Source organism: Lolium perenne, chromosome 7, assembly GCF_019359855.2.
Source record: "Lolium perenne isolate Kyuss_39 chromosome 7, Kyuss_2.0, whole genome shotgun sequence".
Classification (NCBI taxonomy): Eukaryota; Viridiplantae; Streptophyta; class Magnoliopsida; order Poales; family Poaceae; genus Lolium; species Lolium perenne.
The window spans coordinates 21168770-21240858 of NC_067250.2; positions in this window are offsets into that span (position 1 = coordinate 21168770).

Below are 72089 nucleotides of genomic sequence, written 5' to 3' on the forward strand. Positions count from 1 at the left end.
ACGAACTCTTAGTACTTCACTGCTCGAAGGAATAAATGTATAACTTAGTAAGACTCACGTATTGTAAGTTAAGTTGGGTTCGCCTCGAACCCAGGAGTATCCCTCTTAGGACTCAAGAGGAGCTCCGAGACGATATGTATATTATGCTTGTAATAATAAATGAATGAGTTATGGACCTGCTATGTTCTGTTGTACTACTCTGAGGGATGTAATATTTGCGGATTGGTACTTCGTGAATGTTATATCAACGACTGGCATACTACAACATGCAGTGGTATGCAGGGTCACCACAGTTGGTATCAGAGCAAAAGCTTTGACCTTAGGTTGGAACCTAGTAAATGGGACAGAACGTTAGGAGTCAAATAGGATTAGTAAAGAATTCTCTAAAAATATGGTGTATATTCACTTGAGAATAAAACAATCATATCTTTTAGTGCGATAATTCTTTATTATCTCTATTATGATGCATTATTACTAATCTTATATATTCTTTCTATTCTACAGCCAACAATGGCAAGTTCACGTCCGGGACGAAACGTGAAGGTGTTGGATTCCACACTGAGTGAATATGAAGGAGGACTCGCAGATATACTTCGTGCCATGTTACTTGAATTTGGGTGTGATCCCCAGATTCAAGTAAAGAAATACTGGTTCTATGACGGACCAGTATTGGCCAAGTGTAGGGTGGGATTAAGACTTCCTGAATCCTTAGGATTGAGCATAGTAATGCCAGCAGGGGAAGCCAGAACTATCCAAACAGCCTACCACATTGCAGTCATGAGAGCAATTACTGATATAAGGGAACATAAGACGAAAGAGCTTATTGGTTCCGAATTTAGCCACATTCCACACCTAGAGGAGGAAGATGACCCTATGCTTAATCACTTCAAGTATGCAAAACGCAAACCAGCAGAAGCAGCTAAGTACATGGACAATAGCCGCAACTTACTATCATTGTTCTTTCAATTGAACCGACATTTGTCGGGAGCAATTGATACAATGCTGGAAGAGTTCACGGAACCCAAAGAGGAGGCGAAAGGGAAGGAACCAGTGGTGGATGAGGTACACACACCAGTTTATTCAGCTGGTGATTATATTAGTATTGACCATCCCGAACAACAAACCACACCCATTACACCTAGGTACTATCCTAGTAGCTCCTATAAGGGATACGAGGGTGGAGAGGAATCTGGGAACCATCAGCGTTCCGAGACTCCTATAGAGAACTCAACAGGTTGGCGTTGGGGGTCAGACACAGGAAACTCTGGCGGTCCAGTCAGAGGTAATTCTGAGATGGAAGAGGATGCCACAACCCAGTTCCAGAACAATCAGTACAATAGGGGAGACTATGAGGAGTATCCTATACTGATTGAGTCGGATACTGATGGTGGTAATACCTATGGCGGAGTTATCGGAGAGTATACCCGATGGGTGGATTATGATGCCCTGAATAATCAGTTTATGACCACAGATTTTTCTCTGGGATCATCTTCGGATTCCGATTACCAGCCAATGGGAAGACCCTATGTTCCAGAATCCGTCAGGAGGACTACGCGTTCAACCGGATGGAAGCCTGGAATGTACCGGGAGTGAAGCACGAATAGAGACCACCATGGGAGGCATGACTACAATACATAAGTACCACATGTATTGTAGTATGTAATATTTTGTAGAAAATTGTACATATACTTCAATAAGTGAGTTTGCATACTCACAACGTCACTGAGTATTGTAATAAGACCACTTAAGTATGTATATACATGGTATATGTTTTGTATGATTTGGATTTGCTTCTTGATTTCCATTGCGTGACTAGTTCTGTGCACAAAGTTGAGCTCAGAAAACTTGCGCATGGAGTAACTATCAGTACCACTTTGTGTTGCAGAACTAGGGGGATATGTCGGGACCGACGGGTGAGGAAAGTGACGCGCAGCGCATCGAGCGCGAAGCCAAGCAGGAGGAAGAGGCTGATGAAGCAGCCAGAAATCAGTTTCCACCACCACCACCCCCCATGACGCAGCAGAATTTCCTCCAATACATGCAAATGTTGGAGGAAAGGCAACGTATAACGTTGGAGCAGCAGAACAAGTTTTTCCAGGAGCTGCTTCAACAGAACAGGGCAGAGAGGCCCGAGAACCAGGGAGTCACCTTGTCAGACTTCCAGAATACAAAACCTATATCCTTCGCATATGCGCCCGAACCAATGGACGCGGAGGATTGGTTGATGGACACAGAGCGTAAGCTCAACACCGTTGGATGTAACGACCTGGAGAAGGTTTGTTATGCAACACACTTGTTGTGTGGACCTGCCGCATCGTGGTGGGACAATATAGTAGCCGTTTACCCGGCTGAAAAGGTATTTACTTGGGAGGAGTTCAAAAGGAAGTTCAGGGAATCCAATGTCCCTGAAAGCATAGTGGAACTGAAGCGTCGAGAATTTGAAAGTCTCGAGCAGAAGGATAAAGCTATCCTGACTTATGTCAGGGAGTTTTCGAAGTTGTCTCGGTACGCTGTTGAGGAGGTCAACACCGAGGACAAGAAAAAGAAGAGGTTCTTGCGGGGATTAAGTCCCCAGTTCAAAGTTCAGCTCAGGATGATGAGAGCGACGGAATTCCAAGAGTTGGTGGATGCAGCCATCACTCTTGAAGATGACTTCAAGCATCTGCAAGAGGAAAAGAGGAAGAAGGCCAAGTTTGAGCCTAAGAGATATATTAGCAACAAACCCAGTACCAGCTTGAGTTTCAAGCCAAGGTACAATAACAACAACAACAACCAGAGGAGGAACCAAGGATATCAGCCTGCAAACCAGATTATTTGCCATAGCTGTGGATTCAAAGGACATGTCGCGAAAGATTGTAAGAAGCCCAAGATTATATGCTTTGGGTGTCGTCAGGAGGGGCACATGCTGAAGGACTGCCCCAAAAGAAATACTGGAGGAGGTCAGTCAGGAGGAGGAGGAAACCGTGGAGGAAACACCAGAGGGAGCTGGAAGAACAAGAAGCCCTGCTTGCGCACAGATGATGTGGGCGTAGTAGCTTCCTTGTGATGTTGGGAACCCCAAGAGGAAGGTATGATGTGTACAGCAGCAAGTTTTCCCTCAGTAAGAAACCAAGGTTTATCGAACCAGTAGGAGCCAAGAAGCACGTCGAAGGTTGATGGCGGCGAGATGTAGTGCGGCGCAACACCAGGGATTCCGGCGCCAACGTGGAACCTGCACAACACAACCAAAGTACTTTGTGCCAACGAAACAGTGAGGTTGTCAATCTCCCCGGCTTGCTGTAACAAAGGATTAGATGTATAGTGTGGATGATGATTGTTTGCAGAAAACAGTAGAACAAGTATTGCAGTAGATTGTATTCGATTAAAAGAATGGACCGGGGTCCACAGTTCACTAGAGGTGTCTCTCCCATAAGAAATAGCATATTGGGTAAACAAATTACAGTTGGGCAATTGACAAATAGAGAGGGCATGACAATGCACATACATGACATGATGAGTATTGTGAGATTCAATTGTGCATTACGAAAAAGTACATAGACCGCTATCCAGCATGCATCTATGCCTAAAAAGTCCACTTTCAGGTTATCATCCGAACCCCTTCCGGTATTAAGTTGTAAACAACAGACAATTGCATTAAGTATGGTGCGTAATGTAATCAATAACTACATCCTCGGACATAGCATCAATGTTTTATCCCTAGTGGCAATAGCACATCCACAACCTTAGAACTTTCTGTCACTGTCCCAGATTTAATGGAGGCATGAACCCACTATCGAGCATAAATACTCCCTCTTGGAGTTAAGAGTAAAAACTTGGCCAGAGCCTCTACTAATAACGGAGAGCATGCAAGATCATAAACAACACATAGGTAATAGCTTGATAATCAACATAACGTAGTATTCTCTATCCATCGGATCCCAACAAACGCACATGTAGCTTTACAGATAGATGATCTTGATCATGATAGGCAGCTCACAAGATCAGACAATGATAGCACAATGAGGAGAAGACAACCATCTAGCTACTGCTATGGACCCATAGTCCAGGGGTGAACTACTCACTCATCAATCCGGAGGCGACCATGGCGGTGTAGAGTCCTCCGGGAGATGATTCCCCTCTCCGGCAGGGTGCCGGAGGCGATCTCCTGAATCCCCCGAGATGGGATTGGCGGCGGTGGCGTCTCTGGAACGTTTTCCGTATCGTGGCTCTCGGTACTTGGGGTTTCGCGACGAAGGCTTTAAGTAGGCGGAAGGGCGACGCGGGGGGCCACACGAGGGCCCCACACGCTAGGTCGGCGCGGCCAGGGGTTGGGCCGCGCCGCCCTAGTGTGGCGGCGCCTCGTGGCCCCACTTCCTTTTCCCCTCGGTCTTCTGGAAGCTTCGTGCAAAAATAGGACCCTGGGCGTTGATTTCGTCCAATTCTGAGAATATTTCCTTACTAGGATTTCTGAAACCAAAAACAGCAGAAAACAAGAATCGCTCTTCGGCATCTCGTTAATAGGTTAGTGCCGGAAAATGCATAATAATGACATATAATATGTATAAAACATGTGAGTATCATCATAAAAGTAGCATGGAACATAAGAAATTATAGATACGTTTGAGACGTATCAAGCATCCCCAAGCTTAGTTCCTACTCGTCCCGAGTAGGTAAACGATAACAAAGATAATTTCTTAGTGACAATGCTACCAACATAATCTTGATCAATACTATTGTAAGCACATGTAATGAATGCAGCGATTTGAAACAATGGTAAATAACATGAGTAAACAATTGAATCATAAAGCAAAGACTTTTCATGAATAGTACTTCAAGACAAGCATCAATAAGTCTTGCATAAGAGTTAACTCATAAAGCAATAATTCAAAGTAAAGGTATTGAAGCAACACAAAGGAAGATGAAGTTTCAGCGGTCGCTTTCAACTTGTAACATGTATATCTCATGGATATTGTCAATGTAAAGTAATATAACAAGTGCAATATGCAAGTATGTAGGAATCAATGCACAGTTCACACAAGTGTTTGCTTCTTGAGGTGGAGAGAAATAGGTGAACTGACTCAACATAAAAGTAAAAGAATGGTCCTTCAAAGAGGAAAGCATCGATTGCTATATTTGTGCTAGAGCTTTGGTTTTTAAAACAAGAAACAATTTTGTCAACGGTAGTAATAAAGCATATGAGTTATGTAAATTATATCCTACAAGTTGCAAGCCTCATGCATAGTGTACTAATAGTGCCCGCACCTTGTCCTAATTAGCTTGGATTACCGGGATTATCATCGCAATGCACATGTTTCAACCAAGTGTCACAAAGGGGTACCTCTATGCTGCCTGTACAAAGGTCTAAGGAGAAAGCTCGCATTAGATTTCTCGCTTTTGATTATTCTCAACTTAGACATCCATACCGGGACAACATAGACAACAGATAATGGACTCATCTTTAATGCATAAGCATGTAGCAACAGTTAATGTTCTCATATGAGATTGAGGATATATGTCCAAAACTGAAACTTCCACCATGGATCATGGCTTTAGTTAGCGGCCCAATGTTCTTCTCTAACATTATGCATGCTCTAACCATTAAATGAGTGGTAAATCTCCCTTACTTCAGACAAGACGAACATGCATAGCAACTCACATGATATTCAACAAAGAGTAGTTGATGGCGTCCCCAGGAACATGGTTATCGCACAACAAGCAACTTAATAAGAGATAAAGTGCATAAGTACATATTCAATACCACAATAGTTTTTAAGCTATTTGTCCCATGAGCTATATATTGTAAAGGTAGAGGAATGGAAATTTTAAAGGTAGCACTCAAGCAATTTACTTTGGAATGGCGGAGAAATACCATGTGGTAGGTAGGTATGGTGGACACAAATGGCATAGTGGTTGGCTCAAGGATTTTGGATGCATGAGAAGTATTCCCTCTCGATACAAGGTGTGGGCTAGCAAGGTTTATTTGAAACAAACACAAGGATGAAGCGGTGCAGCAAAACTCACATAAAAGACATATTGTAAACATTATAAGACTCTACACCGTCTTCCTTGTTGTTCAAACTCAATACTAGAAATTATCTAGACCTTAGAGAAACCAAACATGCAAATCAGATTTTAGCATGCTCTATGTATTTCTTCATTAATAGGTGCAAAGTATATGATGCAAGAGCTTAAACATGAGCACAACAATTGCCAAGTATCACATTATTCAAGGTATTATACCAATTACCACATATATCATTTTCCAATTCCAACCATATAACAATTTAACGAAGAAGAAACTTTCGCCATGAATACTATGAGTAAAGCTAAGGACATATTTGTCCATATGCAACAGCGGAGCGTGTCTCTCTCCCACACAACGAATGCTAGGATCCATTTTATTCAAACAAAACAAAAAAAAACAAAAACAAACAGACGCTCCAAGCAAAGTACATAAGATGTGACGGAATAAAAATATAGTTTCAGGGGAGGAACCTGATAATGTTGTCGATGAAGAAGGGGATGCCTTGGGCATCCCCAAGCTTAGACGCTTGAGTCTTCTTGATATATGCAGGGGTGAACCACCGGGGCATCCCCAAGCTTAGAGCTTTCACTCTCCTTGATCATGTTGTATCATCCTCCTCTCTTGATCCTTGAAAACTTCCTCCACACCAAACTCAAAGCAACTCATTAGAGGGTTAGTGCACAATTAAAATTCACATATTCAGAGGTGACACAATCATTCTTTATAATTCTGGACATTGCACAAAGCTACTGAAAGTCAATGGAATCGAAAAATCCATCAAGCATGACAAAACAGGCAATGCAAAATAAAAGGCAGAATCTGTCAAAACAGAACAGTTCGTAAAGACGTATTTTTAACAGACACCAGACTTGCTCAGATGAGAAAACTTAAAACTAATGAAAGTTGCGTACATATCTGAGGATCACTCACGTAAATTGGCATAATTTTATGAGTTACCTACAGAGAATTAGACCCAAATTCGTGACAGCAAAGAAATCTATTTCTGCGCAGTAATCCAAATCTAGTATCATACTTCTATTAGAGACTTTACTTGGCACAACAATGCAATAAAACTAAGATAAGGAGAGGTTGCTACAGTAGTAAACAACTTCCAAGACTCAAATATAAAATAAAAATACTGTAGTAAAAACATGGGTTGTCTCCCATAAGCGCTTTTCTTTAACGCCTTTCAGCTAGGCGCAGAAAGTGTGTATCAAGTGTTATCAAGAGACGAAGTGTTAACATCATAATTTGTTCTAATAATAGAATCAAAAGGTAACTTCATTATCTTTCTAGGGAAGTGTTCCATACCTTTCTTGAGAGGAAATTGATATTTAATATTACCTTCCTTCATATCAATGATAGCACCAACAGTTCGAAGAAAAGGTCGTCCCAATATAATGGGACAAGATGCATTGCATTCAATATCCAAGACAACAAAATCAATGGGGACAAGGTTATTGTTAACCATAATACGAACATTATCAACTTTCCCCAAAGGTTTCTTCACAGAGTTATCAGCAAGATTAACATCCAAATAACAATTTTTCAATGGTGGCAAGTCAAGCATATTATAGATTTTCTTAGGCATAACGGAAATACTTGCACCAAGATCACATAAAGAATTACAATCAAAATCATTGACCTTCATCTTAATGATGGGCTCCCAACCATCCTCTAGCTTCCTAGGAATAGAAGTTTCGCGTTCTAGTTTCTCTTCTCTAGCTTTTATGAGAGCATTTGTAATATGTTTTGTGAAAGCCAAATTTATAGCACTAGCATTAGGACTCTTAGCAAGTTTTTGTAAGAACTTTATAACTTCAGAGATACGACAATCATCAAAATCTAAACCATTATGATCTAAAGCAATGGGATCATTGTCCCCAATGTTGGAAAAAATTTCAGCAGTTTTATCACAAGCAGTTTTAGGAGTTTTAGCAGTTTCAGCCAGTTTTGCTCGCTTTGCATTAGGAGTAGAAACATTACCAACACCAATTATTTTACCATTTATAGTAGGAGGTGCAGCAACATGTGGAGCATTAGCATTACTAGTGGTGGTAATAGTCTAAACTTTAGCTACATTATTCTCTTTAGCTAGTTTTTCATTTTCTTCTCTTTCCCACCTAGCATGCAATTCAGCCATTAATCTTATATTCTCATTAATTCTAACTTGGATGGCATTTGCTGTAGTAACAATTTTATTTTCATTATCCCTATTAGGCATAAATTTCAATTTCAAAAGATCAACATCAGCAGCAAGACTATCAACTTTAGAAGCAAGTATATCAATTTTCCCAAGCTTTTCTTCAACAGATTTGTTAAAAGCGGTTTGTGTAATAATAAATTTTTTAAGCATGGCTTCAAGTGCAGGGGGTGTATTCCTATTATTGTTGTAAGAATTCCCATAAGAATTACCATAACCGTTACCACTATTATAAGGATATGGCCTATAGTTGTTACTAGAATTATTCCGATAAGCATTGTTGTTGAAATTATTATTTTTAATGAAGTTGACATCAACATGTTCTTCTTGGGCAACCAGTGAAGCTAATGGAACATTATTAGGATCAACATTTGTCCTACCATTCACAATCATAGACATAATAGCATCAATCTTATCACTCAAGGAAGAGGTTTCTTCGACAGAATTTACCTTCTTACCTTGTGGAGCTCTTTCCGTGTGCCATTCAGAGTAATTAATCATCATATTATCAAGAAGCTTTGTTGCTTCACCAAAAGTGATGGACATAAAGGTACCTCCAGCAGCTGAATCCAATAGGTTCCGCGAAGAAAAATTCAGTCCTGCATAAAAGGTTTGGATGATCATCCAAGTAGTTAGTCCATGGGTTGGGCAATTTTTAACCAAAGATTTCATTCTTTCCCATGCTTGTGCAACATGCTCAGTATCCAATTGCTTAAAATTCATTATGCTACTCCTCAAAGATATAATTTTAGCAGGGGATAATATCTACCAATAAAAGCATCCTTGCATTTAGTCCATGAATCAATACTATTCTTAGGCAGAGATAGCAACCAATCTTTAGCTCTTCCTCTTAGTGAGAAAGGAAACAATTTTAATTTTATTATGTCACCATCTACATCTTTATACTTTTGCATTTCACAAAGTTCAACAAAATTATTGAGATGGGCAGCAGCATCATCAGAACTAACACCAGAAAATTGCTCTCGCATAACAAGATTCAGTAAAGCAGGTTTAATTTCAAAGAATTCCGCTATAGTAGCGGGTGGAGCAATAGGTGTGCATAATAAATCATTATTATTTGTGGTTGTGAAGTCACACAACTTAGTATTCTCAGCAGTATTCATATTAGCAACAGTAAATAAAGTAGACTAGATAAAGTAAATGCAAGTAACTAATTTTTTTGTGTTTTTGATATAGCAAACAAGATAGTAAATAAAGTAAAACTAACAACTAATTTTTTTGTGTGTTTTGTTTTACTGCAGCAAACAAAGTAGTAAATAAAATAAAGCAAGACAAAAACAAAGTAAAGAGATTGGATTGTGAAAACTCCCCTTGCAGCGTGTCTTGATCTCCCCGGCAACGGCGCCAGAAAATTAGCTGCTTGCGCACAGATGATGTGGGCGTAGTAGCTTCCTTGTGATGTTGGGAACCCCAAGAGGAAGGTATGATGTGTACAGCAGCAAGTTTTCCCTCAGTAAGAAACCAAGGTTTATCGAACCAGTAGGAGCCAAGAAGCACGTTGAAGGTTGATGGCGGCGAGATGTAGTGCGGCGCAACACCAGGGATTCCGGCGCCAACGTGGAACCTGCACAACACAACCAAAGTACTTTGTCCCAACGTAACAGTGAGGTTGTCAATCTCACCGGCTTGCTGTAACAAAGGATTAGATGTATAGTGTGGATGATGATTGTTTGCAGAAAACAGTAGAACAAGTATTGCAGTAGATTGTATTCGATTAAAAGAATGGACCGGGGTCCACAGTTCACTAGAGGTGTCTCTCCCATAAGAAATAGCATATTGGGTAAACAAATTACAGTTGGGCAATTGAAAAATAGAGAGGGCATGACAATGCACATACATGACATGATGATTATTGTGAGATTCAATTGGGCATTACGACAAAGTACATAGACCGCTATCCAGCATGCATCTATGCCTAAAAAGTCCACTTTCAGGTTATCATCCGAACCCCTTCCGGTATTAAGTTGTAAACAACAGACAATTGCATTAAGTATGGTGCGTAATGTAATCAATAACTACATCCTCGGACATAGCATCAATGTTTTATCCCTAGTGGCAACAGCACATCCACAACCTTAGAACTTTCTCACATCGTCCTGCATTTAATGGAGGCATGAACCCACTATCGAGCATAAATACTCCCTCTTGGAGTTAAGAGTAAAAACTTGGCCAGAGCCTCTACTAATAACGGAGAGCATGCAAGATCATAAACAACACATAGGTAATAGATTGATAATCAACATAACATAGTATTCTCTATCCATCGGATCCCAACAAACGCACATGTAGCTTTACAGATAGATGATCTTGATCATGATAGGCAGCTCACAAGATCAGACAATGATAGCACAATGAGGAGAAGACAACCATCTAGCTACTGCTATGGACTCATAGTCCAGGGGTGAACTACTCACTCATCAATCCGGAGGCGACCATGGCGGTGTAGAGTCCTCCGGGAGATGATTCCCCTCTCCGGCAGGGTGCCGGAGGCGATCTCCTGAATCCCCTGAGATGGGATTGGCGGCGGTGGCGTCTCTGGAAGGTTTTCCGTATCGTGGCTCTCGGTACTGGGGGTTTCGCGACGAAGGCTTTAAGTAGGCGGAAGGGCAACGCGGGGGGCCACACGAGGGCCCCACACGCTAGGTCGGCGCGGCCAGGGGCTGGGCCGCGCCGCCCTAGTGTGGCGGCGCCTCGTGGCCCCACTTCCTTTCCCCCTCGGTCTTCTGGAAGCTTCGTGCAAAAATAGGACCCTGGGCGTTGATTTCGTCCAATTCCGAGAATATTTCCTTACTAGGATTTCTGAAACCAAAAACAGCAGAAAACAAAGAATCGGCTCTTCGGCATCTCGTTAATAGGTTAGTGCCGGAAAATGCATAATAATGACATATAATGTGTATAAAACATGTGAGTATCATCATAAAACTAGCATGGAACATAAGAAATTATAGATACGTTTGAGACGTATCAAGCCCTTCGGAAAATTAAACTGCACCAGCTTGGAGGAGGTGGTGAACTCCGATCAAGCAGTGATAGGTACGCTCCAGATACTTACTCATCCTGGCAAAGTACTTTTTGATACTGGTGCAACTACATCATTCATTTCTCAGCAATTCATCATCAAACATGGGATTAGTTGCACTAAGTTAGATAAACCCATAACCATACTTTCCGCGGGGGGAACGATAGTAGTAACCCATACCAAACAAGGACAAGTCATCATGATCAATAAATGCGCATTTGACGCAGACCTGTTCATTTTACCAATGAAGGACATTGATGTCATTCTTGGTATGAACTGGTTAGAGGCCAACGGAGCATTGATCGACTGTGTGGAACAAGACTGTGTCTTTCAAAAGCCCCGATGGAAGTAGAATGATCTACCAAGGAGACAAGCATACACAGATTGAAGTAGAGCTACAATTGAATAGCATGAAGGAAGTGAAGTTGGAAGATATACCTGCAGTAAAAGAATTCCAGGATGTGTTTCCTAAGGAATTACCAGGAATGCCACCAGATAGGGAGATAGAATTCACTATCGACCTAATTCCAGGAACATCGCCGATTGCTAAAGCACCATACAAGATGGGGCCAAAGGATTTGAAAGAGCTCAAGGAGCAATTGGATAATTTGGAACAGAAAGGATTCATACAAGACAGTATCTCACCATGGGGATCACCTGTGATCTTCGTGGATAAAAGAGATGGAGGTAGAAGGATGTGCGGAGACTACAGGAATTTGAACAATGTTACCATCAAGAACAAGTACCCACTTCCTAGAATACAAGATCAGTTTGATCAAGTTAGAGGCGCGGGAGTCTTTTCCAAAATTGATCTAAGGTCCGGTTATCATCAGATTAAGATCAAGAAGGAAGACGTTCCGACAACCGCTTTTGTCTCAAGGTATGGACATCATGAATACCTTGTAGTACCTTTTGGTTTAACCAATGCCCCAACAATTTTCATGAATCTCATGAATAAGATCTTCATGCCATGTCTAGACAAGTTTGTCATCGTATTCATCGATCATATCTTGATCTATTCCAAAGATAAAGCAGAACATGCAGAACATCTGAAGATAGTGTTGCAAACACTAAGAGAACATCAACTCTATGCCAAAGTCAGCAAGTGTGAATTTTGGCTAGATCAAGTAGAATTTCTTGGTCATGTGATTAGCAAAGATGGAATAGTTGTTAACCCGAGCAAGGTAGCAGCAGTTTTAGACTGGGAAGCACCCAAGACTGTCAAGGAGATTCGTGGATTCTTAGGAATGGCAGGATACTACCGGAGGTTCATTGAAGGATTCTCCAAGATAGCAGGACCAATGACGAAGCTGTTAAGGAAAAACACACCATTCGTGTGGACTGAGGAGTGTGAGAAGAGTTTTCAAACTCTAAAAGAAAAACTCACCACAGCACCGGTGTTAGCAGTTCCGGAGGATGGCAAGGATTACACCATGTACTGCGACGCATCCAAACATGGATTGGGTTGCGTACTCATGCAGGATCGGAAAGTAATATCTTATGGATCGAGGCAACTCAGACCTCATGAAGTGAACTATCCAACACATGACTTAGAGCTGGCAGCAGTTGTATTTGCACTTAAAACATGGAGACATTTTCTCTATGGAGCCAAGTGTGAGCTCTATACGGATCATAAGAGTCTCAAATATTTCTTCACTCAGAAGGAACTCAATATGAGGTAGAAAAGATGGCTAGAACTAATCAAGGATTATGATTTGACCATCAATTATACTCCAGGAAAAGCTAATGTTGTAGCAGATGCCTTGAGTAGAAAGAGCACTGGAGGAGTGGAGCAAGAGTTATCACCGGAGTTGAGGAAGGAAATAAGTCAAGCTCAAATACAGCTTTGGGAGAAAGAAGCTCATGAAGGACTATCGGCATTACAAGTAGCCGATGAGCTAAATGTTAACCTCAAGAATGAGATAATGATGGGTCAATTGGATGATCCATTCATCGTTGAGGAGATGAGAAGGATAGATGAGGGTAGACCATCAGAATTCCACCGAGGAGAATCAAGATCACTTTGGTTTCAAAAGAGGATTTGCGTTCTGGATATTGCTGAGATCAAGGAAGTAATACTCCGGGAAGCTCATCAAACCCCATACTCTATACACCCGGGAAGTACAAAGATGTACATGGATCTCAAAGAGATATTCTGGTGGAATAATATGAAGAGAGAAATAGCACAATACGTGGCGGAATGCCATACCTGCCAAAGAGTCAAGGCTGAACATCAGAGTCCGGCAGGAAAGTTACAACCTTTACCTATCCCAGAATGGAAATGGGAGGAAATAGGAATGGATTTCATCACCGGACTACCCATGACTAATAAAAAGAAGGACATGATATGGGTAATCGTGGACCGGTTGACGAAAAGTGCACATTTCTTAGCGGTAAATCAGCAGGATAAAGGAGAGAAACTCATCGATCTGTACATCAAAGATATCGTGAGTAAACATGGAGTGCCTAAGAAGATCGTGTCGGATCGAGGATCCGTGTTCACGTCAGCATTTTGGAAGCAATTACATGAAGCTTTAGGATCGAAGTTGGACTATAGTACCGCCTATCATCCTCAGACAGGGGGACAAACAGAGAGAACTAACCAGATCCTAGAGGATATGCTTAGGGCTTGTGCCCTAGACTTTGGGGGATCATGGGAGGAGCACTTGCCACTAGCAGAGTTTTCATACAATAATAGCTACCAAAGCAGCATCAAGATGGCACCATTCGAAGCTCTGTACGGAAGGAAGTGTAGATCACCCATATGCTGGTACGAAGCTGGAGCAAGCAAGGAATTTAATCCTGATTATGTCAAGGAAAAGCAACAAATCATTGACATCATAAGAGATAGGTTGAAGATAGCCCAAAGTCGGCAAAAGAGTTATGCCGATCAGAAGAGAAGGACATGGGAGCCACAAGTTGGAGACATGGTATATCTCAAGGTGAGCCCGATGAAAGGTCTTCAGAGATTTGGAGTAAAGGGGAAGTTAAGCCCTAGGTACATCGGACCTTTCAAGATTCTAAGTCAAAACCGAGGGTTAGCCTTTGAATTGGAACTACCGGGAAGGTTATCCCAAGTTCACAACGTATTCCATTTGTCGCAACTCAGAAAGTATTTAAAGACCCCAAATGAGCCAGTATCACATGATGAGCTCGAGAAGCCAACAAAGATTCTCGAGGAAAACTGGAAACAACTCAGGAATCGATCCATAAAATACTGCAAGATACAATGGAAGCATCACCCCGAGAGGGAAGCCACAACTCTTCAGGTATTACAACCACAACTTCGGGACGAAGTTTTCTTTAAGGGGGGAAGGCTGTAATGTCCCAGGTTTAGAGGCGATCGAGGGATAGATTTTAGAAAGGGATGTGCATTGCATCGTAAATTCCGGGGAAATTTCGCGCTTTTAAAACAAAACTGCATCGAAGGGGGACAAGTTTCTCTCTCGACACCTTACAGGGTTAGGGTTTCGAGAGTGCGACAAACTTGATTCTCACCTAACTAAATTAGGGTTTTGAGAAGAGAGGAGAGCTATTGCATCACAATCTTAAGTTGCATGATTGAATTCAAATTTAAGTTGCATGATTGAATTCAAACCAAAGTTGACATTTGAATTTCAAATTCAAACATTAAATAATACACTATATTCTAATTGTGAGGAAATTCATTAAGTAATAACAAATAATGAACATTATGATTAATGCAAACTTTTAGAATAGCTCAATAGAGAAAACTTTGAGCTTTATTGATATACACACATAATACATTGTCAATTAAAATATCCATAATTAGAAAATGGAAATATACAACACTTTACAAGAATTGGACAAAAATAGAAAAAAGAAAAGGAAAGGAAATTACAACTCAATGATCTATCCTAAATCTACAACCTAATCTTCACTTGATCTTGAAATTGATGATCTTCATATCCATGTGCTCATCAATTTGATCCCTGCACACTCAAACAAAGAAAACAAGTTATGCCAAGTGGCATAGCCACTTGGCAGGTTAGAAATCAAATGAAATTGGAAATAAGCAGATATGACCAAAGTGGCCGAGCTGATCCATTCCACAGCCAAGTCCCAAGCCTGATGCAAAGCATCAGGATACACACACACACAGCCTGCTCACAAGGCTGTGTGCATGCAGCACACACACATAGTGAGTCACCAAAGTGAAATGGTGGAGCTGTCGACCAGGGAAGCAAGGAGGGCTAAGTATAAAAGCTTTTCACAGCCCAAAACCCTAGCCATTAGCTTCATCCATCGACAGGCAGCAGGGTAAGTAACCAGATAGCAAGAATAGCTCAAGAACACCAAGAACTGATGAACAGCTAAAGCTGTCTCATTCACTCCACAATCACCAAAAAATAAACCAAGATATCAAGCTTGCAAGGAGGAGCAGGGCAAGCCAAGAATCAACCAGCAGCTGAACCTCTACACCAACACTCAATTTCTAGGAGCTGGAGTGAGGTATACACAAAAGAACCTGAGCAAACACAGGCTTTGCTCATCAATAAGCATACACATGCATCACAGAGGCAAAGAGGGTATGAAACCCTGGATGTATCATCACTTGGTTGCAAAACCATGTGGTGCCAGCAAATTAAGCAAGGGCTAGTAGGAAAACAACCCAGGGAACACTTGGTTGTGTCAACACAGTGACACAACCAGAGAAATCCATCATGGATTTGATCCTAAATAGCCATACAAACTCACCTAGCACTAACTTGTTCACTAACCATAAGACAGTAGACAAATCCATGTCTATTTTCTTTCAACAGCAAAGGCTACTGGCTATTCCAACAAAAAGGGATCAGCCAGAGAGCAGTTGTCCTTTCACAGTAAGCCAACAGGGGGTGGGAGCTTCCTGAGCAGCCAAGAATGGCTGCTGAGGCCACCTCAACCACACAAAACAGTCAAACCACCAAGTCCAGCACATGCATCATCACCCAGGTGGGTTCAGAGTGGGCTAGGGTCCCCAACAAGTGTTGGCATCCCTTTAGCCCAAGCAAATTAATTGATATGATCATCACTGTGTCACAGTTCACATCATTTATCCATCTAATAAAGCAAGGAATTACAGATAAATGAAACAGACAAGTAATCTATACACCAGAGCCTTGCAGTGGATCCAATTGATCACTTCAAGCAACAACAATTGCTTGAGTCAACCACAGCACACACCAGCACTAGTCTGAAACCACACACAGCTCAAATTGAGCACTGGTAAGGCACAAGATGGAGCACCACAGTTTTTACAAGCAACTGATGATCACAGGATCATCAGAAGCTTGCTAAAGCATGCCAGGGCATCACTGGCATCACACAGGAACCAGATAAATTACATAGCCACAGAACAGGAACAATGGCATAGCAGACAATCAAATATATGATATATAATTGTATGCAGAAGCACACCATCAAGGGATGGTGTTGTCTAGCCCACAAGCATGCTCAAGGGAGCATGTCTATGAATTATAGAACACTGAAGAGTACCCAAGGGCACTGGCTCTTGCAAATTTGCAAGAACTGCACACTGCAATCAAGCCAGGGCAACATATATGAATACACTTGAATTCTAGCAAGCATTGCAACTAGAATAGAGGCACAGAGCAGGAATTCAGTAAGGATAGCAAGCACTGGCATGGCCTGGGTAACACTGGCCAGGGCCAGTAGGGCCAGTAATTAGAACAGCAACAGTAGCACACGCGCATCTACAGCAAGCACCAGCAGCAGAGAAAATCGAGGTAGAGCAGCAACACAAGCTTGGGCCATGGCCAGTAAGGCACTGCACAGCATAGGCGCAAGGATAGCAGGCCAGGGGCTAGGGCTAGACTAGATAGGAAGGAGAAGAGGAAGAACAGGAAATAGAGAAGGGGGGAGACGGTGTGAACTTACCAGTTAATCGGAGAAGGGCACGGCCATGGCGGCACGGCGGCACACGCCGGGCGAACGGCGGCGCCAGGCCATGGCCAAGCCAAGCGAGTTCATCGCCGAGGCGCAGGGGCTCCAGCGCAACCACGGCGGGGCACGAGGCCACACCACGGCGCCAGGCTCGTCGGCAACGGCGAGATCGCCGCGGATTCCCCACGGCCATGTCGCAGGGGTGTTAGGGAAGAACGGTGGCGGCGAGAGAAAGCAGATCGGCGCGGATCAATCGAAGCGCCGTCGAACGGCGGTTCGATTGGCACCGATCTCGCCGCCGGAGTTGGCCGGTGGCGGCCGGATTAATTCGGTGACGGCGAGGCGACCACGGCGTCGCGAGAGCGAAAGAGAGAGAGGTAGGGTTTCGCGAGGAAGAGGAGAAGGGGCGAGTGGGCCGACCGAGCCCAAGTGTGGCTCGGGTTAGGGTTAACCCGCTGGGCCACCCTGACAGGTGGGCCCAGGGGCATTATGGTCATTTCACAAATCCCTTTAATTATAGAAACTTTGAAAATACACAAGAAATATAATATAGCTCTAAAAAATAATTAAAATATGAAAATTGATCAGCATAAAATGCTCTATCTGAATAAAATATCAAAGTGAATTTTTGAAGACAACAATGAATAAGTTCAAATTTGAGGATTAAAATAATCATTCAAATTACATAGATTATTTTATCAAATTACTTGCAAAAGTACTATGATTATCACAATTGCATAAAAACCAAAACCACTATTTTCATAACTATGAATATGACTATGTGGTGGGCAATGGAACCATGGATTGTGTTGATATGGTGGAGGTTCCATTGCAAGGGTTTATATCCATCTAGGATTAAACAACAAATGTCGTCCAGTGATTCTTGTGCTGTAAAACTCGTGTTAACCATAAGATCTGGAGTGGAACGGTGATACGTCTCCGACGTATCGATAATTTCTTATGTTCCATGCCACATTATTGATGATATATACATGTTTTATGCATACTTTATGTCATATTTATGCGTTTTCCGGAACTAATCTATTGACGAGATGCCGAAGTGCCAGTTCCTGTTTTCTGCTGTTTTTGGTTTCAGAAATCCTAGTAAGGAAATATTCTCGGAATTGGACGAAATCAACGCCCAGCATCTTAGAATCCCCGGGAGCTTCCAGAACACCGAGAGCCACGATACGGAAAACCTTCCAGAGACGCCGCCGCCGCCAATCCCATCTCGGGGGATTCAGGAGATCGCCTCCGGCACCCTGCCGGAGAGGGGAATCATCTCCCGGAGGACTCTACACCGCCATGGTCGCCTCCGGATTGATGTGTGAGTAGTTCACCCCTGGACTATGGGTCCATAGCAGTAGCTAGATGGTTGTCTTCTCCTCATTGTGCTATCATTGTCTGATCTTGTGAGCTGCCTATCATGATCAAGATCATCTATCTGTAAAGCTACATGTGCATTTGTTGGGATCCGATGGATAGAGAATACTATGTTATGTTGATTATCAATCTATTACCTATGTGTTGTTTGTGATCTTGCATGCTCTCCGTTATTAGTAGAGGCTCTGGCCAAGTTTTTACTCTTAACTCCAAGAGGGAGTATTTATGCTCGATAGTGGGTTCATGCCTCCATTAAATCTGGGACAGTGACAGAAAGTTCTAAGGTTGTGGATGTGCTGTTGCCACTAGGGATAAAACATTGATGCTATGTCCGAGGATGTAGTTATTGATTATATTACGCACCATACTTAATGCAATTGTCTGTTGTTTACAACTTAATACCGGAAGGGGTTCGGATGATAACCTGAAAGTGGACTTTTTAGGCATAGATGCATGCTGGATAGCGGTCTATGTACTTTGTCGTAATGCCCAATTGAATCTCACAATACTCATCATGTCATGTATGTGCATTGTCATGCCCTCTCTATTTGTCAATTGCCCAACTGTAATTTGTTTACCCAATATGCTATTTCTTATGGGAGAGACACCTCTAGTGAACTGTGGACCCCGGTCCATTCTTTTACATCGAATACAATCTACTGCAATACTTGTTTTACTGTTCTCTGCAAACAATCATCATCCACACTATACATCTAATCCTTTGTTACAGCAAGCCGGTGAGATTGACAACCTCACTGTTTCGTTGGGACAAAGTACTTTGGTTGTGTTGTGCAGGTTCCACGTTGGCGCCGGAATCCCTGGTGTTGCGCCGCACTACATCTTGCCGCCATCAACCTTCAACGTGCTTCTTGGCTCCTACTGGTTCGATAAACCTTGGTTTCTTACTGAGGGAAAACTTGCTGCTGTACACATCATACCTTCCTCTTGGGGTTCCCAACATCACAAGGAAGCTACTACGCCCACATCATCTGTGCGCAAGCAGCTAATTTTCTGGCGCCGTTGCCGGGGAGATCAAGACACGCTGCAAGGGGAGTCTTCACAATCCAATCTCTTTACTTTGTTTTTGTATTGCTTTATTTTATTTACTACTTTGTTTGCTGCACTAAATCAAAACACAAAAAAATTAGTTGCTAGTTTTACTTTATTTACTATCTTGTTTGCTATATCAAAAACACAAAAAAAAAATGAGTTACTTGCTTTTACTTTATCTAGTTTGCTTTATTTACTGTTGCTAAAATGGGTACTCCTGAAAATACTAAGTTGTGTTACTTCACAACCACAAATAATAATGATTTCTTATGCACACCTATTGCTCCACCCGCTACTACAGCGGAATTCTTTGAAATTAAACCTGCTTTACTGAATCTTGTTATGCGAGAGCAATTTTCTGGTGTTAGTTCTAATGATGCTGCTGCCCATCTCAATAATTTTGTTGAACTTTGTGAAATGCAAAAGTATAAAGATGTAGATGGTGACATAATAAAATTAAAATTGTTCCCTTTCTCACTAAGAGGAAGAGCTAAAGATTGGTTGCTATCTCTGCCTAAGAATAGTATTGATTCATGGACTAAATGCAAGGATGCTTTTATTGGTAGATATTATCCCCCTGCTAAAATTATATCTTTGAGGAGTAGCATAATGAATTTTAAACAATTGGATACTGAGCATGTTGCACAAACATGGGAAAGAATGAAATCTTTGGTTAAAAATTGCCCAACCCATGGACTGACTACTTGGATGATCATCCAAACCTTTTATGCAGGACTGAATTTTTCTTCACGGAACCTATTGGATTCAGCTGCTGGAGGTACCTTTATGTCCATCACTCTTGGTGAAGCAACAAAGCTTCTTGATAATATGATGATTAATTACTCTGAATGGCACACGGAAAGAGCTCCACAAGGTAAGAAGGTAAATTCTGTCGAAGAAACCTCTTCCTTGAGTGATAAGATTGATGCTATTATGTCTATACTTGTGAATGATAGGAAAAATGTTGATCCTAATAATGTTCCATTAGCTTCATTGGTTGCCCAAGAAGAACATGTTGATGTCAACTTCATTAAAAATAATAATTTCAACAACAATGCTTATCGGAATAATTCTAGTAACAACTATAGGCCATATCCTTATAATAGTGGTAACAGTTATGGTAATTCTTATGGGAATTCTTACAACAATAATAGGAATACACCCCCTGGACTTGAAGCCATGCTTAAAGAATTTATTAGTACACAAACCGCTTTTAACAAATCTGTTGAAGAAAAGCTTGGGAAAATTGATATACTTGCTTCTAAAGTTGATAGTCTTGCTGTTGATGTTGATCTTTTGAAATTGAAAGTTATGCCTAATAGGGATATTGATAATAAAATTTTTACTACAGCAAATTCCATCCAAGTTAGAATTACTGAGAATATAAGATTAATGGCTGAATTGCATGCTAGGTGGGAAAGAGAAGAAAATGAAAAACTAGCTAAAGAAAATAATATAGCTAAAGTTTGGACTATTACCACCACTAGCAATGCTAGTGCTCCACATGTTGCTGCACCTCCTACTATCAATGGTAAAATAATTGGTGTTGGTAATGTTTCTACTCCTAATGCAAAGCGAGCAAAACTGCCTGAAACTGCTAAAACTGCTGAAACTGCCTGTGATAAAACTGCTGAAATTTTTTCCAACATTGGGGATAATGATCCCATTGCTTTAGATCATAATGATTTAAATTTTGATGATTTCCACATCTCTGAAGTTATAAAGTTCTTACAAAAACTTGCTAAGATTCCTAATGCTAGTGCTATAAATTTGGCTTTCACGAAACATATTACAAATGCTCTCATAAAAGCTAGAGAAGAGAAACTAGAATGCGAAACTTCTGTTCCTAGGAAGCTAGAGGATGGTTGGGAGCCCATCATTAAGATGAAGGTCAATGATTTTGGTTGTAATGCTTTATGTGATCTTGGAGCAAGTATTTCCGTTATGCCTAAGAAAATCTATAATATGCTTGACTTGCCACCATTGAAAAATTGTTATTTGGATGTTAATCTTGCTGATAACTCTATGAAGAAACCTTTGTGGAAAGTTGATAATGTTCGTATTATGGTTAACAATAACCTTGTCCCCGTTGATTTTGTTGTCTTGGATATTGAATGCAATGCATCTTGTCCCATTATATTGGAAGACCTTTTCTTCGAACTGTTGGTGCTATCATTGATATGAAGGAAGGTAATATTAAATATCAATTTCCTCTCAAGAAAGGTATGGAACACTTCCCTAGAAAGAGAATGAAGTTACCTTTTGATTCTATCATTAGAACAAGTTATGATGTTGACACTTCGTCTCTTGATAATACTTGATATACACTTTCTGCGCCTAGCTGAAAGGCGTTAAAGAAAAGCGCTTATGGGAGACAACCCATGTTTTTACTACAGTACTTTTTGTTTTATATTTGAGTCTTGGAAGTTGTTTACTACTGTAGCAACCTCTCCTTATCTTAGTTTTATTGCATTATTGTGCCAAGTAAAGTCTCTAATAGAAGTATGATACTAGATTTGGATTATTGCACAGAAACAGTTTTCTTTGCTGTCACGAATTTGGGTCTAATTCTCTGTAGGTAACTCAGAAAATTATGCCAATTTACGTGAGTGATCCTCAGATATATACGCAACTTTCATTAGTTTTAAGTTTTCTCATCTGAGCAAGTCTGGTGCCTGTTAAAAATACGTCTTTACGAACTGTTCTGTTTTGACAGATTCTGCCTTTTATTTTGCATTGCCTGTTTTGTCATGCTTGATGGATTTTTCGATTCCATTGACTTTCAGTAGCTTTGTGCAATGTCCAGAAGTATAAAGAATGATTGTGTCACCTCTGAATATGTGAATTTTAATTGTGCACTAACCCTCTAATGAGTTGCTTTAAGTTTGGTGTGGAGGAAGTTTTCAAGGATCAAGAGAGGAGGATGATACAACATGATCAAGGAGAGTGAAAGCTCTAAGCTTGGGGATGCCCCGGTGGTTCACCCCTGCATATATCAAGAAGACTCAAGCGTCTAAGCTTGGGGATGCCCAAGGCATCCCCTTCTTCATCGACAACATTATCAGGTTCCTCCCCTGAAACTATATTTTTATTCCGTCACATCTTATGTACTTTACTTGGAGCGTCTGTTTGTTTTTGTTTTTGTTTTGTTTGAATAAAATGGATCCTAGCATTCATTGTGTGGGAGGGAGACACGCTCCGCTGTTGCATATGGACAAATATGTCCTTAGCTTTACTCATAGTATTCATGGCGAATGTTTCTTCTTCGTTAAATTGTTATATGGTTGGAATTGGAAAATAATATATGTGGTAATTGGTATAATATCTTGAATAATGTGATACTTGGAAATTGTTGTGCTCATGTTTAAGCTCTTGCATCATATACTTTGCACCTATTAATGAAGAAATACATAGAGCATGCTAAAATCTGATTTGCATGTTTGGTTTCTCTAAGGTCTAGATAATTTCTAGTATTGAGTTTGAACAACAAGGAAGACGGTGTAGAGTCTTATAATGTTTACAATATGTCTTTTATGTGAGTTTTGCTGCACCGCTTCATCCTTGTGTTTGTTTCAAATAAACCTTGCTAGCCTAAACCTTGTATCGAGAGGGAATACTTCTCATGCATCCAAAATCCTTGAGCCAACCACTATGCCATTTGTGTCCACCATACCTACCTACTACATGGTATTTCTCCGCCATTCCAAAGTAAATTGCTTGAGTGCTACCTTTAAATTTCTATCCTCTACCTTTACAATATATAGCTCATGGGACAAATAGCCTAAAAACTATTGTGGTATTGAATATGTACTTATGCACTTTATCTCTTATTAAGTTGCTTGTTGAGCGATAACCATGTTCCTGGGGACGCCATCAACTATTTCTTTGTTGAATATCATGTGAGTTGCTATGCATGTTCGTCTTGTCTGAAGTAAGAGTGATTTATCATGATCAAATGGTTTGAGTATGCATATTGTTAGAGAAGAACATTGGGCCGCTAACTAAAGCCATGATCCATGGTGGAAGTTTCAGTTTGGACAACAAACCTCAATCTCTTATGAGAATATTATCTGTTGTTGAATGCTTATGCATTGAAGAGGATTCCATTATCTGTTGTCTATGTTGTCCCGGTATGGATGTCTAAGTTGAGAATAACCAAAAGCGAGAAATCCAATGCGAGCTTTCTCCTTAGACCTTTGTACAGGCGGCATAGAGGTACCCCTTTGCGACACTTGGTTGAAACACGTGCTATGCTATGATAATCCATGTAAATCCAAGCTAATTAGGACAAGGTGCGGGCACTATTGGTATACTATGCATGAGGCTTGCAACTTGTAGGATATAATTTACATAACTCATATGCTTTATTACTACCGTTGACAAAATTGTTTCTTGTTTTCAAAATCAAAGCTCTAGCACAAATATAGCAATCGATGCTTTCCTCTTTGAAGGACCTTTCTTTTACTTTTATGTTGAGTCAGTTCACCTATCTCTCTCCACCTCAAGAAGCAAACACTTGTGTGAACTGTGCATTGATTCCTACATACTTGCATGTTGCACTTGTTATATTACTTTGCATTGACAACTATCCATGAGATATACATGTTACAAGTTGAAAGCAACCGCTGAAACTTAATCTTCCTTTGTGTTGCTTCAATACCTTTACTTTGAATTATTGCTTTATGAGTTAACTCTTATGCAAGACTTATTGATGCTTGTCTTGAAGTACTATTCATGAAAAGTCTTTGCTTTATGATTCAATTGTTTACTCATGTCATTTACATTGTTTTGATCGCTGCATTCATTACATATGCTTACAATAGTATGATCAAGGTTATGATGGCATGTCACTCCAAAAATTATCTTTGTTATCGTTTACCTGCTCGGGACGAGCAGAAACTAAGCTTGGGGATGCTGATACGTCTCCGACGTATCGATAATTTCTTATGTTCCATGCCACATTATTGATGATATATACATGTTTTATGCATACTTTATGTCATATTTATCCGTTTTCCGGAACTAACCTATTGACGAGATGCCGAAGTGCCAGTTCCTGTTTTCTGCTGTTTTTGGTTTCAGAAATCCTAGTAAGGAAATATTCTCGGAATTGGACGAAATCAACGCCCAGCATCTTAGAATCCCCGGGAGCTTCCAGAACACCGAGAGCCACGATACGGAAAACCTTCCAGAGACGCCGCCGCCGCCAATCCCATCTCGGGGGATTCAGGAGATCGCCTCCGGCACCCTGCCGGAGAGGGGAATCATCTCCCGGAGGACTCTACACCTCCATGGTCGCCTCCGGATTGATGTGTGAGTAGTTCACCCCTGGACTATGGGTCCATAGCAGTAGCTAGATGGTTGTCTTCTCCTCATTGTGCTATCATTGTCTGATCTTGTGAGCTGCCTATCATGATCAAGATCATCTATCTGTAAAGCTACATGTGCGTTTGTTGGGATCCGATGGATAGAGAATACTATGTTATGTTGATTATCAATCTATTACCTATGTGTTGTTTATGATCTTGCATGCTCTCCGTTATTAGTAGAGGCTCTGGCCAAGTTTTTACTCTTAACTCCAAGAGGGAGTATTTATGCTCGATAGTGGGTTCATGCCTCCATTAAATCTGGGACAGTGACAGAAAGTTCTAAGGTTGTGGATGTCCTGTTGCCACTAGGGATAAAACATTGATGCTATGTCCGAGGATGTAGTTATTGATTACATTACGCACCATACTTAATGCAATTGTCTGTTGTTTACAACTTAATACCGGAAAGGGTTCGGATGATAACCTGAAAGTGGACTTTTTAGGCATAGATGCATGCTGGATAGCGGTCTATGTACTTTGTCGTAATGCCCAATTGAATCTCACAATACTCATCATGTCATGTATGTGCATTGTCATGCCCTCTCTATTTGTCAATTGCCCAACTGTAATTTGTTTACCCAATATGATATTTCTTATGGGAGAGACACCTCTAGTGAACTGTGGACCCCGGTCCATTCTTTTACATCGAATACAATCTACTGCAATACTTGTTTTACTGTTCTCTGCAAACAATCATCATCCACACTATACATCTAATCCTTTGTTACAGCAAGCCGGTGAGATTGACAACCTCACTGTTTCGTTGGGACAAAGTACTTTGGTTGTGTTGTGCAGGTTCCACGTTGGCGCCGGAATCCCTGGTGTTGCGCCGCACTACATCTCGCCGCCATCAACCTTCAACGTGCTTCTTGGCTCCTACTGGTTCGATAAACCTTGGTTTCTTACTGAGGGAAAACTTGCTGTTGTACACATCATACCTTCCTCTTGGTGTTCCCAACATCACAAGGAAGCTACTACGCCCACATCATCTGTGCGCAAGCAGACGGAATAGTCAATTGTATTTCCACCTCTCGTACATCAACGGATGCGCTTACCGTAGACACTTGACCCAGGTTGGGCAAGCGGTGGGGTGGGGATCCCATTCTAACTCCCCACGGTAAGTGGTCTATGATGGGTTGCAGCTACCGGCGAAGGAGTTTGGTTAACGAGTCCCAAACTGTTGTCGTGGTCGGGGTCCATCCTTAATTGGTGTAAGAGGACCGACGAGGACCCAGGGTCGGAGTATGCAACAAAGGATGGGTGTGCGAGGTAGCGGAGGAATATGATTGGCTATGACCTTATACCGGGCCTCACACCGAAGGAAGTGTGGACGGGAAAGCTGCCCGGTTGGCACCAAGGTTAAGATCTCTTATGGGTAAAGCAACACACCTCTGCAGAGTGTAATGAATCGTGACCTGTCACTCCCTGTTCCGGGATATGGAACTGCGAACGCTGCCGGAAAGGAACTCCATGAAGTTCTAGTAAACCGGTGAAGGCTGACGGACATAGTTCTTCAAAATAAAAGCAACCACTTGAAGAAATGTTTATCAAAACCTGCATTGGTATTAGGCTTTCTGGTCTAATATCGTAGTTAGTGCATTAAACAACTCTTTTCTATAATGAACTTGTTGAGTACGCTCGTACTCATACCACTCTTAAACCCCATGCTTAGATTGTCTGAACCATCTGGAGGAGGACAACGACAACCCTGAAGGAGCCGACATCATCGGCTACGAAGAACCAGACCTTTCGGGAGTTGTCGAAGGTGTAGACTACCTCATAGTCTACAGAACCGGGGAAGGTTCCGGAGGAGAGCACGTGTAGACCTACTTAGCATCATTAGTACCCGAGCAGTACGAACTCTTAGTACTTCACTGCTCGAAGGAATAAATGTATAACTTAGTAAGACTCATGTATTGTAAGTTAAGTTGGGTTCGCCTCGAACCCAGGAGTATCCCTCTTAGGACTCAAGAGGAGCTCCGAGACGATATGTATATTATGTTTGTAATAATAAATGAATGAGTTATGGACCTGCTATGTTCTGTTGTACTACTCTGAGGGATGTAATATTTGCGGATTGGTACTTCGTGAATGTTATATCAACGACTGGCATACTACAACATGCAGTGGTATGCAGGGTCACCACAGATTTTCACCTCCACATGCTGAGCACCTAATTATGCATCCTTTCCTTGATAATTTTTCACTCTTGGGTTTCTCTTGCTCTTCTCTTCTTCTCTCTGTCTTTGGCCTCCCAGGCATTTTCTTTTTTACTGGTGGAAAAGGCCTAGGGTTTGGAGCTATTGGCCAACTCTCTTTCCCCTACACTGGTTGTAGTACTTGGCTGTACACCTGGTCATACAAATCAATCCAGTAGCAAGGTGCAATAATGTCATCCAATTATTTGCCCACTGTGTAAATAGCACTAATAGCATGGCAACATGGCAAACCAGAGAGCTCCCAATATATGCAGCTACAGGTAAATCTCTCGAAGTTCACAGTGAACCTTCTGTGTTCCCCTTCTTGGACCTCGAACCCTTCATCTCCATTGTATAGTATTGTGCAAATGCTGGATCGTTTCACATTTAACTTGAGTTTCTTGAAAATATTGGGGCATATTGTACCATGCCAACCCTGTGACTTTGCCTTATTCTCTGCTATTCTATCCATCACCTTTCTCCTCATGATTTCCATTTGATGAAATTACTGGAAAAAATCTTGCTCGCATAATAGCATTGTTAAATGACTCACACAGATTATTTTCAACCGAATCATAGTAGGAACCTAGCCTAAAATTGGCTCTACACCAATGTGCAGGAGCAGCTTTCATCATGTCCTTTGCACCATCCGGTGTTTTCTGTGCTAGTTTGGCCCTATTGTAGTTGAACTGAATTGTGTCACTTGATTTGGCACAAGCCCAAAACAGTTTCTGGAAAATCTTGTCTCTATGCTGCTTTCTCCAATTTGCATATATATGTCTTGCACACATTCTGTGTTCTGCATTTGGGATAATCTCACTGACTGCCTTGACAAGGCCCTTCTGCTGATCAGATATGACAACCCAACCATCACCTTGGTTATTGATCTGTATGTCCTTTTGAAGAAGAGACAAAAACCAGTACCAGCTATCATGGTTTTCCCCTTCGACTTTAGCCCATGCAATTGGGTACATTTGGTTGTTAGGATCTCTGCCAATTGCACATAGTATTTGACCACTAACTGCACCTTTCAAAAAACATCCATCAAGGCCAACAACTCTTCTACAGCCAGCAAGAAAACCTCGCTTGCAACCTTCTAAGCAAACATACATTCATTCAAAGACTGGCCTGTCTGTTACATCTGGATTTAAAGTTACAGCCACTGTGCTTCCAGGATTGGTTCTGACCAATTCCAAGTGGTAGTCATACACTCTAGCATATTCTCCATTTGTTGCATCTACAATCCTATCCATAACTATCTTCTTTGCTCTTTTGCATTTTGATTCACTAACATCAGCCAATAAATCTTTTAGCACTTCCTCCTGCATCTTCTCAATCCTCCAAGCCGGATTATCCTTAATCTCCCTAAAATATTTCTCTGCTATCACCTTACTACTAACCAACTTATTGTTCCTCCTTGGGACACAATGGTGCACATTGTGGTACCTGCTAATAGTGAACCATTCTGACCTGCTAGGTACTAGCGAGCCGTATATGCTCCATGGGCAACCAATCCAACTGCATTTCGCCAACACTCTTGTCCTCTCATCCTTGGGAAATATTAAGTGCTTGAAATGTTTCAATCCATAGTTGACTAATGCTTGTTTGAATTGTCTACTATCATGAAAAGCCTGACCAACCTCGAACTCTTTCACATCTGCACTCTCATCATACACTCTGTGTTTTGTCTTTCTTGTTTTAACATTTCCATCACTATCTTCTTCAAATGAAAGTTCATCCTCACTGTCAAAGCAATCACTTTCTTCCTCTTCTGCAATATTCTCGGGAACAATGAATTCTTCTGGTACTATGGTTGCTTTCACATGTTCCTCCCCAAGCATTTTTTTCTCACTCTCTCCTTCAGTTCATGTGCATGTTTTCTGTAACACATGGCTTCTTCATCATCAGCACTACTATCTCCACTGTCTTCTTCATGAACATCATCATAGTCACTATCTGAGCAGTCTTCACCATATGCAGCTTCATTGGTAGTACTATCTTGAACTCCTTTGCCTTTGTCATGCAATGTTGCCCTCACAACTGCCAATTTCCTTGCTACATTTGGCTGCACTTGGAGTTGCTGCCCTTGCTGGTCATGCTGGTAATCTTCTTGTTGAAAACTTGCATCTTGCTCTTCAATTAGCTGCCCTTCTTGCTGCTCATGCTCAACATGCTGCTCCTGCTGAAATTCCTGTTCAATTACTTGTTCTTCTTGCTGCTCTTGCTGAAATTCCTGTGCTTGTTGCTCCTCAATTGCATCTTCTTCTTCTGAGCTATCAAACATGGATTTCTCAGGCATTTTTGCAAATATTTCAGCAAAACCATATGCTTCTCTTATCACATATCGAGCCATACAGTTGACAGATGTGTTGTCATCAATACTGCACATGAATTTCAAATTTTTCTTCTTCTCAATTAGCCTCCAAGATAGATTGACTTTCTCCAACTCTTCAAATGTAATTATCATATGATCGCTCAAATGCCTCTTCAACTCTCGTAGTGACAGGCCTGAAACGGGCACGGTTCAACAGCCTGTCCTTCCTCCTATGTATTGTCACTCCTTCCCATCATGTTCCATTCTCCCACGATAATGGAATCGAACAGAAAGGGTCTCCATCCTACAAAAAGATCAAATTTTGTCACTTGAAAAACACTCACTTTTACTGTCAACATATCACTTCAAATGAATTTGCACATCTCCTGACAGTATTACTACTATGCAACATCATAATCTGCCCTGATAACAGAAATATTGTCACTGATTCACAAACCTGAAAACATAAAAAGTTTGCATATTTGGAAGCCACGGGTAGAAAGAGGTGCAGATGCGGAGAAGGGTTTGGGGATCGCACCTGCTTGTCCTTGGTGCCGCACTGCAATCAGAAGATCATGCCGCAGATCGTCCCCATCGCCGTCGTCGAGAAGTTACCGTCGCCGCTGTCCAAGAGGTCCAGTCCACGTAGGTGCTGTCGAAACCAGGCAGAGTTAGAGATGCAGCCGACAGAGGATAGGGCGGACGAACGTGCTGGGCGCAGACTTCACCTCCTTACCGTCGACCTAGCGCGGCGGCAGTGCTTCGCGATAGCAGTTCCGCAATCTCTGCGCGGGGCAGGGCTGCGTGAAGGTGCCGACCAGGTGCTGATCGATTCAATCGCTCGATCGCGCGCGTCTGGAAGGGGAGTGCGCCTCGACCTGGTTCGGCCCGACCAGTGTCCGACGTGCACCAAAACCAGTGTCCGACGTGTCCAAAACTAGTGTCAAAACAGCCAATTAGCGTCTGGGGGGTAATTTGCCCGGTTTTGTGTAGTTAGGGGGGTAATTTGCTCTAGTTTAAAGTTAGGGGGGTTAGCGTCCGGATCCTCAAACTTATGGGGGCTATTTGGACTTATTTCATTCGAAATCACAATAACTTGAACCAATGCATCAATTCCTAAGCCACTGATTCCACAAATTCCTTCAGCAAGTTGCGGACATCCCTACCTGCTTCTGGTCCGTGAACTCCATAGATGAAATTAGCAACCTGCAAAATCAACACACGGCTAATTCCCAATTGATTAATCTAACAAGTGTGATGATGCCCCGGGAAGAGGTATGGAGTAATACGGTACCTGAACCAAAGGGAAGGGATAGCAACCGTTGGACGCGAAAGCGCAAAACAAAAGGAATAATGCCGTGTTGACTTTGCCCTCTGTGGCGTTCTTGGCGATTTGCCGGAGATTGGCGTCATGCCGTTTTAATCCCCCTCTGATTCTTCTCAATCTGCCTAGATCCCTCTAATCTTCCTCGATCTGTATGTTCTTGCCTGTGTGGTGTCTGCTGGCATGCTGTTCCTTCCCTCCTGATGATCTTCCTCCGATCCTTCCCCAAATCTAATCTATTCTCTCATTCAAATCTTTACCTATTTCTCTACTCCTTGATCTATCTGCCTCCAATCAAAATTTTAAGTTTCCTCTAGCCTCACCCACGATTCCACTCTCCCAAAAAAAAAGAGAGAAAATCTGCTTCTTAATCTTGTTGGTGCTCCCCTCATTTCATCGTCATGTATGGCTTCGCCCTTCGTGTCCGGACCTGTTCCGTATTGTTCTACATCATGTTCATCACTCCAAGAGCGGCTCCCCAATCCTAATATCACCAGGCCCCAACCCTGGTAGATTCATTCTTGTTTCACCCTTTTCTTAAACTATTCCAGTAGAAGAGAAGTGGAGTGATCTTGCTTGAACTCCGCTCCTGAGCTTTGATTCGGCAACTTGTTGGCGCTAGGCCATAAGGCTCCATGAAGCTGATTGGGTGGAATTGCCAAGGCAAGGGTAAGAACCTTGACCGTTCTAGCAAAATGGAATTTCTTGCCAGACTCATGAACTCAACCGGTGCACAGGTAACTTTCGTCTCTGAAACAAGATCATCCAAAATTACTCCTGTTCAGCTTAATACTCGTTTTAATATCCCAGGTAGTTTTGTAGTTCCTTCAGTTGGGCTCTCCGGGGGCCTCTGGTTGTTGTGGTCGGATGAAGTTCAAGTCTCGATCATTTTCTCCAACCGCTACCTTATCTTAGCGGTAGTTGTTCACATAGCTACTAGTGCTCAGTTTTACTGGCTTGTGTATATGGGGATCCCCATCATCGCTTCACCAAGATGATTTGGGACCAAATTTACAATTTTGTTCATGACAATATAGGAAAGCCGGTAGTTTGTATAGGTGATCTCAACAACATCATGTGCGCTCAGGACACCACCTCTAGTAATGTAAATTATTGTCGTATGCGTACTTTTAATGGCTATGTTAAACAGTGTGGTCTTATTGATCTTGGCTTTAGCGGTCCTGCTTACACTTGGACAAATAAACGTTTCACATCTAATATTATTTTCGAAAGACTTGATCGCTGTCTTGCAAATGCTGAATGGTGTGATTTGTTTCCAAATACAAATGTGTTTAACCTTCCTATCATGTTTGGTGATCATGCTCCTATTCTTTTATCAACTCAATCTCAATATCGTAGACCAAAGCTAAAATTTAAATTTGAGAATTGGTGGACTACGGAAGAGGACTTCCAAAATGTTGCTAAAACGGCTTGGGAATTGTCTGCTAACAAACCTTTCCATTCTAGAACGACTAACCTTGCAGGTACTCTAAAGAAATGGTGCAAGAAGAAAAAGCCGATTCAACATCAACTTGATACGCTTCAACAACAAATCAACTCCATCCAAATGCAGCCTATTCCAGACCAAGATCACTCCCTCGAGGTAAAGCTTATATCTCAGTATGAAGAAAACATGACAAAACTTACAGAATTCTACGAGCAAAGAGCGAAAAAACACTGGGCTACTCAAGGCGACAGGAACACTTCTTTTTTTCATAATGCTGTCCTCAAGCGCAAGCGACGCAATCGTATTGTGTCCATTAAAGATGCTTGTGGAAATAATCTTTTTGACCCTGAAGACATTGCTAATGAATTTGTTGACTATTTTAAAAATATTTTCCGCTCCTTGTGTCTTAACAATGACAGGCCGTTCATGAATACCTCTCATCCACAAGGTGAACAGGATTTTACAAACTCGATCCCAGACAAGCAAGAAGTTTGGGAAATTCTCAAGTCCATGAGGAGAAATGCTTCGCCAGGACCTGATGGGTTTAATGTAGGATTCTACACATCGGTTTGGAGCTGGATTGGAGAAGATGTTACTAATCTGGTTAGAAATTTCTACATCACGGGTAAGCTCCCTCCTCGTCTCAATGAAACTCAAATTGTTCTCATTCCAAAAAAACTGGTTTGCCATGTTCCATCAGACTATAGGCCCATCAGCCTTTGCAACGTTGTTTACAAAATAATTGCAAAATCTTTGGCTAATAGATTGAAACCACATTTACCAGACTATATACATCCCTCTCAACAAGCTTTTGTTGAAGGTAGACGTATTAGTAATAATATTATTGTAGCTCAAGAAATTGCTCACTCTTTGTCTCTTAATTCTTGGGATGGCTCTGATTTTATGCTAAAAATCGATTTAGCCAAAGCGTTTGACAGAATTGAATGGCATTTTATTGTTTCTGCTCTTACACGCTTAGGGCTTCATGGCCATTTCATAAATTTGATCCATGCTTGCATCTCGTCGCCTATGTTTTCAGTTATTATTAATGGTCAATCTTTTGCCCAATTTAAAAGTAGTAGAGGCATAAGGCAAGGATGTCCTTTGTCGCCTTCGCTATTTGTTCTTGCAGTAAATGAGCTTTCCCTCGCGCTACAAGAAGCTCTTCAGGGCAACCACCTATCTGGTATTTCTCTTGGTTCGAATTGCCCTCCGATTCATTCTCTGATGTTTGCAGATGATCTCTTGGTTTGTGGAAAAGCTAATATGCAGGAAGTAAACACTATATCCCATATCTTGCAACAATTTTGTCAACATTCGGGTCAGCTCCCAAACTGGAACAAATCAGGTATAATGTTCAGTAAAAAGGTTAATTTGCAGTCAAACAAGACATCAAGGAAATTTTCCGGTTTCGGACATTGACAACAACACTATCCATTTAGGACACCCACTCACACTTCCAAAGCAAAGGATAGATCAGCAGCATACAACTTCATCTATGACAAGTTTAAATCAAAGCTGAGTGCCTACAAAGCTAATAGGCTTTCACATGCAGCACGATTAACACTTATTAAATCTGTGTTTTCCTCTATCCCCGCTTACTATATGTCAAATATTCTCTTCTCAAAAAAATTCCTAGCGAAACTCACAGCTATTATTAGGAATTTTTGGTGGATAGGGGTGAAAGAAGAACCATCTACGAAGACTCTTTGCTTAAGAGCATGGGCAGACATTTGCACGGAAAAAAGAATTGGTGGCCTAGGAATTAGAAACTTGCAGGCTATTAACCAAGGTCTAATTCTCTCGGCGGCTTGGAGGCTAGCAAAGGAGCCCCAAAGTCATCTTGCTCTAATACTTAAGTCGAAGTACCATAGAGACACATCCATTTGGAGGGCAAAGCAAAACATGCCAAAATCCGCCTTTTGGGCAGCAATTCTCAAGGTTAGACCTTTGTTAATCTCGGCTTCTTTTTGCCAAATTGTTGATGGCAGTAGCTCCATTTGGAGTTCACCTTGGTTCTCACAATGGCAATCCATTTATGAAAATCTGATTATCCAACAACCTCCCTATAATTACCCGGCTGTTGTTAAGGACCTTTGGGTTCCAAATCAAAAAACTTGGAATATTCAGCTTGTCAAATCTTTGTTTGCTGCTAATACTGCTGATGCTATATTGCAAACACCCATTGTTAATGCTATTGGACAAGATATCTTGGTTTGGAAACTAACCCCTGCAGGTGAATGTACTTCCAAAAGTGCTTACAAACACTGCTTCAATAATCTGGCACTACCGGCAAATCAGAGGCCGAAATCTATTCCAACCCATGTAGTTAACCTTCTCAATCAGGTATGGAAGCAGAAACTCATGGCCCCAAGAGTCCAAACTTTCGCATGGAGATTACTTCGCCGAGCGCTTCCAACGGGTAAGAGAGCAAGTAAATTCTCCAAACATGTAGGTGAAACTTGTGCTAGATGTGGTGGCCTAGAGGATGAAATGCACATGCTTTTTCTCTGCCCTTTCTCAAAAGCTGCATGGTTCTCCTCTCCCTGGTTTATTAGAACAGAGGTTATTGCTGCAAACCATCATTCAGTGGCTCAGATGGTTCAGGCTTTGCTTGCTTCTAATCATCCTCATATCAATACTACTAGTCTATACACATTCTTGTGGTGTCTTTGGAAGGCAAGGAATGATGCTCTATTTGGTAGAAAAATTTGCAGGCCATCACAAGTATTTCCTGTAGCTAACGCCATCATGCAGGAATCAAAGCTAGACGATATGAAGACACAACAGGAACAGAAATCCACTAATGTTATGGACCAACGGCCTGTTCCATTGCAGGATTCTTCTTTGGTTGTAGGTAATGCCATCTTCTGTGATGCAGCATGGAAAAATGAAGGAAATGTCCAATCAACTTCCGCAGGCATAGGCATCATCATGCGATTGGAAGACAATCAACACTGCCAGCAGCTACATGTGTCAGCTTTGTCTCCACCGGCATCTTCACCCCTCCAGGCTGAAGCGTTTGGGCTGCTCCTTGCCACCATGTTGGCTGAAGTACTTCACATAGACGAACCAAAATTCTTCACAGATTGCTCTGTGTTGGTGTCGGCAGCAGCGGCAACATCCATCTTCAAAGACGCAGGTCACTGGAACATTATACCTATCCTTGCTACAATACAGGCATCCTCAACTTTCCATCGTAGCAGGGTATCCCATATCAACAGGTGTTATAATGTAAAGGCACATCATCAAGCAAATCTAGCGCTTAGAATTCAGAAGAGGACTCTACTTGTTAGGTGCCTTTCTTCGGACACATGTCTTTGTCCGGGTAGAGATGTTCTCTCCTTGTTAAGTGTGAGTCCGTTCACACTCCTCTCTGTAAAGTGTTGTTAGATGTAATAAAATCTTTACATGTTCAAAAAAAAAAAGGGAAGGGATAGTTTTTGCGCGAGAGCGATGCTCGCATCACCACATAGAAAGAAGGCCACCCTGATGGGTGAGGAGGAAGGCCGAGAGTGCAATCGCCGTCTCGCCATCACTTGGTGCCGCCTGTTGTAGGTTATGTCAGGTAAGGCCCGGTGGAGCGTCGCAGCAGAATACTTCCCGCCAGGCCACCACCACCGCCTCCGGCCGACAGTATTTTTTATTTAAGGCTTGGAGACACTGCGAGCCAGATAAGGCAGAGGAGAGGACGTTGAAACGGAAATGGATTCCCCCATCGTGAAAGCTGTTTCGTAGCTATAGACGCTGCTACTGGAGGTCGAGAGGGGGATGGATTGTCGCCGCTCGAGGTCGCATTCAACTATTGATAAGGGGATTGGAGGCATCGTTTTTTGGAGAGTCTGCAATTCAGGTGTTGTCATGGTGATGGATGTTTGCTGTTGTTAGGTCCGTGATACTGTAGCGGGACTTTTGTTTGTTAGTTTTCTTTTCCTTTTTTTGGCTGTGTGCATCCGTAGTGCCATTAGGGTGGTGCGTTGTTGCAGAGGCTGGGTGTAATTGGTATCTCTCGATATTAATATATTCCCTTTATCGAAAAACTATGGTGCTGGACAGCCAGTTGAAGTGAAGGCGGCGGATCCATTGGCGCTGCAATAGGCAGAGAGGAGAGGGAAGGGTGGATCGAGGGTCCGGTAGGTGAGGAAAAGCTACATAAGGCCAAACCCCACGGCCCGTTTTAGCCTTCCAGGGCCCAAGGGTGCGGCCTAAGTCGATGTCGAGAGTAGCAGCCTAGTAACGAAAATGAGCGATTGATCGAGCTAACGTTTGGTAACGCTGAGTTTGGGAACTCTCATTACTTCTAGACCGTTAGATGTTCCGATCAAATTTTTCATAGTAAAAGCATTTCAGTCCCCTTCCAAACTCACTGCTTTAGTAAAATTTGCCTCCGCAACCTTTTTAAGGGATATTTTTCTACGGCTAGATTGGGACTTCCGCAGACTGGCAATCCAACTCTCATAAGTTTTCATTAATCTACCAACAGTCATCTGGCATCAACAATAACATCACATTAAGATGGCAAGAAAAAACGGATAGACTCTGCATATAATTGCACATTTCAGGTAGTTGTATTACATTTCCTTTCCCATGATCATCGTTAGTAGTGTTCAGAGCACCGTTACTGCTCCAACCATCAGTGCTATTTTCTCAGAAAAATAGAATTGACATGTGTGGCTAGTGTCTTTTTTTGCAAAATCCACAAAAACTTTCATTTTACTATGGGATTGTAAGCGAGAACATAGAATGTGGAGATATACTGCCTAAATTTTTCCTCCATTTTTTATCATTTTAATGTTTGATTTTTAGGTAAAGGGAGCATATGCACCTGGGATCAAAAGTGCATTTCCACTCCCTAAAATCCATATTACTTGATGCTAAAATAGATGTATCTACAACTAAAATGTGTCTAGATACATCTATATTAACATCAAGTAATACGAATCGGAGGGAGTAATAAATAACTTTTACGGTGAAAAAAAGTTTTTAGTGTAGAAAAATATGTGTCAATCATAAATTTATTTGGTTAGCATATGATTACTTAAACCTTATTCAATGATTACATATTCTCGAAAACTATGTGTGTTAAGAAAATAAAATAGTACACTTGTGTTGGAGATATGCCCAAGAGGCAATAATAAAAGTGTTTATTGTTATATCTTAGTGTTCATGCTAAATGTTTACATCTCATGCTATAATTGTATTAACTGGAAACATTAATACTTGTGTGTTTTGTAAACACAAAAGAGTCCCTAGTAAGCCTCTTGTTAAACTAGCTTGTCGATTAATAGATGATCACGGTTTCCTGATCAGGAACATTGGATGTTATTAATAACAAGGTCATATCATTAGGTGAATGATGTGATGGACATACACCCATAGTAAGCGTAGCATATGATCAAGTCATTTAGTTCTTTGTGCTTCAAGCTTTAATATGCATAGTAACTTAGTTCTTTGACCATGAGATCATGTTAATCACCTACACTGGATGGATGTTTGATGTCACCAAACACTACTGTGTAAATGGGTTGTTATAAAGGTGGCATTAAGTATTCAGAAAGTATAGGGTTGAGGCACTTGTATCAATAGTGGGATTTGTCCATCCTAATGACGGATAGATATCTAATTATCTTGCAAGCATGTGACTGGTTCACAAGGGATATCATATCACGGTACGAGTAAAGAGTACTTATCACTAACGAGGTTGAACTAGGTATGGAGATACCGATGATCAAACTTCGGATAAGTAAAATATCGCGAGACAAAGGGAATTGTTATTTTATGTGAATGGTTCCCCGATCACGAAGTAATCGTTGAATATGTCGGAGCTATTATGGATCTCCAGGTCCTGCTATTAGTTATTGATCGGAGAGGAGTATCGATCATGTCCGTACAGTTCTCGAACCGTAGGGTGACACACTTAAGGTGTGATGTCATTTTAAGTAGACATGGAATATGGAATGGAGTTCGAATGTTGTTCGGAGTCTCGGATGGGATCCAGAACATCACGAGGAGTTCCGGAATGGTCCGGAGAATAAGATTCATATATAGGAAGTCACTTTCCAAGTTTGGAAATGATCCGATGCATTTATGGAAGGTGCTAGAATGTTCTACTCCACCAACCCTAACTAGCCAACCAAGAGGGAAGGTGGAGTCCATGGTGGACTCCACCACCTTGGCCGGCCAAGGGAGAAGGAAAGTAGAGGCTCTGGCCAAGTTAATACTTGTAACTCCAAGAGGGGGTACTTATGCTCGATAGTGGGTTCATGCCTCCAGTAAATCTGGGACAGTGACAGAAAGTTCTAAGGTTGTGGATGTGCTGTTGCCACTAGGGATAAAACATGAATGCTTTGTCTAAGGATATTTGTGTTGATTACATTACGCACCATATTTAATGCAATTGTCTGTAGTTTGCAACTTAATACTGGAAGGGGTTCGGATGATAACCTGAAGGTGGACTTTTTAGGCATAGATGCAAGCTGGATAGCGGTCTATGTACTTTGTCGTAATGCCCGATTGAATTTCACACTACTCATCATGATATGTATGTGCATTGTCATGCCCTCTTTATTTGTCAATTGCCCAACTGTAATTTGTTCACCCAACATGCTATTTCTTATTGGAGAGACACCACTAGTGAACTGTGGACCCCGGTCCATTCTTTTACATCGAATACAATCTACTGCAATACTTGTTCTTACTGTTCTTTGCAAACATCATCTTCCACACTATACATCTAATCCTTTGTTATAGCCAGCCGGTGAGATTGACAAACTCACTGTTAAGTTGGGGCAAACTACTTGGATTGTGTTGTGCAGGTTCCACGTTGGCGCCGGAATCCCTGGTGTTGCGCCGCACTACACTCCGCCACCAACAACCTTCAACGTGCTTCTTGGCTCCTACTGCTTCGATAACCTTGGTTTCTTTCTGAGGGAAAACTCGCTGCTGTACGCATCATACCTTCCTCTTGGGGTTCCCAATGGACGTGTGTTGTACCGTCACAAGCAACGTTTTTTTGGCGTCGTTGCCGGGGAGATCAAGACACGCTGCAAGGGGAGTCTTCCACTTCCAATCTCTTTACTTTGTTTTTGTCTTGCTTTACTTTATTTTATTTACTGCTTTGTTTGCTTTCTTATATCAAAATACAAAAAAATTAGTTACTTACTTTACTTTATTTACAATCTTGTTTGCGTTCTCTATATCAAAAACACATAAAAAAATTAGTTACTTGCATTTACTTTACTTATTTCATCATGTTTCCTCCTAAGTTCACTCTTAAAGACATACCGGTAGGACAAGGGTCTATCATTGGAAGAGATAATATAGAAGAATTTTTCACTCATGTTAGTATGGTTGAAGATTTTGAAGATAGACATTTGGTAGAACTTGCTCCTACTTATGAAATTGCTGCTGCCTCTTTGGTACACATGTTGGAAGCTAGATTTGTCAATCTCAATCCTATAATGCAACATATGTTTCTTATACTAGGTGATATGGAAGAAGGAGAAAAGAAAGATTTTGTTTTAGAAACCCTTCTCAAAGAATTTGGTGGTGTAGCTAGAGAGGCTAGAAAAGTCTTTATTAAGCATAAGAGGCTTGGGTTGTTCACCGACTTTACAAAAACACTTGAAAAGATGGACATGGATAGAATAAGGTACACTAATAATGTTAATGATGGTAGGGAGATTAAAGTACCGATACCTATTAAGCTCTTAGGAATGCATGAAGCACTAGAAAAGAATTTTGATTGGATTGTTCCTGAAAATTTGTTTGATGAGAATAGCAAGCCTAAGAGTAATGAAAAAGGGACCTCTAAAACTTACATAGATAAGATACAATGCATTGATGCTTCATCTCTTGATAATACTTGATACACACTTTCTGCGCCTAGCTGAAAGGCGTTAAAGAAAAGCGCTTATGGGAGACAACCCATGATTTTACTTCTGCACTTTTGTTTTATATTTGAGTCTTGGAAGTTGTTACTACTGTAGCAACCTCTCCTTATCTTTATTTTATTGCATTGTTGTGCCAAGTAAAGTCTTTGATGGTAAAGTTCATACTAGATTTGGATTACTGCGCAGAAATAGAATTCTTATGTCACGAAATTGAGTAGCCCCGTCTGTAGGTAACTCGGAAAAATCTGCCAATTTACGTGCGTGATCCTCAGATATGTACGCAACTTTCATTAAATTTGAGCATTTTCATCTGAGCAAGTTAAGTGCCCCAGAAAAATTCGTCTCTACGTATTGTTCTGTTTTGACAGATTCTGCCTTTTATTTCGCATTGCCTGTTTTGCTATGCTTGATGGATTTCTTTGTTCCATTAACTTTCAGTAGCTTTGTGCAATGTCTAGAAGTGTTAAGAATGATTATGTCACCTCTGAACATGTGAATTTATGATTATGCACTAACCCTCTAATGAGTTTGTTTTGAGTTTGCTGTGGAGGAAGTTTTCAAGGATCAAGAGAGGAGGATGATACAATATGATCAAGGAGAGTGAAAGCTCTAAGCTTGGGGATGCCCCCGTGGATCATCCCTGCATATTTCAAGAAGACTCAAGCATCTAAGCTTGGGGATGCCCAAGGCATCCCCTTCTTCATCGACAACATTATCAGGTCACCTCTAGTGAAACTATATTTTTATTCCGTCACATCTTATGTGCTTTACTTGGAGCGTCTTTATGTTTTTATTTTTGTTTTGTTTGAATAAAATTGGATCCTAGCATTCATTGTGTGGGAGAGAGACATGCTCCGCTGTTGCTTATGAACACATATGTTCTTAGCTTTATTCTTAATGTTCATGGCGAAGGTTGAAACTGCTTCGTTAATTGTTATATGGTTGGAAACAGAAAATGCTACATGTGGTAATTGGTATAATGTCTTGAGTAATTTGATACTTGACAATTGTTGTGCTCATGTTTAAGCTCTTGCATCATGTACTTTGCACCTATTAGTGAAGAAATACTGTAGAGCTTGTTAAAATTTGGTTTGCATGATTGGTCTCTCTAAGTCTAGATATTTTCTGGTGAGGGTTTGAACAACAAGGAAGACAGTGTAGAGTCTTATAATGCTTGCAATATGTTCTTATGTAAGTTTTGCTGTACCGGTTCATACTTGTGTTTTCTTCAAACAACCTTGCTAGCCTAAACCTTGTATTGAGAGGGATTACTTCTCGTGCATCCAAAATCCTTGAGCCAAAAACTATGCCATTTGTGTCCACCATACCTACCTACTACATGGTATTTCTCCGCCATTCCAAATTAAATTGCTTGAGTGCTACCTTTAAAATTCCATTCTTTTTCTTTGCAATATATAGCTCATGAGAAAAAAATAGCCTAAAAAACTATTGTGGTATTGAATATGTACTTATGTGTTTTATTTCTTAATAAGTTGCTTGTTGAGCGATAACCATGTTCCTGGGGACGCCATCAACTATTTCACCTTTGTTGAATATCATGTGAGTTGCTATGCATGTTCGTCTTGTCTGAAGTAAGGGTGATTTATCATGATCAAATGGTTTGAGTATGCATATTGTTAGAGAAGAACATTGGGCCGCTAACTAAAGCCATGATCCATGGTGGAAGTTTCAGTTTGGACAACAATCCTCAATCTCTTATGAGAATATTATCTGTTGTTGAATGCTTATGCATTAAAGAGGAGTCATTATCTGTTGTCTATGTTGTCCCGGTATGGATGTCTAAGTTGAGAATAACCAAAAGCGAGAAATCCAATGCGAGCTTTCTCCTTAGACCTTTGTACAGGCGGCATAGAGGTACCCTTTTGTGACACTTGGTTAAAACATATGTTATGCAATGATAATCCATGTAAATCCAAGCTAATTAGGACAAGGTGCGGGCACTATTGGTAATCTATGCATGAGGCTTGCAACTTATAGGATATATTATACATAACACATATGCTTTATTACTACCGTTGACAAAATTGTTTCTTGTTTTCAAAATAAAAGCTCTAGCACAAATATAGCAATCCATGCTTCCCTCTGCGAAGGGCCATTCTTTTACTTTTATGTTGAGTCAGTTTACCTACTCCTTTCTATCTTAGAAGCAAACACTTGTGTCAACTGTGTGCATTGATTCTTACATGTTTACCTATTGCACTTGTTATATTGCTTTATGTTGACAACTATCCATGAGATATACATGTTACAAGTTGAAAGCAATTGCTGAAACTTATATCTTCCTTTGTGTTGCTTCAATGCCTTTACTTTGAATCTATTGCTTTATGAGTTAACTCTTATGCAAGACTTATTGATGCTTGTCTTGAAAGTACTATTCATGAAAAGTCTTTGCTATATGATTCACTTGTTTACTCATTGTCTTAATCATTGCTTCGAATCGCTGCATTCATTACATATGCTTACAATAGTATTGATCAAGATTATTATAGCATGTCACTTCAGAAATTATCTTTGTTATCGTTTACCTACTCGAGGACGAGTAGGAACTAAGCTTGGGGATGCTTGATACGTCTCAAACGTATCTATAATTTCTTATGTTCCATGCTACTTTATTGATGATACTCACATGTTTTATACATACTTTATGTCATATTTATGTATTTTCCGACACTAACCTATTGACAAGATGCCGAAGAGCCAGTTGTTGTTTTCTGCTGTTTTTGGTTTCAGAAATCCTACAAAGGAAATATTCTCGGAATTGGATGAAATCAACGCCCAGGGTCTTATTTTTCCACGAAGCTTCCAGAAGACCGAAGAGCATACGGAGTGGGGCCACGAGGCACCCTACCCATAGGCCTGCGCGGCCAGGGAGGGGCCCGCGCCGCCCTGTGGTGTGGGGCCCCCGTGCCTCTTCCGACTCCGCCCTTCCGCCTACTTAAAGCCTTCGTCGCGAAACCCTCTGTACGGAGAGCCACGATACGGAAAACCTTCCAGAGATGCCGCCGCCGCCAATCCCATCTCGGGGGATCAGGAGATCGCCTCTGGCACCCTGCCGGAGAGGGGAATCATCTCCCGGAGGACTTTTCATCGCCATGATCGCCTCCGGATCGATGTGTGAGTAGTTCACCCCTGGACTATGGGTCCATAGCAGTAGCTAGATGGTCGTCTTCTCCTCATTGTGCTATCATTGTTGGATCTTGTGAGCTGCCTAACATGATCAAGATCATCTATTTGTAATGCTACATGTTGCGTTTGTTGGGATCCGATGAATATGGAATACTATGTTATGTTGATTATCAATCTATCATCTATGTGTTGTTTATGATCTTGCATGCTCTCCGTTGCTAGTAGAGGCTCTGGCCAAGTTAATACTTGTAACTCCAAGAGGGAGTACTTATGCTCGATAGTGGGTTCATGCCTCCATTAAATCTGGGACAGTGACAGAAAGTTCTAAGGTTGTGGATGTGTTGTTGCCACTAGGGATAAAACATCAATGCTTTGTCTAAGGATATTTGTGTTGATTACATTACGCACCATACTTAATGCAATTGTCTGTTGTTTGCAACTTAATACTGGAAGGGGTTCGGATGATAACCTGAAGGTGGACTTTTTAGGCATAGATGCATGCTGGATAGCGGTCTATGTACTTTGTCGTAATGCCCGATTAAATTTCACACTACTCATCATGATATGTATGTGCATTGTCATGCCCTCTTTATTTTTCAATTGCCCAACTGTAATTTGTTCACCCAACATGCTATTTCTTATTGGAGAGACACCACTAGTGAACTGTGGACCCCGGTCCATTCTTTTACATCGAATACAATCTACTGCAATACTTGTTCTTACTGTTCTTTGCAAACATCATCTTCCACACTATACATCTAATCCTTTGTTATAGCAAGCCGGTGAGATTGACAACCTCACTGTTAAGTTGGGGCAAACTACTTGGATTGTGTTGTGTGATGACCCACAAGTATAGCGGATCGCAGCAGTCTTCGAGGGTAGTATAACCCAATTTATTGATTCGACACAAGGGGAGACAAAGAATACTTGGAAGCCTTAACAGCGGAGTTGTCAATTCAGCTGCACCTGGAAACAGACTTGCTCGCAAGAGTTTATCAGTAGTAACAGTTTTATAGCAGTAGCAGTAGTAAAATAACAGCAGCAGAGTAACAAAGACAGCAGTAGTAATTATAGTAAACAGCATGATTAAAATACTGTAGGCACAGGGATGGATGACGGGCGTTGCATGGATGAGAGAAACTCATGTAACAATCATAGCAGGGCATTTGCAGATAATAATAAAACGGTGTCGAAGTACAAAGCAATCAATAGGCATGTGTTCCAATTATAGTCGTACGTGCTCGCAATGAGAAACTTGCACAACATCTTTTGTCCTACCAGCCGGTGGCAGCCGGGCCTCAAGGGAAACTACTGGATATTAAGGTACTCCTTTTAATAGAGTACCGGAGCAAAGCATTAACACTCCGTGAACACATGTGATCCTCACATCACTACCATCCCCTCCGGTTGTCCCGATTTCTGTCACTTCGGGGCCATTGGTTCCGGACAGCGACATGTGTATACAACTTGCAGGTAAGACCATAAACAATGAATATCATGATGAAATAATAACATGTTCAGATCTGAGATCATGGCACTCGGGCCCTAGTGACAAGCATTAAGCATAACAAGTTGCAACAATATCATCAAAGTACCAATTACGGACACTAGGCAATATGCCCTAACAATCTAACACTATTACATGACCAATCTCATCCAATCCCTACCATCCCCTTCAGCCTACAGCGGGGGAATTACTCACACATGGATGGGGGAAACATTGCTGGTTGATGGAGAGGCATCGGTGGTGATGGCGATGATGATCTCCTCCAATTCCCCGTCCCGGCGGAGTGCCAGAACGGAGACTTCTGGCTCCTGCGGCGGAGTTTCGCGATGTGGCGGCGTTCTGGAGGGTTTCTAGCGACTTCGACTTCTCCTCGTGCGTTTTTAGGTCGAGGCCGATAAATAGTCCAAAGGAGGGCGTCGGAGGCCGACCGAGGGGGCCACACCACCAGGCCGCGCGGGCCCCCCCTTGGCCGCGCCGCCAGGTGGTGTGGGGCCCTCGGGCCTCCACCTTACTTCTCCTTCTGGCTCCGTCAGTATTCTGGGAAAATAGGGCCTTCTACATAAATTCCGAGGATTTTCCCGAAAGTTGGATTTCTGCACAAAAACGAGACACCAGAACAGTTCTGCTGAAAACAGCGTTAGTCCGCGTTAGTTGCATCCAAAATACACAAATTAGAGGCAAAACAATAGCAAAAGTGTTCGGGAAAGTAGATATGTTTTGGACGTATCAACTCCCCCAAGCTTAGCTTATTGCTTGTCCTCAAGCAATTCAGTTAACAACTGAGCGATAAAAGAGCTTTCACGAACACATTTGCTCATATGATGTATATATTCTCATGCTATGGCTAATACTTAAGCAGTTCATAATGAAATACATGCAAATAAGATCATCTAACAGCTATATCAATCATGGAGAGGTACCAACAATTAATAATAAGCATCATGAATCATGTATATAAGCAGGATTGCAATGTTCATAAGAGAATATGATAAAGTGGTATCCCGCTTGCCTGTATTTGAATAGCAAAACATAAATGCTCAGGCACCTCTAAAGTTCATAGAAGGACTAGAAATAGAGATTGTCAAAGATAAAAGCATCAAAGTTATACCACAATTAACAATATTTTGAGACAAGCATATTATACTAAGAATGACAGTTGTGCTCTCAAGATAGTGCTCAAAGAAAGGATGGAGACACAACACAAAAATAAAAGATTGACCCTTCGCAGAGGGAAGCAGGGATTAACATGCGCTAGAGCTTTTCATTTTTAAAGCAGGAGTAAAATTATTTTGAGAGGTGTTTGTTGTTGTCAACGAATGGTAATGGGTACACTAACTACCTCGCCAACCGGACTCCCAAGAGCGGCTCCCATGAATTATTTGCATGTTTATGTGGCACTCCTTCCAGCCTTTCTTACACAAACCATGGCTAACCGAATCCTCGGGTGCCTGCCAACAATCACATACCATGAAGGAGTGCCTTTTTATTTTAGTTTTATTATGATGATGACACTCCCCCCAACCTTTGCTTACACAAGCCATGGCTAGCCGAATCCTTCGGGTGCCGTCCATCAATCACAAACCATGGAGGAGTGTCTATTTAAGTTAATTAATTCGGGACTGGGAATCCCATTGCCAGCTCTTTTTGCAAAATTATTGGATAAGCGGATGTGCCACTAGTCCATATGAGAGTCCGTCAAAAGTAAATGACAAGGTTGAAAGCTAAACACCACATACTTCCTCATGAGCTATGAAACATAAACACAAATTGAGAAGCATTTTGAAGGTTTTAAAGGTAGCGCATGAGAATTTACTTGGAATGGTTTGAAATGCCATGCATAGGTATTTATGGTGGACACTTTGGAACAACTTGGTTTTCAGGTGTTTGGAAGCACGAGCAGCGTTCCCGCTCAGTACAAGTGAAGGCTAGCAATAGACTGGGGAGCGACAAATCAAGAGAGCAGTAACTGTCATAATCATGCTTGCGGCAAAATAAATTAACAGAGGCATAAAAGTGATACAAGAACTCTGAAGCAATATAATTCATCGAGGCTTAATTGACTTTGGTTCAGTCATATGCATGCGTGAGCATGTGCCAAGTCGATATAAATGAATTATTCAGAGGAGGATACCACAATGCCATACTTACTTATGAATAAAACAATGCAAGCAAACATCCATGACATGCTACTCATATTAATAAATTGGAGCTAAACATGAGAGATCATGAACTACTAGACTTTCTCAAATGACATATACCTCACATGAACCAACTAAGCATGCTCACATGGATGAGTATATGTACAAAAATGAAAACAAATAGAGTTCATACCAGCCTCTCACCACAATCCAATTGTCGTAGATCGTCATTATTGCCTTTCACTTGTGTAGCTTGGATAATATAAAATGAAAACCACGCTCCAGCCACCGAAGACCATTGAACTCAAAATGAACTTTAAAAACCAAAGAAGAACAGCAAATATTTTTGGTGTTTTCGAATTGGAAACGAGAACAAAGAAAACAAACAAACAAAGTAAAATCTTTTTGGGTTTTCTTGTAGCAAACTAGTAATAGCAAATAAAGCAAAATAAATGCAAGAAACTAAAGCAAACAAATGATGAAGAGAAAAAACAGAAATATTTTTGGTCTTTTTGTGTTTTGGGAAAGAAACAAAGCAAAAACAAGAAAATAAAAACAAATAGAAACACAGAAAAGCAAGATGACAGGAATCTGCCAAAACTTGACAGCAGTACAGAAATCGATTTTTACAAAAATCTTCCGTTGCTCAGCTCGAAAAGTGTTCAACTAATGAAAGTTAGATAATAACCTGGGGAACATGCACAAAAATTGGCTTCGCAAAATAACGTTCTGGCTGTTTTTGAGAATTTTTATGGTGACAGCCCAGAATCTGTTTTCAATCAGCACTTCCCCAAATATCATCTTCCTCTCATTCGAAAACCACTCAAACAAACTAAACAAGTATATACAAGTATCCAGCAATCATAATATGCAAAGAATGAGTGATGCCGGTATACCTCCCCCCAAGCTTAGGCTTTTGGCCTAAGTGGAGTTCAATCCCGGCGAGGGCCAGGGTTCCATGCCGGTGGATCGTACATGGCGTAGTCATAGTAAGGCCACTGTGCAGAAGAAGAACGTGGAGGCTCCACATGTCGAAAATGTTGATGTGAGGAACTTGCTGCATCGGATGAGTCGAGAGGTTCCTCGGCCTCCTCCGTGTTATCTCTTGCATGGTGGCCTCCTCTGAAAGTGCATGGAGCCCCCATGTGTGGTTTTGGTAATTAATGACAATCCCTATGGACTAATGTTTGCATTGAGGTATATTTGTAGGTGTTGTCCATAGGCAATTCTTGAACCATATGTTGGCTTCAAGGTTGCAATAAGAATAATTTGATGAAGGATATCAAGTGTCAAGTATGTCTTGAAGATGAAGATGAAGTGAGCCCTCAAGTTACTTCAAGACATCAACATGTTTGTATTAGGTTGCAATAAGAAGAAATTGATGAAGGATATCAAGTGTCAAGTATGTCTTGAAGATGAAGATGAAGTGAGCCCTAAAGTTACTTCAAGACATCAATATGATGAAGAATGAAGAATGAAGTGCAAGTTCAAGATGAGCCAACTCGAAGAGTTCATAAGCTTGAAGCTTGCCATGGAGAAATGAAGTGCAAGTTCAAGATGAGCCATCTCGAAGAGATCCTTTGCTTGAGTCTTGCCATCCATATGGTGATCATGGATATGTGAAGATGCGCCGATGAAGAAGCTCTCCCATGGTGGATTATGGGGGAGCAATCCACATGGTGGTCATGGTTATGTGAAGATGCGCCAAAGAAGAAGCTCTCCCATGGTGGATTATGGGGGAGCAATCCACAAGACTTCGTCAAGCAAGCACAAGCAAGAAAGGCGTTCCATCTTGTTGAGGTCAAGATCGTCGTCATCGAGCTCAAGTGGAATGCGCAAGTATAAGGTTTGCTCTTGATAGGATTTCTTTCTCACCGGTCTCATAGTGTAGTTGGAGACCGGTTTATAGTTTAGTTGCCGTACTATCAAGAGGGCTCTCGAGTGAGTAACTCGATCGTATCGTTCAGAGAGAGCTCAAACCTTTGCATCCTTGCATCATCTTTCTTGGTTGTTATTTGGACCTTATCCATGTGATGTTTTAGAGCTTGTGCTTATTCTCATGACAAGCTCTAGTTCATCGAAAACGGATTTCGCATAGATCACTTGTTGCGTTTTCGAGTTTGGTTCATCATCTTACTTGGTTTTATTTGGATCTTATCCATGTGATGTTTTAGAGCTTGTGCTTATTCTCATGACAAGCTCTAGTTCATTGAGAATGGTTTTTCCATGGGCAACTTGTTGCATTTTCAAGATTGGAGGTTTTACCGGTATGTCTTTTTGAGATAGGTCAAACCTTTCATCATTTGTTTCTATCCTCCTTTGCTGGACTATGATGTTTCTATGCATATCGTTGTAGAGCTCGTTGTTGTGATTTCAACGAGCCCAAGATCATCGAAATCGGAGTCCGGATGCAAAAGTTATGCCCGTTTTAGTTTTGGTGTTTCTGCAGTTTGCTTAGGCCGGATATTTCGGAAATATCCGGGCCGGATTATCCGGGCCGGATATTTCGGAAATATCCGGCCCCCTCGAAATCGGCTAAGGACTTGGGGATTTGCTGCTCAGTATAGGGGCCGGATTTTTGGCCGGATTTTGTCCAGGTTTTGTCCCTGAGGCCGGATAATCCGGCCCCCGGATAATCCGGCCCTTACTTAGGCCGGATTATCCGGCCCTGGTTTTGCCCAACGGCTCGATTTTCTTGGGGGGTATAAATACCCCCCTTCTTCCTCCTTGGGCTGTGGCTTCTCTCACTCTCTCTCTCCTCCATTGTTGAACTAGAGAAGCTTGCTCCATCTCTCAATCCCTCCATGATTCTTGCCCCCATTTGAGGGAAAAGAGAGAGGAGATCTAGATCTACATTTCTACCAATCAAATCCATCTCTTTGTGAGTGGAACTCTTTAGATCTTGATCTTGGTGTTCTTTGTGAATTCCTTTGTTCTTCCTCTCTTATTCCCCCAATAGCTTTTGTAGCTTTGTTGGAATTTGAGAGAGAAGGACTTGAGCATCTTTGTGGTGTTCTTGCCATTGCATTTGGTGCATCGGTTTGAGTTCTCCACGGTGATTCGTGGTGGTGAAAGCAAGAAGGTTGTTACTCTTGGGTTCTTGGAACCCTAGACGGATTCTAGGCCTTTGTGGCGATTTGTTGGGAGCCTCCAATTAAGTTGTGGATGTGTGCCCCAATCTTTGTGTAAGGCCCGGTTTCCGCCTCGAAGGAAATCCCTTAGTGGAACCGTGACCTAGGCCTTTGTGGCGAGGGTCACCGGAGATTTAGGTGAGGCGCCTTCGTGGCGTTCGGTGTGTGGTGTGAGTACCGCATCTTGGGGTGAGGCCTTTGTGGCGTTGGTGTGCATCGAGCAACCACACCTCAAGGTGAGCCTCTTGTGGCGTTCGGGAGCACTAAGCAACCGCACCTCTCCACCGGAGATTAGCACTCGCAAGAGTGTGAACTCCGGGATAAATCATCGTCTCCCGCGTGCCTCGGTTATCTCTATACCCGAGCTCTTAACTTATGCACTTTACCTTGTGATAGTCATCGTGCTTGAAGTTATATATATCTTGCTATCACATACTTGCTTGTATTGCTTAGCATAAGTTGTTGGTGCACATAGGTGAACCATTGCTTAGAATAAGTTGTTGGTGCACATAGGTGAACAATAGTATATAGGCTTTGGGCTTGACAAAGTAAACGCTAGTTTTATTCCGCATTTGTTAAGCCCATCTCGTAAAAGTTTTAAATCGCCTATTCACCCCCCCCCCCCTCTAGGCGACATCCGTGTCCTTTCAATTGGTATCAGAGCAAGGTCTCTCATTTTAGGCTTCACCGCCTTGAGAGTAAAGATGTCGGCTAGAGGATTAGTGCATGATAACACTCTTATATTAGATGGCACAAATTATGATATTTGGAAAATTTGCATGCTTAGTCATTTTCGGGACATTGACCCTCATATGGAGAAAATTGTAGATATAGGTTTTTCTCCTCCTATGGATTCACAAAATCTATCTTTAGAGGATGAGAAAAATTTATATCTCAATTCTCAAGCTTCTTATGTTCTTATGAATGCTTTGCGAGATGTAGGTCTTTTTCCATACTTGCCTTTTTGGAGCGCTCATGAGTTATGGACAAAAATTCAAGATAAATATGATGTGTCCAATATTATTGAGGATGATTGCTTTGCTTCCACTTCCGGCCGTGATGAGTTCTCATCTTCATCCACTTCACCAAAGTGTGTCAAGACACAAGGTAATGATATGGTGAGTGGTGATGAAAATTGCAATGTTGATATTGAGCTTTCTATTGATGATTCTTCATCTCTATCTCATTGCAATGCTTCATCTACGGACTCAAACACATCTAGCACTAGAAATGATTTACATGCTTGTGTTGATAGTCCTTGCATATCATGTGTAAGTTGCTTGAAAAAATCTAACGATGATATGCTTGCATTGTCTTGTGGCCATGATAAAAATGCTTCTATTTCCTCTAGTTGTTGTGTGTCTAACAATGTAGAGGAAACCAAAGATTCTATTGGTCAAGACAAGATCTTGAAAGGATCCTCAAGTAACTCCTCATCTTTATCTCACGGTCCTCATATATGCCTTATGGCCAAGGGTTCCACGGTATCTCCTACCATGGAACCTAATATGTCTCGTGGCGATAAGGATGAGGATGAATATGATGAAGAGGATTGGGTTGTCTCTCTACGCGATAAGGGTAAGAGTGTATTCAAGGTTCTTTGCAAAGATAAAATTGCTAGCTCTTACTTCTTTGAAATCTTGACTACCGCTATTGAGAGCCAAAAACTTATTTGGATGCATGAGAACACCATTGATAAAAAGGGTGCTCTTGAACGAGAGTATACCAATGATGTAGCATCCCTAAAGAATGATCTTGAAGAAGAACAAGAGACCGTAGCCTCTCTTGAAGAGCAACTTGAAACCCTTGAAGTGTCTCAAAATGAAATAGTTTCTAAACTCACTAAGGAAAGAGACCATGCTAAAGCTCAAGTAAAAATGCTTAAAAAGGAAAATTCCAAAGTTGGTGTTGGTCATGATAAACTTGCTAAGGATCTAGATGATCTAGACAAGGCCCACAAGGTCTTGGAGAGCGAACACTCTATCCTCACCAAGTCCCATGAGCAACTTCAAGCTTCCTATTTAAAAGAGCATGCTATGTTACCATCTCTTCTTAATATGTCTTGTGATGATGCTTGTGCTACTAACTCTACTTCTTGTGAAGCATCTATCTTGAAGGAGAATGTTGAGCTAAGGGCTCAACTTGAATTGCTAACTAGCAATTATGGGAAGTTGGAAGAAAATCATGGAAAGCTTTCTAGCTCCCTTGAGGATCTTCTAGCCTCCCATGATAGGCTAAAGTTAGCTCATGGGGCTATAATATCTAAGGCAACACCTTATGAGCCTCATGTGGGTACTAGCACTACTACTCAAAATGTTACATTGCCATGTGCTAGTCCTTGTAATTCATCCACTCATAATATTGCTAAATCTTGTGATGAATTATCTTCCTTGCCTTGTTGCTCTAACAATGAAGGTTCTACTTCCTCTAGTACTTGTGTTGTTACTAACCATGTAGAGGAAATCAAAGAGCTCAAGGCCCAAGTCTCTTCTTTGAAGAACGACTTGGTAAAGAGTCATGATGGGAAATGCAAACTTGACAAGATGTTGAGTGTGCAACAATCCCCCAATGACAAGAGTGGACTTGGATTCAACTCCAACAACAAGAACAAGTCCAAGAACAACAAGAAGAAGAAGGGCCAAATACAAGTCAAAGACCCGGCCAAGATTGTTTGCTTCAAGTGCAAAATTGAAGGGCATCATGTTAGATCTTGCCCTTTGAAGAAGAATCAAAAAGGGAAGCGGCCTCAAGCTCAACCTCATATTCAACCTCAAGTTGAAGAAATGCCACTTCCCAAGAAGAATCAAGCCAATGCTCCCATTGTGGAGAAATCTAGTGAGAAGAAGGAGAAGAAAAGAACTTGCTACATATGCCGTGAGAAGGGCCACATCTCCTCCTTTTGCACTATTGGTACCTCATCCAACTCTATCACCATTGATGATGTTTATTCTCTTCGTAAGGATGAGGGTGGCAAGGTGTTTGCCAAATTTGTTGGTGCTCAAAGTGGTGTCAAGAAAAGAACCATTTGGGTTGCCAAGCCTATTGTGACTAACCTCTTAGGACCCAACTTAGTTGGGGACCAACAATCCAAAACTTGATCAATAGGTGCTTGTTGGAGGGCATTGGTTACTTGGCTACATCATGAAGAATTAAGGGATCTTCATCATTTATATTATCTCAAGCCAAGTCTTATAGTTTTCTTGCTTCTATCACATATTCAATGTTCCTCCTTGCGGTAACATGTGCTCAACTCATCTATATTGAAAGTTACTCGCCCCTTTGCATGTGTTAGTTTTTGTTCCTAACATGTGTTTGTATATGTTGTGCTTCCTACTTACTTTTCTTGAGAAATCAAGTCTATGCATCTTGGGTTGCACACCATGTATTTGTGTTTGTGTTGGAGCCATTTTGCATCTTGTTGTATCTTGTATGGCTCTTATGAGCGATTAATGGACTATCCCATTTTGGGGGAGTGATATTCCTTTGGGAATTTCATGATCCTAACAATGAGTGTACATGAGGAATATCACTTAGAATTGATATTGCAACATTATCTAGTCTCTATGTGGTATGTCATCTTCATGAGAAATTCAAATTCTAATGTCCATTAGTATCTCTAGTTGGATCGTATTTGCCTCTTGTGAAAATAAATTTCTTATCACATTATGGGGGAGTAATAAGCTTTGTGCATATTACAAGCCTAGAAAATGTGAACATTTGAGGTTGTGTCACATAGAATTGATACCGTAAATTATCTCTCTCCTATGTGGCATGTTTGCTCAAACAAGTTCCAATTTGCTTAAATGGCTTCATTGCTAATACCTTTGTGGATCTTATTTGTGAAAGTTTTTCTTGGCATGGTTTTCCACAACTTGTCCCTCAATACATTTTTGGAAAACCATGTGCTTCAAGTCATACTATTAATTGTTTTGCATGTTGGTATGAATACTATTAATTGCTTTGCATGTTGGTATGAATACTATTAATTGCTTTGCATGTTGGTATGACTAAATGAAGCTATCAAGAAACTATCTTTGCATGATGGTTAACTCTTATCTTTTACCATATGCTTTATTCGTTGTAAATATGATCTTTCGTTTACTTACAAACTACCACCGAGAAATATTTCCTAAATACCTCTTGTCCTAGGACAATTGGTAATCTATTATGAGGTAGATTTTTATTGATCATATTTACATTGGCTCTTGTGTTCAAATTGCCTTATTTATTGCCATGAATTTGTTTTGCTTTGACTCTCATATGTCTTCCTTGCATCTTATGGATCTAATTTGTCTATTCAACTTTATTAGCATTTTAGTATATATAGGTAGCGTGATGATCCTAGTTTTGTGCATTTTGTCTTCATATGAAAAATCCTAGATAATGCACTAATCTTGGGGGAGCTCTTCTATATTTGTTAGAATGCTTAACATCTCTTGATCTTTATCAAAAATTTGGTTTTGGGAGATATAATTTTTTTTTGGTACTTTGTGCCATCATAAAAAGTCTCGAGGGTTTGGTTTATTTGTTGGAACCTTGCTCTCTTGGGAGTTGGTTATCTCATTCCTTTGTGTTTAGGTTTAATTAGCTTCTTATAATGAGATAATTCTTTGGAGTCAATCTTGTGTTGATTTGATTTGTTGATATAATTTGGACAACCTTTGTCTCTTAATTTATTTGGTGTTTTGTAAAAATTATATCTTTCTTTGGTTCTTGAAAGTATTATGCATGCATATTTAATATATGTATATCTTATGGCATGTGTTACTTTCTTTGATCCAATATATAGGGTAAACTCCATCAAATCCTAATTTGATTAAGATGTGCATGAAATTCAATTTCATATCTATATGCACATAGAATTGTGGAGTTTGTTCTATATGTTGTAGTGTGTCTAACTACTTCGGACCCAATTAGTTTGGGGACCACTTTGTACTTACCTTTGTGTTAGGTACAATGGATATGCATTGGATGCTTGTCTCACTCTTGGAAAGAAGTGGTGACTCAATGGTAACTTGAGGCAAGCTAGGATGATCAACGAACACATATCTACTACATCCACACCAATGCTATCTTGGTAACAAGTATCTTCTCATGCATACTTTTCTTGTATCAAACCTTATTGTTGCATCTTGGCATGAATCTCTTGATTTGCAAATATTGTGCTTCTTGCAAAAGTCTTAATGAAACCTCTTTATTGTGAATGTGAGTAATTTGAGATGAGTGCATTTGTTGGCAAGTATTTTAAATCATGCTCATGATTCATCCATCCCAACTATGCCTATCTAGCAATTTTATTGCATATCAATTCCTCAAGGCTCACGCATGTGCAATATAGATGAAAGTGCAAATTGAGTTATTTGTTGTGGTATTCTTTCTTTGTGATACTTGTTGCTCCTCTCAAAGTATCTCAACTATCTTCTTTCCCTTGTTGATATTTGTGATATCTTTGATGTGTTTGTGGTTGAAGTTCATGAATGTACAATAAGATAAAATTGAGCCTTTGGCCATGCTATTAAGCAAAAATTCTTATTGGTATATTGCATGACTTCGTCTTGGATATCATGCTATATGTTTTGTGTGTCTATTTTGTGTGTGCATGTTTCTTTGTGGATAAATATCTTAGTGATTTTGTCCACTTAGAGAGACTTATACACATAAGAGATGGTACGTCTCCATTTGATATCTTATTTTTTTTGTTGCATGTTGATTGGTCATGCTAAGCAATATAAATCATTGAAGACTATGATGATGCTTTTTGCTCATCCTTGTAATAGTCTTATAATATGCTTTATCATGCCTTTCACATATCCTCTTGGTTGAGCCTTTTTATTATGGTGCCTCTTACTTGTTGCTCAACTATTTGTTTGTTGCAAGTGTTAAGCTTATTTTTCTATCTATGATCTATTACAAATGTTTGTGTTTTAAATGAGGGAGTGAGGATTCCATGTTATGCATATTGTATTCAAATGCAACATTTTATTTTATGCATGTACCTTGGGGAGCTTCCTCATTTGATTTAGAACACTATCTTGTGGCGATCATTAGAGTTTGATTCACTTGGTATCTTTTGTTATTGAATGATATTATGGGAGTGATGATTCCATGTTTGTGCACTTTATACTCCAATGCAAATTGTCTAGTTTTGTGCACAAACCTTGGGGAGCTTCCTCATATTATTTAGAGCAATCTTCTTGATCTTATCATAATATCTATCTTTCTTTTGGTGTCTTCCTTGTGGTTCATTTGGTTGCTTGCTTCATTTGTTGAAGCTTCTTGACTTTGTTATCTTTTTGCAATCTTTGATCCTATCTATAGTGTGATTCCTTCCGAATATTCATCATTGGATATGTGCATTTGATTTCACTCAAATTATGAGAAATGCACACGCTATGGAGGAACTCTCACTATATTGGCCTTCTAAATTTTTCACCCATTTCGGCAATTGGTGCCAATGGGGGAGAAGTTTGGAGGGTTTAATGGAATTTGGTTATGTCTTTGCTTTGTGCTTAAGCATGTGCCTTTATTGCATTGCATCTTGTTGCTTTGCATAGTTGAATATTTAGAGGAAACTCCACTAGGCTTTGAATGCCAATATATGCAATGAAAGTCAAGATCATTCACACATGCATATATTATGGGGGAGTTTGCTCTATATATTCAACTTATTTGTTACTTAAATTCCTTATATAAACCCTCTCAAAGAGATTGTCATCAATTACCAAAATGGGGGAGATTGAAAGTGCATGGAGCCCCCATGTGTGGTTTTGGTAATTAATGACAATCCCTATGGACTAATGTTTGCATTGAGGTATATTTGTAGGTGTTGTCCATAGGCAATTCTTGAACCATATGTTGGCTTCAAGGTTGCAATAAGAATAATTTGATGAAGGATATCAAGTGTTAAGTATGTCTTGAAGATGAAGATGAAGTGAGCCCTCAAGTTACTTCAAGACATCAACATGTTTGTATTAGGTTGCAACAAGAAGAAATTGATGAAGGATATCAAGTGTCAAGTATGTCTTGAAGATGAAGATGAAGTGAGCCCTAAAGTTACTTCAAGACATCAATATGATGAAGAATGAAGAATGAAGTGCAAGTTCAAGATGAGCCAACTCAAAGAGTTCATAAGCTTGAAGCTTGCCATGGAGAAATGAAGTGCAAGTTCAAGATGAGCCATCTCGAAGAGATCCTTTGCTTGAGTCTTGCCATCCATATGGTGATCATGGATATGTGAAGATGCGCCGATGAAGAAGCTCTCCCATGGTGGATTATGGGGGAGCAATCCACATGGTGGTCATGGTTATGTGAAGATGCGCCAAAGAAGAAGCTCTCCCATGGTGGATTATGGGGGAGCAATCCACAAGACTTCGTCAAGCAAGCACAAGCAAGAAAGGCGTTCCATCTTGTTGAGGTCAAGATCGTCGTCATCGAGCTCAAGTGGAATGCGCAAGTATAAGGTTTGCTCTTGATAGGATTTCTTTCTCACCGGTCTCATAGTGTAGTTGGAGACCGGTTTATAGTTTAGTTGCCGTACTATCAAGAGGGCTCTCGAGTGAGTAACTCGATCGTATCGTTCGGAGAGAGCTCAAACCTTTGCATCCTTGCATCATCTTTCTTGGTTGTTATTTGGACCTTATCCATGTGATGTTTTAGAGCTTGTGCTTATTCTCATGACAAGCTCTAGTTCATCGAAAACGGATTTCGCATAGATCACTTGTTGCGTTTTCGAGTTTGGTTCATCATCTTACTTGGTTTTATTTGGATCTTATCCATGTGATGTTTTAGAGCTTGTTCTTATTCTCATGACAAGCTCTAGTTCATTGAGAATGGTTTTTCCATGGGCAACTTGTTGCATTTTCAAGATTGGAGGTTTTACCGGTATGTCTTTTTGAGATAGGTCAAACCTTTCATCATTTGTTTCTATCCTCCTTTGCTGGACTATGATGTTTCTATGCATATCGTTGTAGAGCTCGTAGTTGTGATTTCAACGAGCCCAAGATCATCGAAATCGGAGTCCGGATGCAAAAGTTATGCCCGTTTTAGTTTTGGTGTTTCTGCAGTTTGCTTAGGCCGGATATTTCGGAAATATCCGGGCCGGATTATCCGGGCCGGATATTTCGGAAATATCCGGCCCCCTCGAAATCGGCTAAGGACTTGGGGATTTGCTGCTCAGTATAGGGGCCGGATTTTTGGCCGGATTTTGTCCAGGTTTTGTCCCTGAGGCCGGATAATCCGGCCCCCGGATAATCCGGCCCTTACTTAGGCCGGATTATCCGGCCCTGGTTTTGCCCAACGGCTCGATTTTCTTGGGGGGTATAAATACCCCCCTTCTTCCTCCTTGGGCTGTGGCTTCTCTCACTCTCTCTCTCCTCCATTGTTGAACTAGAGAAGCTTGCTCCATCTCTCAATCCCTCCATGATTCTTGCCCCCATTTGAGGGAAAAGAGAGAGGAGATCTAGATCTACATTTCTACCAATCAAATCCATCTCTTTGTGAGTGGAACTCTCTAGATCTTGATCTTGGTGTTCTTTGTGAATTCCTTTGTTCTTCCTCTCTTATTCCCCCAATAGCTTTTGTAGCTTTGTTGGAATTTGAGAGAGAAGGACTTGAGCATCTTTGTGGTGTTCTTGCCATTGCATTTGGTGCATCGGTTTGAGTTCTCCACGGTGATTCGTGGTGGTGAAAGCAAGAAGGTTGTTACTCTTGGGTTCTTGGAACCCTAGACGGATTCTAGGCCTTTGTGGCGATTTGTTGGGAGCCTCCAATTAAGTTGTGGATGTGTGCCCCAATCTTTGTGTAAGGCCCGGTTTCCGCCTCGAAGGAAATCCCTTAGTGGAACCGTGACCTAGGCCTTTGTGGCGAGGGTCACCGAAGATTTAGGTGAGGCGCCTTCGTGGCGTTCGGTGTGTGGTGTGAGTACCGCATCTTGGGGTGAGGCCTTTGTGGCGTTGGTGTGCATCGAGCAACCACACCTCAAGGTGAGCCTCTTGTGGCGTTCGGGAGCACTAAGCAACCGCACCTCTCCACCGGAGATTAGCACTCGCAAGAGTGCCGGGATAAATCATCGTCTCCCGCGTGCCTCGGTTATCTCTATACCCGAGCTCTTAACTTATGCACTTTACCTTGTGATAGCCATCGTGCTTGAAGTTATATATATCTTGCTATCACATACTTGCTTGTATTTCTTACCATAAGTTGTTGGTGCACATAGGTGAACCATTGCTTAGAATAAGTTGTTGGTGCACATAGGTGAACAATAGTATATAGGCTTTGGGCTTGACAAAGTAAACGCTAGTTTTATTCCGCATTTGTTAAGCCCATCTCGTAAAAGTTTTAAATCGCCTATTCACCCCCCCCCCCCTCTAGGCGACATCCGTGTCCTTTCATCCTCCCTCTATGTGTGCATTCAGTGCACCTTCTGTGACTGATCAATCATTCCTGGAATCAAGGTTAAATAGAACAGGCGCAGGTAATTTTACTAGTTTTTCAGTTTTCTTAGTTAATCTCCAAGTTTTCTTATAAAAAGTCATCTTGTACAACAGGTTACCCAAGTTAGATGAATTAGAAACAAATTCATGTTTAATCATGGAAGCTATGTCAAGTTTCTCTACGGTGAATGGAATATCAAGATGGTGAGGTTCTACTCCATGCATAGCTAATAAACGAGAGGCGATGAGACCTCCACAAATTCCTCCCTTCTCACGGTTAGTAGCAAGTCTATAGGCTATCAAAGCACCCAAGTTATAAGTCCTATCACCTTGTAATGCAGCAGCTAAGAAGGCTAAGTCCGGGATAGATAACTTACTTCCATTCCTTCTAGCAAGAACGCACTTGGTGATGAAATAAGAAAAGTAACGAATGGCTGGGAGTTGAATATTACTAATTTTACCACTATCCTCTGAGAAGCTCCTTCCATGACAAATCATCTTGTAGAGATTCGAGAGCTCTTGCGGCGATCCCCTTATCTTCTCGCACGATCCCCATTGCGGTACCCTGATTGCTGCACAAAAATCACTGAATGGCAAGTTGACAGCTTTATTATAAATCTTGTATTGAACCGTGGGGTTAGATCGCGACCAATTGAATTTAAAGTCCTGCACAAAAGACATAGTTAATTTTACATATTGGCTTGGTTCCTCATCAACAAAATTGCTCAACCCTGCACGAAGAATTAGACTTTGAACATCTTCCAATATTCCCGCGCTTCCCATGAAATCGTCGCACGGGTAGTAAGAAGGGTACACCCCCTCTTCACGATTCACTCTCATGACTTGTTCTACTTCCAATTCTTGTTGATTCAATTGATATCTATTCCACTCCATTTTCTGAAAATTTTCAACAATCATTATAAAATTTGGTTTGGTGACATATAATCAAGGGGAACTACTATAGGAACTTGCTAGAGTACTAATCATGCATCAAAACTAATTTATTCAACTTAGAACAAGCATGCAATCTCACCATACATGTTACCTACAGCAGCAAAATAATCAAGATATACTCAACCAAACGAAATTCTACTTGGATCATTGGAGGAGTCACATACCAAGGAGCAAATGTGCCAAATTTCAGCAGGAAATCTGGGCTGAGCAAAGAGATCGAAAAATCCTGAGCTCTTGAGCAAAAACGCGAGTGAGAGAAAGCTGGTTCGAGTTTTTTCGGGAGAGAGAAGATTCTGGGAGGAAGAGATGACAAAGTGGGGCAAGGAGGGGCCCACACCACAGGGTGGCGCGCCCCCCTCCTTGGCCGCGCCGGCTGGTGGGGTGGCCCCCTGTGGTGCCCCACTGGTCATCCTCTGGTGCTCCCAGGTGTCTCGTCGAAAAATAGGACCAACGGTATAATTTTGGTGAATTTTTGAAAACTTTGAAAAATGCACTTTTCTGGGTATTAAGTTTATTATTACTGGCCAGGAAAATTTTTGAAATCTCTAATTAACTAAGGAACTTTGCAAATCAAAAGTGCTACAGCAAAATAAAACAAGTGGAGGAAGAAAGAGATGATGTTTACCCCTCTATGCATATAAAAAGTATTTGTTAACAAGGTTGATCAAGTCTTGCCACCAAATAAATTTTACATAACATATGAAGAAATAAACCTCAAATCAATCATGTTACCTTGTATTGGATTGATATGGATCCAATTATGAGAGTTTGATATTCTTCTTTAGGCTCATATATAGGACAATCAATAGTTCCAATTTTGATAGTTCTCACATTGGAGATAGTATTAACTCCACATATTTTATCAATCCTCTTGGGGAAATAGACGGTATGTTCCTTATCATCAACATTGAAAGTAACCTTCCCTTTGTTGCAATCAATAACAGCCCCTGCGGTGTTAAGAAAAGGTCTCCCAAGAATAATAGACATATTATCATCTTCAGGCATTTCTAACACAACAAAATCAGTTAATATCAAGCAGTTGGTAGTAACTTGAACAGGAACATCCTCACATATACCAACAGGAATAGCAGTAGATTTATCAGCCATTTGCAAAGATATATCAGTAGGTATCAACTTATCTAAATAAAGTCTCTTATAAAGAGAAAAAGGCATAACACTAACACCGGCTCCCAAGTCACATAGAGCAGTTTTAACATAATTATTCTTAATAGAACAAGGAATAGTAGGTATACCTGGGTCGCCCAACTTCTTTGGAACTTTGCCATTGAAAGAGTAATTAGCAAGCATGGTGGAAATTTCCTCATTGGGGATTTTCCTTTTGTTAGTAACAATATCTTTCATATACTTTGAATAAGGAGGCAATTTAATAGCATCAGTCAAAGGTATTTGCAAGAATAAAGGTTTCATCCAATCACAGAATTTATTATAGTCTTCTTCTTCCTTTGATTTTAGTTTCTTAGCAGGAAAAGGCATTGGCTTTTGCACCCAAGGTTCTCTTTCATTACCTTGTTTCTTAGCAATAAAATCTTCTTTAGTATACTTTTTATTTTTAGCATGCTTTTCAGGTTCAGTTTCAACTTCTTCTTTATCAGAAGCGTCATTCTTATCATTGTCTTTATCATTATCATGTTCATTACCACTTTCAGTTTCAGCATCAGAAATAGAAATACTATTAGGATCATCAACAGGTTCAGAGGATTCTACAACATTTTTATGTTTCTTCTTCTTTTTCTTAGAAAGAGCACTAGGTTCAATTCGTTGAGAATCTTGTTCAATTCTTTTGGGATGCCCTTCAGGATATAGAGGATCCTGGGTAGAGACACCGCCTCTAGTTGTTACTTCATAAGCATGTTTCTTTTTAGAATTATTTTTTAACAAATCATTTTGCACTTTAGTGAGTTGATCAATTTGAGTTTGAACCATTTGAAAATGTTTAACAAGCATCTTAACATCATTGGAGGTTCTCTCCACAATATCATGCAAATTGCTAATAGCTTGAGAATTTTCCATTAGATGATTCTCTACTCTCATATTAAAATTTTCTTGCTTAACAATATAATTATCAAACTCATCTAAGCATTGAGCAGGAGGTTTTGAATACGGAATATCTTCCCTAGTAAAGCGTTGAAGGGAGTTTACCTCAATCATGGTTGAAGGGGGAATTGTCTCACATATATCTTCTATGGGAGGTAGATTCTTCACATCTTCGGATTTAATACCTTTCTCCTTGAGAGACTTTTTAGCTTCCCTCATATCTTCATCATTCAATTTAATTAAACCCCTCTTCTTCAATATTGGCGTTGGAGTTGGTTCAGGTGTAGTCCAATCATCATAATTCCGGCTTATTTTAGCCAATAATTCTTCAGCTTCGTCTGGAGTTCTTTTCCTGAAAACACAACCAGCACAACTATCCAAATATGCTCTAGATGCAATGGTTAGTCCACTATAAAATATATCAAGTAGATCATTCTTTTCTAAATCATGTCCAGGTCGAGCTCTGATAAGAGAACAAAATCTTGTCCAAGCCTCGGGCAATTTCTCTTCATCTCCCTGATCAAACCTATAAATTTTCTGTAAAGCAATATGTTGAGCACTAGCAGGAAAGTATTTTCGAAAGAAAACATCACGTAAATCAGTTGGACTTTTAATAGAACCAGGAGGCAAATTATTATACCAAGTTTTAGCATCATCCTTTAATGAGAAAGGAAAAAAATTTAACGACAAAGTAAGTACGCATCTTGTCATCATCAGAAAATAAGCTACTCATAGAAGAAAGTTCAATCATATGTTCTACAGCACTTTCTTTTTCAGTACCACAAAAGGGTGTTTTCTCTACAATAGCTATATGAGATAGATCAAGAGAAAAATCATAATCTTTATCCTTAATGCATATAGGAGATGTGGCAAATTCAGGATCAGGAGATAACTTATGTCTAACTGTATATTGTGCGAGAAACTTTTTAATTTTTCTTGCATCAGTAGTAGAATTGCACCTATTAATAAAATCATCATTAAGCTCCACATAATCCTCATCAGGATCATCACTAGAGTAATCAAGTTCAGGTGAACTAACAGGTGTAGTAGCATTAGGAGTTTCAGCATTTTCAAGTTGTCTAGACCTAGCAATTGTAGCATCTAGAAAGGATTGTAGGAAAACGTTGCATAGAAAACAAAAAAATTTCCTATCGCGAACACGCAATCCAAGCCAAGATGCAATCTAGAAGACGGTAGCAACGAGGGGATGATCAAGACTAACCCTTGAAGAGATTCCAAAGCCTATAAGAGTAGGCTCTTATTGCTGCGGTAGACGATCACTTGCCGCTTGCAAAAGCGCGTAGAAGATCTTGATCACGATCGCTTCCGGCGCCACGAACGGGCAACACCTCCGTACTCGGTCACACGTTCGGTTGTTGATGAAGACAACGTCCACCTCCCCGTTCCAGCGGGCAGCGGAAGTAGTAGCTCCTCTTGAATCCGACAGCACGACGGCGTGGTGTCGATGGTGGTGGAGAAATCCGGCGGAGCTTCGCTTAAGCGTGCGGGATGTGGTGGAGGAGAGAGACCGCTAGGGTTTGGGGAGAGAGGGGGGTTGGGCGCCGGCCCTCTAAGGGGTGCGGCCAAGGCTGAGGCTTGAAGTGGTCAGCCCCCTCTCTATGCCCCTCATTATATAGGTGGAAGCCCCAAGAGTTCTAGTCCAAGTCTTCGAATAAGACCCCAACACTAAAAACTCCCATATGTGGGAAACCTACTCAAGGAGGGAGTCCTACCCAAGGTGGGACTCCCACCTTTCCTTGAGGTGGGTTGGCCGGCCACCCTAGGGGAGTCCACCTTGGACTCCTCCCCTTTAGGGTTGGCTGGTCATGCAAGTGGAGTCTCTTCGGGACTCCACTTTCCAAAGTGCCATTCTTCCGGACTTTTCTAGAACCTTCTAGAACCTGCCATAAATGCACCGGATCATTTCCAAACTTGGAATATGACTTCCTATATATGAATCTTATTCTCCGGACCATTCCGGAACTCCTCGTGATGTCCGGGATCTCATCCGGGACTCCGAACAAATATTCGAACTCCATTCCATATTCAAGTTCTACCATTTCAACATCCAACTTTAAGTGTGTCACCCTACGGTTCGTGAACTATGCGGACATGGTTGAGTACTCACTTCGACCAATAACCAATAGCGGGATCTGGAGATCCATAATGGCTCCCACATATTCAACGATGACTTCAGTGATCGAATGAACCATTCACATACGATACCAATTCCCTTTGTCACGCGATATTTTACTTGTCCGAGGTTTGATCTTCGGTATCACTCTATACCTTGTTCAACCTCGTCTCCTGACAAGTACTCTTTACTCGTACCGTGGTATGTGGTCTCTTATGAACACATTCATATGCTTGCAAGACATTAGACGACATTCCACCGAGAGGGCCCAGAGTATATCTATCCGTCATCGGGATGGACAAATCCCACTGTTGATCCATATGCTTCAACTCATACTTTCCGGATACTTAATCCCACCTTTATAACCACCCATTTACGCAGTGGCGTTTGGTGTAATCAAAGTACCTTTCCGGTATAAGTGATTTACATGATCTCATGGTCATAAGGACTAGGTAACTATGTATCGAAAGCTTATAGCAAATAACTTAATGACGAGATCTTATGCTACGCTTCATTGGGTGTGTCCATTACATCATTCATATAATGATATAACCTTGTTATTAATAACATCCAATGTTCATGATTATGAAACTAATCATCCATTAATCAACAAGCTAGTTTAAGAGGCATACTAGGGACTTCTTGTTGTCTACATATCACACATGTACTAATGTTTCGGTTAATACAATTATAGCATGATATATAAACATTTATCATAAACATAAAGATATAAATAATAACCACTTTATTATTGCCTCTAGGGCATATCTCCTTCAGTCTCCCACTTGCACTAGAGTCAATAATCTAGTTTACATTTGTAAAGATATAACACCTTGGCCTTCCGGTGCTTTATCATGTTTTGCTCATGAGAGAGGTTTTAGTCAACGGATCTGACATGCTCAGAAACGTATGTATTTTGTAATTCATTTGCGTCTCAACGCATCACTCATTTCCAAATGAGTCGGCATTAAATATGTTTGGTCTTATGGTGGAACCTTAATTCCGCGGTCTGAAATATGTCACTAATATTGTCACACACAATATAGCTTCAAAGTTCTGACACTATCGGAACTACACCAAGTTCTCAAAGAACTTCTTGACTTAACATCCTTTGTCATTGTCAAAACAATGACATACTCTGCCTTCTTTTGTAGAATCCGTCACAATATTTAGAACTCTTCTAAATCTAGCATAGACAACTTCTAGCTCATTGTGCTACCTTTTAAACAACACTTAGTCTAATTTGAGATTTGAAATTTTATTTTCATATGTGACAAAATTAGTATCGGTGCAACACCTTACAATGATTTGTTTTGTCATTTCTCCATATAAAACTATATATATATACTTGGTTCTTCTTAAGTACTCAAGAATATTCTTACTGTTTTTCAGTGATCATCACATGAATCATGCTCATAACACTCTTAGAGCATAGGATATCTGATTGTGTACATATTATTCGTGATCTATAATCACTCATGTGTTTTTACTCATTGAGTGTCAGATACACTCAAGTCTTGTTAAAACTTCACATGACAAGAACATCTTCTTAATATTTCTATATTGAACTATTTCAATATCCATTCTATGTACTTTGACTTAAACTTATTTTGTGTTTCAATCTATCTTCATAGATCTTGACACTAAATTTGTTTCAGTCCATATCTTTTCATTGAAGTTAATTTCTCAATGAAAACTTTTTAATCAAGTATATAATTACATTATTTATAACCAACTATATGTCACCTACATAAAGTATTATAAATATGTCTTAGCGCTCCCACTTAATTTCTTGCAAATGCAAGCCTCTTCATCGTCTCTGATGAAATCAAAAACTCTTTGACTATTTCATCTGGTGAAGATTCAAACTCCGTGATACTCACTTCATCAAATTGAAGTTTGTATACCTATCTAATATTCCACGGACCAGCAAAACTCTTGGTTGTATTTTGTATACACCTTTAATACATACTTCTGATAAGTAATGTATTTTGCCATCCTACTAGAATAATCCATATAGACTATAAGCATTTCTACGGAAGATCTAATCTTATCGTAGTCAACTCTTTGAACTTTGTCGTAAACAATTTTTCGACAAGTCGAGCTTCTTCAAGGATATTTCATCCAAGTCTATAGATCCATTTACTTTCAAAAAGTATTCATCTATTATGGATTTCATGGCGCATGGCCATTTTAACGGAGTCAGGGCCCATCATAACTTCTTTGTTTGTAGTTGGTTTATCATTGTTCAAAATCAATCCTTTGTCCACAAATCATTTATTTGATCACAAAGTAAACCATACCTACAAGGTTCAATATGTACTTCGATCTCCATGACTAAAACACTTTGTAGTCATGGGAGCCATGATCGTTGTGGCCGCTTCCGAAACCAATTCCGATGCTGCGCTACTCTGATCATTATGCTCAGGTTCATAAACCTTATCAAATTATATTGTCCTCCCACTCAAATACTTCACTAGAAACAATTTCTTGGAAATAAGAAACATTGACAAACACTTTTGTCTTTGTCTCGTGGGAAGAATTCCCAACTAAATCTCTGGGATAACCAACAAAGACATTCATCCGATTTTGGTTGTAAACTCTTAGACCAAAATTTAAAGAAAAGACTATTAGGGTTTATACCCATACCATAACTTGTATGGTGTCATTTCAATGGATCATGATGATGCTCTATTCATTGTAAAAGCGGTAGTCACTAAAGCATAATCCACAAAAATATAATGGCGTCATAATATTTTATCTCATCATTGATCCAACAAGGTTTGGATACATTTCTTGGATACTTCATCATCACTATGATACTCCAATAAATGTGAGTTGTAGAACAATTTCATAACTCTCTTAGATGTTCGCTAAAACTCGTAATTCAAATATTTCCACCATGATCCAATCATAGATATTTGACTTTTTTATTACGATGATTTCCACTTCATGCTGAAACTTATTTGAATTCATTCAAATGTTTCAAACTTCTTCCTTATTGAATATATCCACATATATACTCAATTCATTGTTGAAAGTTTTCATGAAGTAGAAGAATCTCCCGCACACAACTATGCTCAGTGAACCACATACATCATTATGTATTTTTCCACTAAGTTTGTTGCCCGTTCAACTCTTGGCCTATGAACGGTATTTTAATCATTCTCTTTAGAAAAGATTTGCAAGCGCCAAATGATTCAAAAATCAAATGACTCCAAAAATCCATTTGCATGGAGTTCCTTCATGTGTTCCTTTCTAACATGACCTAAATGGCGGTTCCACAAATAAGTGGAATTCAAATCATTTGCCTTATGGCATTTTAGCGTCAGTATTATGTGTGTGTGTTTCACCATTAAGATTTATAATAACTTATCCATCATACATGGAGTAATGTCATAATTTGAACAACTCATTGTTTTCATTTGACCAGAGCAAATAACAATTATTAAGTTCTTTTTTATAAATTCTAAGGGCTAGATAGAATGCCAACGACGAACATAATAACACTTTATTTTGTTCCAGACGTGTATTCCTATCATATTCCTTGTCAGTCACTTAGGCCATTGTATTCTTGTATTGCGTTGTTTTGTATGACACTTCATACCAACCAATGTAGTACTAATACCCAAGAATTTCATAGTGTGACTTAACTAGGAATACAACCATAACATGTATATCATTTATATACACCTGAGCTAGACCTTCTAGTCTTTTCTTTTCTTTTTGCCAAAATATCTTTTGCAGTTTCTCTTTTAGCTTTCCACATTATTCAGAGAAACACTTTAACATTATTAACTTCTAGATTTGTTGGTCAAATACCAATAACCTTGAGGTTCTTACTTTAAGTTTGATCATCATATGACAAGTGTTTCAGATTTCACTATTAGTAACTTTGTAATATGATGAACAATTTCACTCATAATTTTATCCATTATATCATGACGACTTTCCGAGACCATGTCTGTACATGCTAGGCTCGTAAAGTTTTAACCTTGGTATTCGCATGTGCAAATCTGGCTTGCACCCGTTGTATGCACACGTAGAATCTATCACACCCGATCATCACGTGATGCTTCGAAACGACGAGTCTTAGCAACGGTGCATACTAAGGATGATAACTTCATGGATATGCGAATATTATTAGTGCCCCAATAGTTGGAGGATTGTGGCGCTTTGGCGTCTTCAACCTTCATACATTCCCATAAAACTTATGAGTTTATGTAGTCTCACCAAATTATATTCTATCATCTTGCAATAAGGTCTTAGATATCACATATATCTCATACCTTGATTATTTCTGAAAACTAAATTTTCAGCTCCTTACTTTTCAAACGGATTTGAACTTCAAGTTTCAAGGAGACAAGATAACTTGAGGTACTAATTGAAACCATAGCTCTTTGAATCAACAATGTGAGGTTTACTAAAAGTTTGCAATAGGACTTAATCAATTCTTGATTCATTAACAATACGGTACCAATCCGTAAAGTTTCTTATCAGATTTTAACAGTATTTCTATCTCAATAACAAGACTAGCGCATGGTAGAAAAACGGATGCCAATACTACAAATTAATTCAAAATACTACTCAGACTATGTTTATGATAATTAGTTCATGTTTTAATCTAATTACTAATGAACTCCCACTTAATACAACATCCCTCATAGTTGTTTAGTGGTACACGATCCAAATCCACTACACCAAAACCGATCATCACGTGAGATGATGTAGCTTCAATGGCGAACATCAACATGTTGATCATATCATCCATATGACTCGTGTTCAACCTTTCGGTTTCCGTTGTCCCGAGGCCATGTCTGTACATGCTAGGCTCGTCAAGCAAACCCAAGTATTCCGCGTGTGCAACATGGCTTACACCCGTTGTATATGAACGTTGAATCTATCACATCCGATCATCACGAGATGCTTCGAAACGACGAACTTTGGCAACGATGCATACGAGGGGAGAACACTTTATTATCTTGATATTAATGTGAGGGATCATCTTATAATGCTACCGTCGCGATCTAAGCAAAATAAGATGCATAAAGGATTAACATCACATGCAATTCATATGTGATATGATATGGCCCTTTAGTCTTTGCGCCTTCGATCTTCATCTCCAAAGCACGGACATGATCTCCATCATCAACGGGCATGATCTCCATCATCGTCGGCGTAGCGTCAAGGTCCATGGCGCCGTCTTCATGGTTGTTCACCTCATGTAGCAACTATTACAACTACTTTGAAATACTACTCAACATGAAATTTAAAGACAACCATAAGGCTCCTGCCGGTTGCCACAATACAATAATGATCATCTCATACATATTCATCATCACATTATGGCCATATCACATCACCAAACCCTGCAAAAACAAGTTAGACGTCTCTAATTTGGTTTGCATATTTTACGTGGTTTAGGGTTTTCGATAGAGATCTAATCTACCTACGAACATGAACCACAACGGTGATACTAGTGTTGTCAATAGAAGAGTAAATTGAATCTTCACTATAGTAGGAGAGACAGACACCCGCAAAGCCACTTATGCAATACAAGTTGCATGTCGAGCGTGGAGCAAATCTCATGAACGCGGTCATGTAAAGTTAGCCCGAGCCGCTTCATCCCACTATGCCACAAAGATGCAAAGTACTCAAACTAAAGATAACATAAGCATCAACGCCCACAAACCATTGTGTTCTACTCGTGCAACCATCTATGCATAGACACGGCTTTGATACCACTGTAGGAAAACGTTGCATAGAAAACAAAAAAAATTTCTATCGCGAACACGCAATCCAAGCCAAGATGCAATCTAGAAGACGGTAGCAACGAGGGGATGATCAAGACTAACCCTTGAAGAGATTCCAAAGCCTATAAGAGTAGGCTCTTATTGCTGCGGTAGACGATCACTTGCCGCTTGCAAAAGCGCGTAGAAGATCTTGATCACGATCGCTTCCGGCGCCACGAACGGGCAGCACCTCCGTACTCGGTCACACGTTCGGTTGTTGATGAAGACAACGTCCACCTCCCCGTTCCAGCGGGCAGCGGAAGTAGTAGCTCCTCTTGAATCCGACAGCACGACGGCGTGGTGTCGATGGTGGTGGAGAAATCCGGCGGAGCTTCGCTTAAGCGTGCGGGATGTGGTGGAAGAGAGAGACCGCTAGGGTTTGGGGAGAGAGGGGGGTTGGGCGCCGGCCCTCTAAGGGGTGCGGCCAAGGCTGAGGCTTGAAGTGGTCAGCCCCCTCTCTATGCCCCTCATTATATAGGTGGAAGCCCCAAGAGTTCTAGTCCAAGTCTTCGAATAAGACCCCAACACTAAAAACTCCCATATGTGGGAAACCTACTCAAGGAGGGAGTCCTACCCAAGGTGGGACTCCCACCTTTCCTTGAGGTGGGTTGGCCGGCCACCCTAGGGGAGTCCACCTTGGACTCCTCCCCTTTAGGGTTGGCTGGTCATGCAAGTGGAGTCTCTTCGGGACTCCACTTTCCAAAGTGCCATTCTTCCGGACTTTTCTAGAACCTTCTAGAACCTGCCATAAATGCACCGGATCATTTCCAAACTTGGAATATGACTTCCTATATATGAATCTTATTCTCCGGACCATTCCAGAACTCCTCGTGATGTCCGGGATCTCATCCGGGACTCCGAACAAATATTCGAACTCCATTCCATATTCAAGTTCTACCATTTCAACATCCAACTTTAAGTGTGTCACCCTACGGTTCGTGAACTATGCGGACATGGTTGAGTACTCACTTCGACCAATAACCAATAGCGGGATCTGGAGATCCATAATGGCTCCCACATATTCAACGATGACTTCAGTGATCGAATGAACCATTCACATACGATACCAATTCCCTTTGTCACGCGATATTTTACTTGTCCGAGGTTTGATCTTCGGTATCACTCTATACCTTGTTCAACCTCGTCTCCTGACAAGTACTCTTTACTCGTACCGTGGTATGTGGTCTCTTATGAACACATTCATATGCTTGCAAGACATTAGACGACATTCCACCGAGAGGGCCCAGAGTATATCTATCCGTCATCGGGATGGACAAATCCCACTGTTGATCCATATGCTTCAACTCATACTTTCCGGATACTTAATCCCACCTTTATAACCACCCATTTACGCAGTGGCGTTTGGTGTAATCAAAGTACCTTTCCGGTATAAGTGATTTACATGATCTCATGGTCATAAGGACTAGGTAACTATGTATCGAAAGCTTATAGCAAATAACTTAATGACGAGATCTTATGCTACGCTTAATTGGGTGTGTCCATTACATCATTCATATAATGATATAACCTTGTTATTAATAACATCCAATGTTCATGATTATGAAACTAATCATCCATTAATCAACAAGCTAGTTTAAGAGGCATACTAGGGACTTCTTGTTGTCTACATATCACACATGTACTAATGTTTCGGTTAATACAATTATAG